This window comes from Lactuca sativa, chromosome 3, assembly GCF_002870075.4.
Source record: "Lactuca sativa cultivar Salinas chromosome 3, Lsat_Salinas_v11, whole genome shotgun sequence".
In the NCBI taxonomy this organism is placed as follows: Eukaryota; Viridiplantae; Streptophyta; class Magnoliopsida; order Asterales; family Asteraceae; genus Lactuca; species Lactuca sativa.
Genome location: NC_056625.2, coordinates 276,397,110 through 276,469,198, shown reverse-complemented (window position 1 = coordinate 276,469,198; position 72,089 = coordinate 276,397,110). Strand labels below are relative to the sequence as shown.

Genomic DNA, 72,089 nt, shown 5'->3' with positions numbered 1-72,089 from the left:
GCAATGTAAGCATCCACAACCCTAATTTTTTTTTTAATATTTCTTTTATGAATTAAAAAAGTATATTTTAATCTTTGTAGTTGAGCACATTTCCAAATTCATGGTGCATCACTGAGGAGACTCGTGCTTGATTATGTTTCGGATAAATCAAGTCCATCAACTGGTACCCCACATGGGAAAAAGAAAAAGAAAGTAACAACAGGTAATCATATATTAATCTTTATGATAAATTGTATTCATAATCTGTAAATGTGTCGTGTTTTTAAAAAAAGTTGTTTTTTGCAGTGGGACAGTCACTCCAAGAAAGTATTTGATCAAATATATTACCTGATGTTACTGAACATATAAGGCTTTCAATCATTGTACATCTTTTATGTACTTTAGGGGAGAGTGGAAGCTTAGCTTCATTACAGAAAGGTAAGTTTTGTCTAATCCAGTTTTATCCTTGCTAAACTGCCATGTGTACATGTGCACATTCTGATTACTTCATTTTCTTTGATATTGGTTCAGACTTGGTGTTGTTTGTATTAACTTTTACACTTGATGTTTACATTGTTACAAAAGAGTGGCAAGTTGTTGTTTGTGTTGACTAAATTCCTTCTCGTGTTGACTTACTTGCTTTAGGCCATGAGAAATATGTTGAACTTGTTAATCCATTTTAATGGAAGGTAACTTTCTTCATTTATTTACTTGTTTGCTGCCAATTTGTATGCATAGTCATAGTTTGACTTAATTAGTTGCTTATTTTGTTTATTAGTTGCTTGTTTTCTAGCTTATTATAGTCACTGATTGGTTTCTTGTTATGCTTAAATCTTAACAGCTATCATGGCAACCTTCAACAGTAGTTTTGGACTGGCACCTTCTTGCAGAAGATATCGTGTACGTGTTCTTGTGCTGCTATTGTGGATTCGGGAACACCCTTGCTTACTGGTCCAACTATATGTATCTCACGTGAAGCTTCTGTTAGAACTATTAATCTTAGGGATTTCAAGTTTTTCATATTTATTGTATCTAATTAGTTTGTAAATTTCCGTTACAACTTTTATTGATTTGTTTTTATCTTTCCATGGAACGATTATTTTTATGACATTAAATTTTATGCAATAGATTGTATTTTTGTATATGATATTTTATTTATCATGAGACATTAAATGCAAATTTAATTTGAAAATTAGTAAATCTATAAATAATATTTTTTAAACATATAAATTACGATACGCAAAAATGTGTGTCATCTTCATTTATGACATGACCTTTCTTGACAGGAGCTTTAATGATACGCAATGCGAGTCGTAAGTGCACGTCGTAAGTTTACGACACGCAAATGCGTGTCGTCTTCTTTTATGACATGACCTTTCTTGATACGTAGTGTGTGTCATAAATGTGCGTCGTAAATCGCGTGTTGTAATTGCGCGTCGTAAATGCACGTCGTCTATAGACGATGCACAAAAGCGTGTCGTCTCTCGTTACGACAAGGCCTTTCTTGACACGCATTTGCACGTCGTCTTAGCGTTTTACGACACACATTGCGCATTGTAAAAGGCTGTTTTTCTAGTAGTGTGTCGGAGTCGTTTGACCTAAAACCAGGCGATGATTGTGAGTCTTGTTTTATGGGAAAGATGACTAAGTCACCTTTCACTGATACATTTGAGAGAGGTGAATATTTGTTGGCCCTCATCCATATAGATGTGTGTGGTCCGTTCAGATATACCATAATGGATGCAAATCGCTACTATGCTACATTTACTAATGATTATGGTAGATATGGTTATATTTACTTGATCAAACATAAATTGAAAAGTTCAAAAAGTTTAAGAACGAAAAAGAGAACCAATTGGGGAAGTAGATAAAGATGTTACGATCTAGTAGAGGTGGTGAGTATCTTAGTATCGAGTTAAACGATTATATGAGGAATGTGGAATTGTTTCAAAATTGACACCTCTTAGGAAACCACAATGGAATATTGTAGTTACGAGGTGTAATCGGACCTTGCTTGATATGGATCATTCCATGATGAGTTGAGCTTCGTTTCTAATATCATTATGGGGGTATGCCTTAGAAACAAACTCCTATATCCTCAACCTTGTTCCCACTAAGAAAATTGCCAAAACACCTCATGAAATATGGACAAGGAAACCTCCCTCGCTCACACATATCAAGTTCTGGGGTTGTGAGGTTCTCGTTAGGCGAGAAACCTTAGAAAAACTTGAACCCGAAGCCGATAAATGTATTTTCATCAGTTATCCACATAAGTCTTTTGGATACTTGTTTTACAAATGTGGTGTTTGTAGCTTGAAGATGAGTCTTTAGTGAGAGAGATCTCATTTCCAAAGAGGGCATTAGAAGTACCATTCATTTTGAAGAAATTTAAGAGACATTTAATTAAGGAACCTTTAAAGATACTAGCTCTCAACCTGAGAATGAAACTGTTGAGCCTATTGACAATTTGTTGCCCCTTCAATCTGTCTAGTAAGGTTAACATGCCACCTTTGTTATATGGTTTCCATATAACTATAGAAGGGGATATGTTTATCAGTGATGAAACATTGGTAAATCTGGATGAACCTGCTAACTACAAGGAAACGATGGCAGGCCCTGAGGCTACTAAATGGAAACAGGCAATGGATAGCGAGATCTAATCTGTGTACGATAACAAAGTGTGGAATTTGGTTGATCAAGCACATGGTTGAAAGACAATAGGTATCAAATGGATCTTCAAGAAGAAGACTGGCATGGATGGTAGTGTACAGACTTATAAAGCAAGACTAGTGGAAAAGGGCTTTAATCAAACCAAAAGGATTGACTATGATGAGACTTTTTCACCAGTTGCTAAGATTGAATCAATTATGGTAATTCTTGCCATAGTTGCTCACTGTGACTATGAAGTGTGGAAAATAGATGTCAAAACCTTTTTCCTTAACGGGAAACTGCTTGATGTTTACATGGCTCAACCAGAAGATTTTGTACATGCCCAATTCTCTAATAAGGTGTGCAGGCTTGAGAAGTCCATATATGAACTAAAACAAGCATCTCGTAGTTGAAAACTTTGCTTCCATGAGAAGGTCAAAGAGTTTGGGTTTTTAGAAGTGAAGATGAGTCTTGCGTGTATGTCAAAGCTAGTGGAAGCATAGTAACCTTTCTAGTTTTGTATGTGCATGACATACTCATAGTAGGAAACAATGTTTTGACCTTGCAAGAATCTAGGAGAGGCAACATACATTATTGGAATAAGAATTTAGAAGGAAAAGAATAAATGTTTACTAGGACTTTGGCAGAGTGCATATTTGGATAAAATATTGAATGGTTCAATATGGAAAATTCTAATAAAGGGGACTTACCTATGCATCATACTATTAAATTGAGCAAGGCTCAATACCCCAGTAGTGATAAAGAAATAGATACTATGAGTCGAATCCCATATGCTTCGGGTATAGGATCGATCATGTATACTATGACATGTATTCGACCTGATGTGGCTTATGCTTTGAGTATAGGTAGTAGATATCAGGGTAATCCTGGTTTAGCTCATTGGACTGCAGTGAAGAACATTCTTAAGTGTTTGCGAAAAACAAAAGATATGTTCTTGGTTTTTGGTGGAAAAGGTGAACTTAAGGTGAGTGGGTGTAGTGATGCCATTTTTCAAACGGATCAATATAACAGTTATTCCCAGTCAGATTGGGTTTTCTTGTTAAATGGTGGAGCGGTAACTTGGAAAAGTTCCAAACAACAAACGGTGGCTGACTCTACTTATGAATCATAGTGCATCACAGCATGCGAGATGACAAAGGAGGATATGTGGTCAAAAAATTTTATTGGAGATATTAGAATTGTTCCATCAATCTAAGAACCAAAGGAGATTTTCTGCGACAACGAGGGTGCGATAGCTTTGACAAAAGAACTTAAAGATCATGTCGGATCTAGGCACATCTACAGGAAATATCACTACATTAAACATAAAGTTGAAGAAGGTGCACTCTTGGTGAATCGTGTATCATCGGAAGAGAATCATGTTGATCCTCTCACAAAAGGTCTGATCAAGGTCAAGCACTTTGAGGATGCTAAGAGCATTAGGATAAGAGACGTTATTATATTTTAGATTTTAATAGTTGATTATTTTGAAACATTGTAGCAATGGTAAATTGTAATTGGATGGTGCTTAATTATATAAGGATTTATTTATATTGAATGTGTATAATACCATTTGTTAATTAATCTATCCTTGTGTTTCATATTTGCATGTTTTACTTCCTCAATATTAAGTTATTCGAAATGTCACAGTTGGTCATACTTTAGGAGTAAGTGTTGATTTAAGATTGTCATGAATCGTTTGTTGATTGTCCATAAGGATTGGACATCGCATTGGGATTGATGAAAAATTCATAAGTACTTAGAAATAGAGATTTTAAGTATTGGTTAAACCTACACTTAGAGATTACTTCATTGATTTAATCATAAGTAATTCTAAGATGATAATATCTTTTATTTATAAAACAAAGATATATAAGTCTTGTGTTTACGAGTCGGTTATGCATTGGTTTACTCTAACGTATCTCGTAACTGGGTGCTATAAAGTGTAATTCCATGTATAAATCGATAAGAAAAATTGTATGGTTACATATTCAAAGTTTATTTCCTCATTTTTCCTTAATATTAAAAGTGATATCTTTGGGCCCCTCAGTGTTTTGAAGTTGACTTTAACGCCCTCTTTCGAATTGTTTCCCATTTCGGAGTTGTAATCAAGAATTTCGATATTAGCAGGCTTAGGACCCTTGAGGAATTGATATTTGGACTCATTTGGGTGTTGATGATGTAATTTGGATGATCCAGGTATTCAGTTTGTGCTTTGGAGTCAAAGGGTATTTTGGTAATATGTCAGCTCGGGCTTTTATGGAAATTGGATGTTTGTTCAGGATATTGTAAGACATGTATGAGTTGATAGTGCCGTAGATTTTCTCGTTACCTTTCTGTGGATATAAGGATCTAGGATTTCCCAAACGACATCCAACTCGTCGAGTTGGTCCTCCCCAACTCGTCGAGTTGGTCTTTAAATTCCCACATGCCTAATTATGCCAACACGTCGAGTTCTCACCCTTGAACTCAATGAGTTGGCCTCTTAATTGAAGATTTTCTTGCCTTAATTAGCCTTTTGAATTCCGGGTGTTACAATTCGTTAAAAAATAAAAATAAATGTGTATATATGAAATGTGAATATATGCATAACATTTAATACATATGGTTTTTACTTAGAAAAAGCCCGATTCTAGGTTTCATTTAAACTGTTTGATTCAATTTTCAGATGTTTATTGTTTTTGATTTCAAAATTTGTTAAATTCGTGATTTCCTTGAATGAAATGCGATTTGGACTTTAAAGCTTCAGGTATTGGTTGTTTGGCCTTCTTTTTTTGTTTTTTTTATTAAATAAGCGACACTTGGAGCCACTTAATTTCTTATTTGAGCAATTGATGTGTAATTAGGTATTTCATTGCTTGAATCTATAGATGTAGGATCTAGATTACACTTTATCCGTTCATTTTTTTGTTAATCCAACACATTTATAGTGTTAAATAGGCTATGACAATTTTTATTTTTGGTTTACATCAACGAGATATTGAAATTGATTTTGGTCATCTTGATTTTGCTTATGAATCTATAAATATGGTTTCAATGTTGATTTTTCTGTGTTTCCTGACATGTGAATCCGTGAGGTTGTCCGGAGAAGAAGCTGGAGGTTTGTCGAAATCTACAAGTGCGTAAAGGGTACACAATTGATAGAAGTGTTCTTGGAATGGAATGGATGGGGTGTAGGTGGTCCCACTAGATATTATAATTATATAATAAAAAAATAGCTAAAAATGAAAGCAAAATATTAATTTCTACACACTTAACATACTAAAGTTAACGACCGTTAGTTTTAGGGGTCATTTTCACAACTAAAACTTGTAAGAAGACAATTTTTACAAGTTGAATTTTTTTTTTGCCTTAGACAAAGAAATATGAAAACTCACAAGGATGATTTATGTAGTTTTGAATTTTAAAAACTTGAGTGAATTACACGAATCCTCCATCGTGTAGATGCAAAAGGCACATTCAATCTCTATTTTCGAAAATTAACTCAGACAGTACCTCGTTTGGTTAAAATTTACACACTTCTTCCATCGTTAGTTTAAATTTGCATGCTTCATACTTTATTATACATAAAATAACTATATTGCCCTTACTATTTTATTTTTTATTTACTTATAAATTATTTTATATTTATTAAAAAATTTAAAATAAATTCCACCCCAACCCACTCACCCACCCACATCACCATACCCACCCTAAAGTGGGAATATGGGTCATGCCCACAACCACCCTTATTATCCTCTCCCGATATGCTATTCTTCGCCTAGCTCGGATCCTAAGATCCTACTTAGGTGATCTTCTATGACCACCCCGATTTGCACCCTTTCCAAATTCGGTTATAGAAATCGAAAATCAAAATTCAAAATTTTAAAACTTATAACCCAAATGTTTCTATAAACTGAAAATCGTTTCAGAAATCAATCTCGAAATGAAAATCAACCTGAAATCCAAATAGTTCAAAAAATACAAAATGACAGTGGATCTTTTTGAAAACTTGCAAAAATCGGAGCTTTTTGAAAATGGTTACAGAAAAAACCATGCCAAACCTAAAATGTAACACCCTGTCCCGAATAGCTTCCCATTTGGGTGTGGGTGTCATATTTTGGATGATCTGGGTGTTCGGTGTGTGTTTTGAAGCCAATGGGCATTTCGGTAAAGTGTCAATTCAGGCCTTTATAGAAATTGGATCTTTATTTGGAAAAATTCTAAGGCATGAATGGATAGGTAGAAGTGTAGAGCCTTACGTTACCTCTTTGTGGATATAAGGATCGTCGAGATTGGGCTTAAAATGAAGAAGTTATGGCCTCCGGAAGAAATAAGGGTTTAAGGAAAAATCCTAGTACGCAAGGCGTACATAGGTAGTACGTGGGGTGTACTAGTGTAAGAGTCATTATGCGAGGCGTAATATTGTGTACGCTTAGCATACTGTGAAGAGTTGAACGGGAATGTGAGGCCTCATACGTTGGGTGTACTAAGACTACACGAGGGCATACGAGGGGATTTAAGAAACCCTAATTTTAGGTGTTCGACACTATATAAACTCATTTATGGCTCATGAAACCCTTATTTCTTAGCCTCCTATGACCTTTTAGCCTCATATTCGAAACCCCAAGCATCTCCTTTGTGTTTTGAGCTCATTATGTCCATTTTAGTATGTTTTTGTCCATATTCAAGAAGTAAAAGCTTGGTGCAAGGTGGTGAATTAAGGAAGAGCTTGTGGGTCTTGATTACTCGCTTCATTTCCATCTTGTTTTATGTAAAAAGATATGAACTTTTTCATTAATGGCTTAGATCTATTAGTTATGAGTTTTGGTCCCTTTTTGGCCCCAAAAATGAGATCTAGTGGTTTGATACCACTCCAGGAGCTATGAGTTGCCACTTTTGGTGTTTCTGAGGTTCTAGATTCATAAAGTTGTCACCTTTAGGGTTTAGAATCCCCCATGCATGAGATTGTGTCCATTTGGTGAAATTATAATGCTATATCTTGAAGTTAGGTTCTTTTGGGGCATACAAAGTCACCAAGTCAGCGACTTTATGGTTCTAGACACTTATTAGGACTCAGATATATGGTTTGGACTTCTTGACTTAAGCATTAAGAGCTTAATGAAGAGTTTGGCTTAATGGATGAGTACGTTGGGCGTACAAGTTTGTACGCGCAACGTACAAGACAAATATCGTGTACGCTTAGCGTAAAACTGAGTATACCCCGCGCACTCAGTCAGATGGCTTGTGCACTTTGGGCTTCGAGTTTGGGCCTTCTTCTAGGCTTGGGTGTTTGCGTTCTTTTTGGGCCATCCGAGTGCAAGTGTTTTGGACTAGAAAAAATGGTTGGGCTTTAGGGTAAGGCCCATGGGCCCCATTTGGAAAATTAGGGCATATTTGGGCCTTAGTTGATTAATTGGCTTTTGGGCCTTTTAGATTCTGAGTTTGGGCCTTGGTCTTGGACCAAGCTAAGTTAGGAGTAAAATGGTTTTTTTACCCCAAGTATGGATTATGGTTATGGATTGGAACCCAAATGTTAATTGGGTGTTGTTTTGATATTGATTAGCTTAGGAATTCGTTGGACCAACAACCAAGGATTTTCAGTGAGATTCAGCAGTCGAGGTGAGTCTCACTATGTTTAGTAGGTCGAAGGTACCAATCCCGACCCATGATTATGCTATGTTAGTATGCTAGTTGTCTGTGTGATTCTTGCATGTGTTATGTACTTGTATGCTTACCGGGCGGGGCCTGATGCCGGACAGGGCTCGATGACCATGTTGTATGCTATGTATCTTTGTGATTATTGCATGTGTATGTGTTTATTTGTTATATGTATTATGTATGCTGAGCGGGGCCCGAGAACAGGCGGGGCCCATTATATGTTTGTTATGTATGATATGTGGTATTTTGGGGAACTCACTAAGCTTTGTGCTTATGGTTTTTAGTTTATGTTTCAGGTACTTTTGGTTCAAGAGGGAAAAACTCAGGATGACTGCATCTCACACACGGTGTAGTTCCGCTTTCGTGATTTACTCTGATTGATATGATTTGTGATTCGCTTATTTTCAATTGGAATGTATTGATAATGTTTTTGGAATATTGTTTTGTTTAAATTAAAAATGAAAATTTTGGGTCATATTTTTGGGACGTTACATGAAATCAACCCTATGTATCTATATCTCTTACCCCCTATCTTGATATTGCACCACCAAGATTTCGATTTCTGAATTGGGGTATTTTCAAAACCTACAATATAGTTTAACGATGGAGGAAACACATAGAGAAGATGACGGTGGAGCAAACACCATCAAAACCTAAACCCATTCGATGTCTCATCGGTGCAAAACCCCCATCCACCTGTCAATTTCTATAAATCGATTTCATCATATCGTATTTCAAGACATGATATATCTCCCAGAGGGGTCTAGAGAAAAGGGAATTATTGGTGTTGCATGCCTGTCATCTTCTTCTTCTCTAAACTGATGTAATATGTCTATCCCCCTAATGTTGACGTTGGATTCGATTTTGATGGATCCTTAGGTTCATCATCAATTGGTGGCGGTCCTTGAAGCAGCGGTAATGTAACACTCGTTTATTTATTAGTTAAATAAATAAATTAATGAACGGATGGTAGCCTAAAATAAATAATTATATATATGCAGGGTGTTGGGTTCGAGGAGTTAATCGCCACATTTTTAGAAGTCGGGGGTTAAAAGCATGAGTTTGGGACTCATTTTATAAATATTTATGAAGACAGGGGCTCTGTGGTAATTACTGAGAAATTATTTTTTAAAAGAAATGAGGTGGAGGGGCTGATTATGTTATAATTAAGACATTGGGGAACTGTTTGGTAAATTACGTACCTAATTTGTAAAGGGTTTTAGATGGTGGGGTTCAAATGGTAACTTATAGACTTCTAATGAAAGGATTTTGTGGAGGAGGGGCCGAAGCTGTCATTATGGCAAAGATAAGTGAGGTACCGGGTATAACTCTTCTATCGGGCAAACCCTAACCCTAAACCCTCCCTTATGTTCCACCCGCCACCTTCCTTCTTTCTTCACTTCCGGTAGCCGCCGCTCTCACCCTTTCAAACTATGGCGTCGCACCACCACCTCCGTTAAGGTTGCCAACCGCCTGATGCCGCCACAACGCTATTGTCGAAAATATCGAGCCGCCGAGATCTAACCTCCAAACCGTGGTCGGAGTCCACTGCCACTGTTCTATCGTCTCGCCATCGTCGGTGTCGAGTCTGACCGCCACTTTCATCCTCCGACCAGCGATGCTTAGCGCTGTAAAAGAAGCCTTCAAGGCTTGGAACGACGACGACCGATCGCAGCTCTCATTTCTCGCCACCCTATCTTCTTCTACACTCAACTCTTGACGTCGTCGACATGTTAAGCGGGGGTTGTTGGGAGGCACCGTCAAGATCAAGGGGAGGCGCCGGTAAGCCCTAGCCGCCGTCATATCCCCCAACAGTCGTGCACCATGACCGCCGCCATGTTGTTGTTGTTGTCGAGCCTCCGTGTGCCACCGTGAGGTGGGTGGTCTTATGCATTCCCGAGCAAGTGTGTGTTTTGATGGCCGGAAAATGGAGAAGAAAACCACCATGGTCGCCAGCCATGGTGGCTGCCACCGTGTACCACCACCAACCACCACAAGGGTGGTTGCGTGTGTGTTTATTTAGTGTAGTGTGTTGCGTTTATTTTGGCATTTTCATTGTAAATTGTAACTCAAAAGCAAAATAATGGAATGAAATTAGAAACCACCACCCTAGGGTGGTGGCTGCCGCCTCCTGCCGCCACTGGCCGCCGTTTCGAGTGGCGGTGTGTCTTGCCTCGTCAAGTGTGATTCGTTTGGGGTGCTTGAAACCCTAATAGGCCTTGTTAGGCTAATGGGCCCAATGTAGCCAAATGGGCTTAGTGAAAACCCTAATGAGTCTAATGGACTCTAATTGACCCAATAAAACCTTAGTGGGCTTAATGACATTCTAGTGGGCCTAGTAGGCCCAATAAAAGCCCTAATGGACCTAAAAGCCCAATAAATTGATAAATGGGCTAACATTTGTGACGGAAGAACCGCAATGCCAATAAAACCCTAATTTGGGGAATTAATCAGGACACATGGGAATTATTTAATAACTGGAGATATTAAATAATAATCGTTGTCAAGAAATTAATCTAAGTAATATTAGACTTAATGGATTAAGTCCTTAATGGGTTAAGTGAGAAGACTTAACCCTAATCATCATTTTATGTGAAAACCCTAATTTCACTTGGGTGTATTGTTGGACCTTTTTTTAGGCCTTGATGATTGGGTTATTAAATGGGCTATCCAAGATCAAGCAAATGGTCTAGAGTAATTTAATGGGCCTAGGGTAAGGCTCATGTAAGGGGCTTGGGCCCAATTTTGAAAATTGGGCCATATATGGGCCATAGTTTGGGCCTTAATGATTATATGATGTTGGGCCGTAGAATGAGACCATGTATAGGCCTAGGCCCAATTTGGAAAATTGGGCCATGTGTTGGGCTTTGATTCCTAATTGAATTTGGACCTATGGTTTGGGCCTTGGGCTTGAATAAGCCAAGCTAGGGGTAATGTAGTAATTACCCAAAGAATGTACTTATGGTTATGTATTGGGACCCAATTATTAATTGGGTGTTATTTTGGTGTTGACAGTTCGGGAATCTGTCAGCCAGCAGCTGGGGTCGAGTCTGCGGGACTTCAGCAAGTGTGGGATTGTGTCTTCGGGACATCAGCAAAGTGAGGTGAGTTACCTTCCAGTAGCGGTGGGTCTACGGCCACAATGCCGGCCCACCAGTAGGAGTTGGGTGTTAGATGATTGTCTTTGTGATATCATCTAGTTTTGCTACTACCTGATATGTTATATGCTAACTTGATGTGTTATAGTAGTAGAGTCCGGTTGTTAGGACCGAAGGGTAGTCAGACACCCCAGATACGTCTGTGATGTCATGATTATATGCTAGCATTATCTGAGATATGTGTTAGGGGTAGTAGGAGAGGAACAGTCCCCCAAGTTCGGGTGTTAGGACCGAAATCAGACACCCCAGATACGTCTGACAATATGTGATGTCATGATTATATGCTAGCATGATCTGAGATATGTGTTAGGGGTAGTAGGAGAGGAACAATCCCCCAAGTTCGGTTGTTAGGACTGAAGGGTAATCAGACACCCCAGATATGTCTGATAGTATGTTATGTTATGATATGTGATAGTAGTAGTGGTAGGGTGAAACAATCCCCGAGGTTCGGTTGTTAGGACCGAAGGGTGGTCGGCACCCCAGAATGGCCGAACGGGTAGGTCGACACCCCATAATGGCCGTACCGGGTAGGTCGGGTACCCCAGAAATGCCTGACAAGTATGGTATGTTATATGATTATACAATATGTATGCTATGTGATTGTATGGTATGTGGTATGATGGGGGAACTCACTAAGCTGCGTGCTTACGGTTTACAGTTTTGGTTTCAGGTGCTTTGTTTCAAAGGAAAGGAGTCGGCTTGATCGCAACGCATCACACTATGTCTTCCGCACACGAGATCCTTGGGATTGCACTCTGATATGGTTTCATGATATTATATTTTGATTATTAACCCTTGGGTTTTGACACAAGACATTACTATGAATGTTTTTATACTAATGGTTTTATGTAATGACTTATTTAAAAATGAAATTTTTGGCCTGAAATTTTGGGATGTTACAGGTAAGGGAGGTTGTGTCGTCACTTCACTGTTAGTGTTGGTTTAGGAACAAGAAGAAAAAAATAGGGAATAATGGGTGTGTGGCGGTATATATTTTTTCAAGTGTATCCAATAAGTTTAATTAAAATATTTTCAACAATTAAATAATTGGAAGCCTGAAAAATAAACGAAAAAGAAATAAAAAATAACAATATAATTTTTTTATGTCTCTTATGTAACAACGTAAATTTTCAAAACAAATTTTCATTTTTAAATCACATCTTCAATCATCAAAAACAATATCAAACGACTGTATCCAATGTCATCATAACAAACAAATCCCAGAATCTCAAAAGATCTCAAATACATAAATCCTCTCAGTGTGTACCAATCATGTCGGCGCCTTCCCATGGTCCTCGCTAGTACCTGAAACACACAACACCATAACTGTAAGAATAAGTGCTTAGTGAGTTCCCCAAAATACCACATACAACACATACGCCTTTCCAGGCCGTAACTCTATGGGACCCTCTGGTCCAAGTGTCTCAGGGGACTTCCGTCCTGAATCCTGGTATACCTTCCGATCCTACCCGTATCGACCTTTCGGTCCGTAACCTCCTGACCTTCCGGTCCATGTCCTCTTGACCTTCCGGTCCATATCATCTTGACCTTCCGGTCCTCATCATACATAGCATACATAACGCATACATATCACATATCAGCATATAACACATACATCTCATAGCATATAAGACCTTCCGGTCACACATAGATACAGTATAGTGAGAAGAATCACCTCGGGTAATTCGGTAATCTCGAACTCGGTAAAATCTGGTCTAGCCTCTGCCTAGTCACATGGAATAAGCACTCTAATCAATACAACTATCAAGGCTAGACCAAATCCCTCTCTTAGCACTCTCAGAAGGGTAAAAGACCATTTTACCCCTCTCATGGCTCAAAGACCCTAACATTGACCAAACCCTAAAAGTCAACCAAAAGTCAACTCTCCGGGTTACGCTGCGCGTACCAAACCTGTAGGTTGGGCGTACCCGACAACCTCACAGAAACGGGGAACGCGACCCCCTACGCTGCGCGTACTGGTATAACGCCCCGCGTAACTCCCAGTTTCAGACTCCTTAGCTTTTGGGGTCTTAAACGGTTAATACCCACGTCCAGCTTTCAGATCTGACCACCCCTAAGCCTCTTAATCCATAAAGTTGGTGAATTTAAGCCTTTGCATGGCTGAGAGAGTCACCAACACCTAAATCTCTCCACTTTCAACACTCTAAAGCTCATAACTCAAGCATGACTCCATAACAACGACGAAGTTGGGATTTTTATGGATCAACATCACACATAACACTAAAATGGGACAGATCTAGGTCCATGGAGCCCCTCTTGCTCATAAAGTCTACAACTTTGGGACTTAAACCCTAGAAATGGACCATAAAACACCAAACCAAGATAAAGAGGAAAGTTCTGAGCTTTTTACCTCAAAGTGAAGCTCCTTCCTCTGAAGAACTCAGATCCAAGCTTGAACTTCAAACCCTAGCCTCCACAAGCTCCTCTCCTTCTTCTTCACTAACACACAAAGGCACCTTTAGCTCAAAATACTCATACACAAGCTTTAGGACGAAGGAAATGCTCTCTTAGGGTTTCACTCTCTGAAATGGTGGCTAAGGATAAAGCCTTAGCATTCCTTTTATAGTGCACAAGCCATAAATAAGGGTTTACATCTGGGCCCGCTACGCCCAGCGTAATCCTGGGTACGCCCAACGTACCTAGGCGAGTCCGCGTCCAACTTAAGCGCATGAGTACGCGTAACGTACTCTCCAGTACGCCCAACATACTCATTTGCAACACTTTCCACTCAAGGGCTAATCTTTACAGCTTGACAAAGGAGAAGGGTTAAATAGCTGTACCTGAATTTCGGGATGTTACATCTTAGAGATAAAACAAAAAACTTTTAAGTATATACGATTTAACTTTTAAAAATAAAGACTAATGTACCTTTTGCATATGCACGAATGACTAAGAGGGTGTTTGAGATTTCATTTCGATCTTTAAACATGTATTTTTTTTAAATTTTTTTTTGCAAAAATGACTTGTTAACTTATGGTGCTCAGAAAATGAGTTTTAAAAAGTTAGAAATCATAACTTACTGAAATCTCATTTTTGAATGGTTGATGAGATTTTCTTATTGAAAAACATTTTTTTTTGATTTATTAAACTTTTAAAATGCAAATAAATAAATAAATTGTTTTTAAATAAAGAGAACTAATCTATACACAACAATTTATACATTAAAGTACACAAAAATTGTTGTATAGAAAAATGGTAAATTAAGCAACCTAACCAGTTTTTTGGGTTTTTTTTTTTTTTAATATAACATTTTTTTAAACTAACATTTTGGTCCAGAATGGGTCATTCTGGACCCGAATAGCGGCCCAAGCCCAATGTTATATATATATATATATATATATATATATATATATATATATATATATATATATATATATATATGTGTGTGTGTGTGTGTGTGTGTGTGTGTGTGTGTGGGTCCTACACACAAAAAAATCCGAAATTAGCAGATCCGAAGCACGATCTACCCGCATTTCGAACCAAATTTTGAGCATGGATATGTCAAACCAAGTTAGTTCTACACTTTAACTTACTTTGCATTTGTTTTTCTGAAACGATTTTCGTATTCCAGAATTTTCTGGAGCACGAAGAACAAGTCTGAACTCTAGAATATCCGGATCATCCTTTTTTTTTTTTAAATCTTTTTATTGTTGTACGTATATGAATGTTATGTACGTACTTTGTATTGTGTTTCTGATCGATTGTTTTAGTCTGGAATAAAGTATTGTAGGGGTTCCGAAATGATAATGTAGATCGGGAACATGATAAACGTTGTCTAGAACCCGATGATCTATTCCGAAATGATGATTCAGAATAACTAGAATATATAATTTTTTTCTAAGTACTGTTTAATAACTTATACTAGTCCAAAGGCGAGTTAGCGTGAATGTTGTTAAAAAAGTGGGTTTTACGAACGACGAAGTTGTATTCCATTTACATGAGCTTTTAGAATCACATCTGATAAAGAAAAAATCGAAAAATAATAATTTTATAATTATAATTTATTTTTACGGTAATGTATTAAAATGTTCTTGGAATTTTGTTTTTGTAGATAAAGAACGACGATGCCGAGTTTCGAAATAAGATAAAAAAACCAACAAAGACACCCATAAAATTAAGAAAGAAATCAGAAAGGGTGTTAAAACTTAAGTTGAAAGCAGATAAGACTTCGGAAGATAGCACCGGAGCAAGTGCTGACAAACCAGTTATGATAGACTAGTTGCAATTATGTTTGTTTTTGTTATGAATATGTTTCAAGAAGTGTTTATTATTATTATTAAATACTTTTATGGAAATTGATTTTTAAATAGTATATTATTATAATTTAAGTATATTCTATTTTCAGTCTCCAACATCTAGTGACTCGACGTGCTAAACACCGAATGGTAATACTGGAAATCCAATTACCGCCTTTACCGACTGAGGACCATAGAAAACTAGCACTGTATAACATGAAAATGCTCCTCACTACCATGTCTGAAGATATACGACAATTTATGAACACAATGAACATCATCGAAGCAACACGTAGGACAACTCCAACAATAGAAGATTGAGTTGAATTGACTGATAATGGTTTTGAATTAATTGAGACCTACATGGAATTGTTTAAAAATCATGTAGATACAGCTAGTTTGCATCGGATGAAAGTTCTCAGTTATCGGCCATAAATGTAATCTAATTTTAAATATGAATATTGTAATGTCTTTTCAAACTTATTTTTGTAAAAGGAACGATATGATTATCTAAAATGACAATTATCCTTTTTCATTAACATTATTGCAAAGAGCGTTATAAAACCTAATACATAACTAGAATTGGTTTTCACAAATTTGGAAATTGTAAGGGATACATATTTTGTTCCCGATCAATAAAATCTCCTCTAATTCTAACAACATTTGTTAAATGGTCCCGTTTTGCATGCAACTTATTGATCTCCTTATTTACATTTTCAATCCACTTCTCAACTTGTTTCACTTCTTTCATAACTTCAACAACCCATTTTTCTTTTTCATTTACTTGTTCCGCTAGATCATCTGCACGTTGATTTAGTGTGCGACTTCTTTCAGAGTCCCTTTCGTTTGCTTCTTCAACAACCTTAATAGCTTGGAAAATGTCATCAGACATTTTATCCGGGAGTGGGAAATCTAGGCCAACAAACATAACAATCTTCTTCTTCATAATGCCAAACACCATCGTGAGATGAACTCATTCCAATTTTATTTCAAACGTTGAGGATTCATGCTAGGTGCATTTTAAGGTTGAAAAGCAAGTGCCCGAAATAGCCATTCCAGAAAGTGGCTCTGGATCTGGAATGGGGTTCCAGAATAGGGGTCCAAAATACTATCAACAATCTATACATTTACTGTTCGGAATGACTATGCATACTGTCAGGAATCTATGAATTTTACTGTTAGGAAATGACTACATATATGTCAGGAATTTATGACAATTACGTACAAAAGCAATGTCCGGAACAATGGTCTAAAATAGTTGGTCCGGAACCTGACTCCGAAATAGTTGGTTTGGAATGTGGCTCCGGAACAATGGTCTTAAATAGCTGGTCTAGAACGTGGCTTTGGAACAATGGTCCAAAATAGCAGGTCTGAAATACTGTAAGGAATCTATGACATTTACTATTTAGAATGACTACTCATATGTCAGGAATCTATGACTTTTACTGTTCTGAATGACTACTCATATGTCAGGAATCTAGGACAATTATTGTTTTGAAATTAGGGTTCGAAATATCAATTCTAGAATGTGGCTCCAAAATGTTTTTTCAGAATAGTGTCAGGAACCATAACCCTAGTAAATGTCATTATATAAAGGAATTCAAGCATCAAAACTCTTTACCTTGTTAAAGTTAATACTAAAAATTTATTTCTCATAATCCAAAGAAATGACATACTGCGATTGTGGCACTGAGGGTATTATAAGGACATCAATGACTAGAAATAACTCTGAACGACTTTTTTACGTTTGTCCTAAAGAGGTATGTGGGTTATCCTTCTTTAAATTAATATTGATTTACACAATATACGTCATGTTTTTTATCTTAAATTTTAAGGGACCACAGTCTGGGTTTATCTGTTGAGTTGACAAAACAAAAGACAATAATTTGGTGATAATCAGTAACTTATTTCGATCGAAGAAGAAACTTGAAACCCAAAATATGCACTTAAAGATAACGTTAATTTGTAGTTAGATTTTCTTTTATGGAATCATTGTGTACAAGTTGTAAGCTTTATGTTCATCAACTAAGTTTCCCTTCTGTAACGCTTATTAATCTTTTTAATATGTAATGTTTTCTTGTTTGTTAGTATTACTATGGTACTTGTAAATTATGTTTATTTCTAACAAATATTAGGGCAATAATAATATTTTTCATTACACACTGCAAATTAGGGTATGTACTTGACCCGATGGTGCATGGTCCTTTTGGGTTGCCTTCACCAAAGCAACTTGATAAGATGAATTATGGAGAGAAAGGATTAAATATGATTTATTAATATATTATGAGAATAATATATTAAAAGAGAAATCATATTGTTTAATTAATATTAGTCAAGAATTAATTGGTAATTAGTTTTGTAACTAAAAGAGATTAATTAAACTTAAGGGACTGGAATTGTAATTATAAGATAATTGCAATTTGGGCCATGGATTGCCTTTTATTATAAGGTGGACAAATTCTATGGGGGAAGCCCATATGAAATCGTACAAGGCCTTAAGGAAAGGGCTCCATGGGTTGCTTAGGGCTTAAGCATCCAAATTAGGGTTTCCTTGTTAGATAACCCTAATTGCCTCCTATATAAAGAGATCCTTTATGACCAAAAACGTGGCTAAGGCTTATCCTAGGGTTTCACACGTTTTAGGGCAGCCTCCATCGTCTCTCCTCTTCATCCTCTTGCTTATGGTGTTTGTGAACCATTAGAGGAGTGACAATTGTGACTCTAAGATTTCTAAAGTCAATACAAGGAGATTTGGGATTGTTATTGCTACATAACAATCAAGGTATGATCTTAAACCTAATTGCATGTTAATATGATTACTTGAATGCTAGATCTAGGGTTTATAGTCTTGGATAACTTGCATGTACAATAGAGAAACTTAGATCCAAGCATTAGGGTTTGTATGAGCACATAGGATGTTCTTAGGACCAAAACCCATCAGTGGTATCAGAGCCAAGATTGGTTTCTATTGTATTGATGCTTTGTATGTTGAAAAAAAATTCGATTTTGTGTTTCTGGGGGCTGAACTCGCCAAGTTTTCTAGATAAACTCGCCGAGTTCATGATGAACTCGACGAGTCCATTCCTGACTCAACGAGTCGGCTGGTCAGTGAGACGGAAAACCGGGATTTCTTGCTGTTTTTGCTTGAGGATACTTGCGTTATCATATTAGATCAATATAAATCCGATTTTTTTTATATATATGACTATATACTTGATCTAATTGAAGATATTTATCAATTAATAAAATATTTGTTTCCTTATGTGATAATTGATTAATTGTTTTGATTAAATTGATAAATTGTTTTTCAAGAAATCATTAAATAAATCAAATATGGATAATTATGTGATTAAATGTTAATTTAGATTATTTGTTATTTGATCCTTGTGTTATGAAATGTTTCATATTTTCCCCTTTAGGTTTTATAGTTTAAATTTGACCTCAAAAGTTTTGTTGTTTTGAAATTTAAATAGTTGAAACTCTAATGTTTTGAAAAAAGTTTCAAAATTTGCCCTCAAGTTTTGGAATTTAAATTTTGATTAATAGTTTAATTTTGATGTATATTTAAATTCTAAACCCTAATGTTTTTGAAATGTTTCAAAACTTGCCCTCAAGTTTTGGAATTTAAAAGTTGATTAAAAGTTTAATTAGGAATGTTAAATTCTAACCCTAGTATTGTTTTGAAAAGGTTCAAATCACACCCTTATGGTTTTATTAATTAATTAAGGTGTATAATTAAAAGAGGTTTAATAAATCCATAAAAGTTTAGGTTTACAATTTAATTGAATTAAAAGTATAATTGTTAAATTAGACCACCTAGTATTTTAAAAGTGTAAAATACACCCTATACTATATATAACATTAAAAGTCTAACATTATATATATGTAAGAGTAAAAGTCAGTCTTACCGTTAGTAGACCTCATTCACGAAGCTGGTCTATAAAGGGTGTTTAAGGAAATTGCCTATAAAATGGCGATTGAATGGGTATCCACTCTTACCCACCGCACTCTTGACTAGTGGAGGGTCGTTAGCCGAACGGGTAGGATAGGACGAAACCTTCCATTATAAGTATAATGAATTATTAAAGTAACTAAATGTTTTCATAAAATTCCCAATCTTAGTTACTTAGGCAAAAGTGAATTGATGCAATTCTATGAAATTACACTTTGTGCCCTTGCGAAGACGTTAGTGGAGCGTGTGTGGTTTACCGGCACACTAAATGGTTCTAAGCAAAGGTAGAAAAGGGTGACTCAATGTTTGTCATAGTTCGGTGGAACGTGTGTGGTTTACCAGCACATTGAATAGATGACTGTAACATGTGGGGGCACCATGTAGTTTGCATGGTTATTCACACCCGCTTTGTGATCCTCGGCATCCCAGTCACAAACAAGAGGGGCATATCGAGATTTAAACATGCCATTGAAATGTTCAATGAATCTCAAAGGATCTAGGAGTTTTCATAGATTTAAAACTTAAATTTCTTTTTCGTTTTTCATGGTGGAAATTAGTGAATCGTCATTCACTTACCTTCAAATATTCTACAACTAGATTACGGCATCCCTTTTCTAGGTTGTAGCATATTGTGTTGGGTCCTAGCCTTAGTATCTCATTTAGGTGATTTACTAAGGACTCAATCAATCAACTAACTTGAATTCGTTTTCTCCCGTTTTGTAGATGTCAAAGTCCGACAACTATGGTCTTCCCAAATCTCGTGGAACAAGCATTCCACATGAAGATGGTATTCCACGATTCGATCGAGGAACAAGAAATCATGCTTCACTTCCTCCTCCTCCTCCTCCTCCTCCAATTGTTCTCCCTAACCCACAAGTTTGAAGGCTTGAAAAGTTCAAACTCACTCAAGCCCTTTTGGCAAGTAAACATAAAGAAGGAAAGTCGGTGTGTGCACACGTCCTAGGGATGAAGTCACACATTGATAGGCTAAGAATGTTGGGATCCGTTGTCTGTGAGGAGATGGCTGTTGATTGGGTTCTTCAGTCACTTCCTAACTCATATAGTGAGTTCGTAAGAGAGTACTATATGATGAACCACGACGTGACCCTTATAGATCTCACCTATATGCTTGTTGCTGCTGAATCAGCAATGGTTTGGCGTAAAAGCAAAGCAAAGTTGATTGGTGAATCTGCCTTCCAAGACCTCTATGGATATGGACAATGGCAACGAAAGACATGCTATGATCGAAAAGTTTGATCATAAGAGAAAGGCAATGTCTGAAGTAGTTCCATGTCATGTTCCAAAAGAGTCAATTTGCTTTTATTGCCAAGAGAAAGGGCATTGGAGACGAAGCTGCCCCATTTACCTAAGAGATCTAAGAGATGGGAGAGTCGAAACGTATGGCTCTAATATAGGTAAAATCCATTAACTAACTCTTTTAAGCTTCTATTCTAGATTCTTAATACATAATGTGATAAGATTGCAATTGATGTTTTGTAGGATCGAAGAAAAGAAAGGAAGCTTAAGGGAAGAAGTGAGCAGAATCTAACCGTGAAGGAATGGATTTCGATCGCATTTCTCGAAGATTAGATTTTTGAGATACTACTTAGAGTTAGAATTAGATTGCTAAGAAATATGTATTAGCATAGTTTTTCAATGAATTGCATTGTAAGGACAAATTTTTCCGCAATAAAATAAATTTTGATTTTAAATTTTATTTATTTATCCTTGCAATGGCGTGTATGAAAAATTGATGTTAAAACGTTTCTATTATTAACAATAATGGATTTTGGTTCTTATTATATTATTTATGGAAAGTCGAGAGCTTACCAAATAGGGAGAGTTTCTCATCGTTCAAGTTTCAATTGGACAGAAACTTGGAATCATGCAACTTGGTTGCATGATGAATGAGAAATTTCATATTTGGAAATTAGACTAATTCATTGACAAAGTGTCAAGTGAAGGACTAGGAGATCGAGTACACAAAGTTGTGTGCTGATCAAGTCCACCACAAAAATAATAAAGATATTCGTCATAATTTACTAAAGGTTTAGTAAATATGATTATACTTATAAGATTAAGTGTAATTCTGAATTGATTGAAAAGGTTTAAATCAATAGCAGAACGAATAAGAAGAATCAAATAGGCAGAAAGATAAAAGTTTCTCCATTCTAAGAAGAAGGGAGAGTACCTTTTATGCTTTATGATAGGTCTTAATGATTAAGAACCATATCTCAATTGATCCTCTAAGTGAATCTTAGTACAATTGTATGTCTAAGAAGAGGAATCAAGAATTGAAGAAATGGTTAAATCAAGAATTCAATCATACTTCGTTCCAAAATAAGTCTTAGAGTTAAGATTGTGACATTGAGTGGAAATGTATTAAGAAGGTTTATAACATTCATCAAATGTGGAAAGTTGTGATGTCTTGGATAAGACAAAGACCAATTAGGACCAATTTATGAAGTGTTTTGATAAAAGCTACGCTAACTCTTGAATATTTGTTTGTCAAGAAATGTTTATTGACAAGAGAATCTTATATGTCAAGGAGTCAGTGGGAGTCTTAATGGTCTTGAAAAGTTTCAAGAACAAATCAAAATAGACCTTATCGATCATCACTAGCACACAAGTTGAGGTTTACAACCTATCGTGTTGACATTATTTTATTTCTGTGCTGTTCCAATTGAGTTAATTATGCATGTGAGTCCTATGAGTTCTCATTTGAATGTATAAAAGGCGAGGACCTTGATCAATGAAAAGTACATTGATAGGAAAAGGTGAGCTGCTTAACTACTTGGAAGACATGGTGGGCAGCTATGCTACCATAAGGCAAGAAATCAAGACTAAGAAAGTTCGGTCCATATGAGTTTGAATTTGTCGTGAACTTTGGTTTTGACAAATTCACATGGATAGGAACACATACACCGTTTAAATCTAAGTGTCATAAGATTTCCTCCTTCATGAAAATGAGTGTGAGGAAATGCTTTCACTAAGAAAGATTTTAAGAAGATAGTGGTTGTAAAATTGCATTCTCGAATTCGATTATGGTTACGGTATCCCTTTCCATAATTTGAATTGTGAGGTTTGGCAATTGTTTACACACACATATGAACTATCTAAGGCAAATGTGTATAAGTTCAAGAAGCCTTGATAAAAGATTATCAAAACACTAAGTATTAGAAACATGAACTTAAGAAATTCAATAAGCATTGTTTTTCTGAAAGTTAAGCTGTTTCTGAATACATGTCAAAGCTAGTGGGAGCATAAGTGTTATGTTTTATGATAATCATCATGATAGTGGGAGCATAAATGTTATGATTGTATGATTATTAAGGCACGTATTACAAGTTGGCAATATTAATTATAGAAAACAAGAGTTATACCTTGCAAAGTCGTAAGGGTTGTAAAGTTGTTTTGCTATAATTAAGGGAGAGAATATTATGCTTCATTTCAAATCTAAAGACTTAGGTTGAGAAATGTTAATAAATTTAGTCAAGAGTACATAGTGTATTCTTAAAATTTCGATTATGATTACGGCATTCCTCTTCACAATTCGAATTTTCAGAACATAGCAAATAAAACATTATGCGTTGTGTCCCATACGCTTCGGGTATAGGATCGATTGCAAATGTTTTAATGTTTGACCATTCTAAAATTTTCCAAATGTCAAGCGCATTTAGAGGGAAAAGGGACTAGAATTGGTTTTGACTAAAATAATTAAACAACTATCAAAGGACAATCCAAAGTTCGCCGAGGATTGGTCGCTTGTGAGTAGTTGGAAGTATAGTATTGGAAAATATGGAAATGTTTCCATATTGGATGGACCACATCGGCATTATTATGAATAGATAAGATTCTATTAAGAATAAGTTGTCATATGGAAAATATGGAAATGTGTCCATATTGGGAATTGAATATTGAAAAACTATGACTAGATTAGAAACTTTTATGCAAAAGGATGTTCAAAGGAATGTACTTTGAGTGAGAGACATCATATCTAAGGAATTGTATTGTAACAATTTCCGATAGAGTACTTTGTAATATCATTGGCAATAGTCTTTGTGACTTTGGTGCAGTGATATTACGAAAGGATCATTGCATAAAATGTTAGAATCTAGCATATTCTATAAGTAGCAAGAATTTGATATTCTTTCACTTATGGAAAAAGGATTTGGATTTGTGAAATGAGAATGATTGGAAATGTGCTCAATTTGGTCTATTTCACAAAGTAAGAACCATAGGTAAACATTGTGTGCATACTAGGAGCATGGGACAAGTGTAATAATTCAAGTAAGAAGTTGATTACCCGAAACGACAAATAATGAGTAATCAATATGGTGATAAATAAAAGGTGTTTTATTTATGCTCAAAGGGTTGAGGCCATATGGGATTAGTATCATTCTTGTGTTTCACTTTGCATCTTTTGACTTCCAGAATAATTGAGTTTATTAAGAATAATCGAATTATTCAAACGGACCACAGTTAGTCATACGTTGAAGTAGGTATGAATGAAGACTGTGTTGGGGTGCAAAGTTATTCATTCATGACTTTGTAAATGTTTGACTTTTGTAAAACCCACTTGCATGTGGTGCTTTAGCCTTTAGAGCCATTTGTTAGAGAGTGAGAGAGAGAGACATGTAAACACCTCTATAAATAGTGGGTTCATACCACTTGTAGAGGTGTGCTTGAGAGATGTAGAAGTGAGTGTGTAAGTGTGTGTTAATTATGTAGTCTAGATCTAGATCTTTTTTGTAACACCATATACATTCAATATATCTCTTAAACACCCAAATCACCATGTTCAATTGTGCAAACTTTAATTCCGCATGCCAAGCCATGTTCTTTTGTCACTACAATTGGTATCAGAGCTTGGTTTTCACGATCAACATGACTTTTGAAGAACGATTCTCGGCTTGGCAATTTTTGTCGCAACTTGAACAATTTTGGTGAGTCTCTCTCTATGATCTCTCGTAATATTTGGATTCGTGCTTTGCGTTCTTGATTTTTGATCGTTTTGATTCATTGGATCTAATTGGTTTCAAACCTCATTGTTGATTCAATCATTTTTGTTTAGATCAAATTCAAACAAAAAACAAAATAAAATTTACTGTTCATCTTCCGTGATCCAAAGTCTCAATATTACTGTTCATGATTTGTTGAAGCCCAATCAATGATCGATATATGATTGATAACTTTGAGGCCAAAAATCTCGATCCATTACTGTTCATTCAACCAGATTGAAGCCCAAACTTGTAATCCAACTGATAGATTCGATGTATCTGATTGTATTCGCATATCCGACATCTATTTTCTTGTTCTAGCAAATCGATAATCACGATCTTGTATGTTGAATCGAAAGTCGATTGTATCAAATCAGTTTTGTTGATGGATATTAATCATTGTTTTTCTCTCGATTTATCTAGTCTTGAATTGATTCAATTGCCTTTGATATTGATACTTTATCGATCATTCATAATCAGTTGTTCTTCAGCTCTTAATCTCGACTTCTCATTGTATTTTTCTCGATCGATGTTGAATGTATATCTGATAATGAGTGTCGATTTCTTATGATTTGGAATATGATGAACTCGATTTTATACAAGTTCCAGTGAAGAAGTCGGAAATTGATCTTTTGATTTTGATGAAATTCTTGATCAAGAACACCTGAATGTGTGAAGAACTGTTGAAGGAACACATTTTGATCTGAAATTGTTCTGAAAAGTTATCAATTTGTTGTTTGTTGACTGAAGAATTGAAAGTCAAAACAAAAAGTCCAAATTGTTGTTCTTGGTTCAACTTGTACACACGCTTCACTGAGTTGTACAATTGGATTATCATCGTGTGATTCTGGGATTTGGTTTGTTAGTTTGAAATCGAGATCTGATTGTTCGTATGGGAAGATGATTTCGATTGTTGATGAATGAAGGGCTATCGTATGGTTTAATGGATATGTGATAATCAAGTGGTTGATCTGGAAATGCGAATTTGATTTTGAAAATCGATTAATTGGTTTGAATGCCAAGAATATTCGCACTTGGGTCTCAAAAATTAATGTTCGTATTTGATCACTTGGGTTCACATATGAAATCAGTTGAGTTCGCATATGGATCTTCATTGAGTTCGCATATGAGGTTAATTGATTTTGATTTCGCAAGCTTGGAGTCGGAGATCTGGATTGTGTTCGCATCTATAGAATGCGAAGAGAATTTAAATGTGATATTCAGTTCGCATTTGGTGAGACAAGTATGTGCTTGATGATTTTTGGTTGGTTCGCATTTGAAATCAGTGGGTTTCGCATCTGGGTTCGCATCTGGGTTTCTCAAACAACTGAAATGCGAATCTCAGACAACTGATTAATTTCTGAGTTAATGCCAATGAAGACAACTGAAATACGAATGAACTCAAATACGGATGGATAGAAGATGCGAAAGAGGTGTGAATGAAAATGCGAAGTGTTTACTGTATAAATGCGAATTGGGGAAGAAAGCTAATAGTTTCGCATTTGGTCCCTCATTTTTTCATGAAATAATTCAAATGGACTAACTTCGCAAATGGGGTTATAAAATGACAAAAATGCAGAATTTTCATTTCGCATTCCTGCAGTTTTTGCAAGATGGCAAATTTTACCCAGTTTCGCATTTGGGGTAAAATTTTTGAGAAATTGGAATATTTTCAAATCTGGTCCCTACAGTTTGTGCGAATTTACACATTCTATCCAGTTTCGCAAATGAGAGTGTGTTTCGCATATTTGGCTGTTTTGGGCGCAACGGGTCACTGCAGAATTTTGAAATTGACAATTTCTACCCATTTTTGAGAAATTTTGTCAAAGGCGATCCGTGAACGATGATAAAAATTCATTATTTTTTGGGTTTTCCAGATTGAAGCACAAAGTTTATGCCACATGTTAAGGGGGAGTTTTAACATGAAAAATTCCGAATAGAGCACAAATTGAAGAGTCATGGAAGAATTGAAGATTGAAGTTCGTTTCGACATGTGTCACCTTTGAGGCTCGAACCGCGTAGTGCTTGATTTTGGAAGATTTGAAGTGGGTCATTCATTCCTAACTTTGAGGGGGAGAATGTTGGGGTGCAAAGTTATTCATTCATGACTTTGTAAATGTTTGACTTTTGTAAAACCCACTTGCATGTGGTGCTTTAGCCTTTAGACCCATTTGTTAGAGAGTGAGAGAGAGACATGTAAACACCTCTATAAATAGTGGGTTCATACCACTTATAGAGGTGTGCTTGAGAGATGTAGAAGTGAGTGTGTAAGTGTGTGTTAATTATGTAGTCTAGATCTAGATCTTTTTTGTAACACCATATACATTCAATATATCTCTTAAACACCCAAATTACCATGTTCAATTGTGCAAACTTTAATTCCGCATGCCAAACCATGTTCTTTTGTCACTACAGACTGTCGTGAATTGGTGTGTGGATTGTCTAAAAGAGTATTAGACATAAGCAAATGTTTGCTGCAACGTTCATGAGTGCTTATGAATATGAATTTGAGCATTGGATTAAACCCACGCTCACTTGGATCACTCCATAAATTGCATCATGAGTGATTGGTGAGACGATAACATCTTATATTCTTGAAACCAAGATGTGTGAGTTGTATCTTGCGAATCGGTTGCACATTGATAATATGTAAACGCACTAGTAACTTGGTGTTATAAAACATATTGTTGTGTGTGATTCGGTGAGTGAGTGCAAGCAAGCATTGTATCAAAGTTTATCCGTTCCTTTTATCCAAAGTAGGATAAAAGCGATATCTTTGGGCCCCTCGATGATTTAGTGATGACAAACGTAAATGCTCGGCCGGGCTAGGGCTAATTTGATTTGTTCAATTAGTCAGTCGTCATAAATCGGGAATCGAGATATAGTACAAAGAGAATGATTTGAAATCATATCTCATATGATATCTAGAATGGAGGAATATATGATCCCTTATCTAAGGACACGCGTATATGATATGATCAGAGTTGACAGCGGCTTTGGAAAGCTACGATTGCAGATCAGGATCTGAAGTCATACGCAGAATAGTTATTAGACTTATCCAAGTGGGAGACTGTTGGATTAGTGTCTAAGTCCATAACTATTTTGGTATGTACTTGACCCGATGGTGCATGGTCCTTTTGGGTTGCCTTCACCAAAGCAACTTGATAGGATGAATTATGGAGAGAAAGGATTAAATATGATTTATTAATATATTATGAGAATAATATATTAAAGGAGAAATCATATTGTTTAATTAATATTAGTCAAGAATTAATTGGTAATTAGTTTTGTGACTAAAAGAGATTAATTAAACTTAAGGGACTGGAATTGTAATTATAAGATAATTGCAATTTGGGCCATGGATTGCCTTTTGTTATAAGGTGGACGAATTCTATGGGGGAAGCCCATATGAAATCGTCCAAGGCCTTAAGGAAAGGGCTCCATGGGTTGCTTAGGGCTTAAGCATCCAAATTAGGGTTTCCTTGTTAGATAACCCTAATTGCCTCCTATATAAAGAGATCCCTTATGACCAAAAACGTGGCTAAGGCTTATCCTAGGGTTTCACACGTTTTAGGGCAGCCTCCATCCTCTCTCCTCTTCATCCTCTTGCTTATGGTGTCTGTGAACCATTAGAGGAGTGACAATTGTGACTGTAAGCTTTCTAAAGTCAATACAAGGAGATTTCGGATTGTTATTGCTACATAACAATCAAGGTATGATCTTAAACCTAATTGCATGTTAATATGATTACTTGAATGCTAGATCTAGGGTTTATAGTCTTGGATAACTTGCATGTACAATAAAGAAACCTAGATCCAAACATTAGGGTTTGTATGAGCACATAGGATGTTCTTAGGACCAAAACCCATCACATCAATGACTAGAAATAACTCTGAACGACTTTTTTTACGTTTGTCCTAAAGAGGTATGTGGGTTATCCTTCTTTGAATTAATATTGATTTACACAATATACGTCATGTTTTTTATCTTAAATTTTCAGGGACCACAGTCTGGGTTTATCTGTTGAGTTGACAAAGCAAAAGACAATAATTCGGTGATAATCAATAACTTATTTCGATCGAAGAAGAAACTTGAAACCCAAAATATGCACTTGAAGATAATGTTAATTTGTAGTTAGATTTTCTTTTTTGGAATCATTGTATACAAGTTGTAAGCTTTATGTTCATCAACTAAGTTTCCCTTCTGTAACGCTTATTAATCTTTTTAATATGTAATGTTTTCTTGTTTGTTAGTATTACTATGGTACTTGTAAATTATGTTTATTTCTAACAAATATTAGGGAAATAATAATATTTTTCATTACACCCTGCAAATTAATTACAAGCACATTGACAATAAAACTGCAATCAAAGGGTGTATTATTTCCCATTATGATGGAGGGGGAAGAAGGTGCACAATTTGTGTCTGGTAGACAATCTGTCAGCTCGATAATATATCTGAACCATATAAGGTAATTCATGGACGTTCGAATGACGTGATGCTGCAATAGCATGACCGTAAGCTATACCTAAACTGTGCCATTTCCCTTATGAATATGTATGACGATTCATATTAACAATACAAGTTTTTTTTTTTAAAATAAAAAACTCGATAAATGTCAGATGGAAGTGGAGATGGGATCTCTGGCGGGATCTTTGCTGCTTGCCACTTAACAGATTTTTGCATCCTTTATGAAGCACCATTTCAGCATATGGGGTGAGTACGGTAGTCAAACTCGCTGAAAAGTAAATATGATCAAATAAGGTTCTTGTATAGGTATTTAAATAAATTTAATATTTCACCGATATTTTACCTGCCATTAAAATGCGTTCATCAAAAGTCCGTTGAATGTAGTCATGAATTGCCTCGGTAAACATTATTATCGGTACATTGCGTCGATTTACCGGTAACACAAAAAAATTGGGGAACATAAATGTTAACTACTTTCCAACGGATGTTAGGGAAATAGGCTCTTGCCCATTTCACATGACAGATGTTGGCAAGCATCTAGAACAAAAAAATTAGGTCAGCCGATGGAAGTTTTATTCAAAATCAGACACAATATACGAGTTGGATGTCATCTAGAACAAAGGTTGTAATGTTTTGCCAGAGACGCCACTTGTACGCATATACTCGAACATACTTTTAGAAGTATAACCATGATAACATTAGGGAATACATGCTCTATGCAAGAATTAACGACACTGTCCATATTTGTTATATGAGTTGGATGTCATCTAGAACAAAATCAGACAAAGTATATGAGTTGGATGTCATCTAGAACAAAGGTTGTAATGTTCTGCTAGAGACGCCTCTTGTGTGCATATACTTGAACATACTTTTAGAAGTATACCCACGATAAGAATTAGGGAATACATGCTTTATGCAAGAATTAACGACATCGTCCATATTTGTTATGAACGATACTTCCTTACCTTGTCTCAAAGTTTCTCTTAACCTCATAAAGAACCAGGTATAACAATAGAGAATATTTTCCATGGCCAGGCCAAATGCTATAGGAATGGTCTGGTTGTTTCCGTCGATATCAACCGCTATAAAACATTGTTTTTAGGTGCTCTCACTAAAAGGGATACTACCTATGAAGATGATAGACAAAAGATAGTCTATGAATGAATGAACATGTATTTTTTAGGAACAAAAATAAATTAATTTAAATGTAGAAACATTATATATTTTAAAGAAACAACAGAAAAATGCAAAAAACAAATATACCACCCATCTAATAGCTACAAAACAAGCTTCGAAACGATTTATCAAACCAGTTATGATATGAGTGTAAATATGCGTGTTAGTTCGTCTAAGGTTGTGAAAATAAACATGCATCTTGTTAAAACTTTCTTCATACCGAATCTTTGTGACTCATTTTAAAGTAGTTTTATAAGAGATAACTATAAATTACTTGATTGAAGATAAGGTTCTAAACATTTTTTTGTAAAAATAATCGTTTATAAGGCTTAGATTAGCTCAATTAACCAAAAAAAATTGTTGTTAATAAAATCCCAAACACCTCTGATCATGTAATTTCTAGAAAAAATTGGAATGCGTTGACAGCTTATGCGGCTAAACAACAAGTAGGCTTGCTCTCACCTGTTCTCCAAGTTCAGAACTGTTTTATCCTCTCTCCCCACTCCCACCCCAACCAACGGCCACCACCACGGTCACCGTCGTCTTTGCCCGGGCCTCCTAACATGGCCACAGCGGCCGTCTCGCTTCTTCAGTTTTCTCGAATTTCTCGCCGCTTCTCTCTATTTCCTTTCCTCCGCCCTCCTCGCTCGTCCTCTATTAGCCTTAGACGCAGCTGCAAACCTCGGCTATGCTTCAGCTTCTTCCGTGCAGATTCGCCGCGACATTTTTCAGTCACTGCATCGAGCTCTCCAGGTATACATTAGTGTTCGTAGTTATTGTTAATTTTTCGTCTTGGCATTTCATCAAACACTTGTCCTTCATTTTGAATAGTTTCTTTTTTTGCTATCTGGTATGAGTATACTCCACATGTGCGACCTCTTAGTCAAAATTGTTGCTTTTTCAAATGCAAAAATGATATAGAATCGGTTGCACGTTCATCTGTCTTTTCTGTAGTGTTTGTTGTAGTCAAAATTTATGCTTGAGATCCAAAATTCGAAACTATATCATTTTCTCTGTTTCACGCTTAACAAAGAGAGTGCTTTGCATTAAAATCAGTCTTTTGATGTCCATAGAAAAACTAATGAAGATAACAAAGTCAGAAAATTTGGTAAGTAGGAAATTTGAATGATATGTGTAGTATAACCGAACCACCATTGCTGGTGGTGAGGAAGGACCTTCAAGTAACTTAAATACTGTTAGCTTGAATCAATGGCAGGTAAGAATCATTCCATGTATTTTGGCAATCTTAAGTTTCTATTGAAATCAAGATGCTTTCTTCCCCTTTTATCTTTTTCCAATATATATGTATGCAAGAGAAGTTCTATATATATCTTACAATCTACTTTCTTCTTTAAAAAGCCCCTGTAGATTGGAAGAATCATGATACAACAGGCGATGAAACATATGATGTCATAGTAGTAGGAGGTGGACATGCAGGCTGTGAAGCTGCTCTTGCCTCTGCTCGTTTAGGGGCAAAAACTCTTCTTCTAACAATCAATATTGATCGAATTGCATGGCAGGTTACTTTTTTTTTATAACCTATAATTATATTCTTCATTATTTTATTAAAAATAATAACAATGCAATTTCCAAATAATCATTTCATTTCTCAAATCTCACCATTACAAGTTTGATACAGCCCTGCAACCCAGCAGTTGGTGGACCTGCAAAGTCTCAGCTAGTACATGAAGTGGACGCATTAGGTGGTGAAATTGGAAAGATGGCTGATAGGTAAATTTTACGGTTTTACCCCTCCACTAAATAGACATGACACATATTTTTCACTTGTATCTTTATTGATATTTCAGGTGTTATCTACAAAAACGTGTTCTTAACATCTCTAGAGGCCCTGCTGTTAGAGCATTGCGTGCTCAAACAGATAAAAGAGAATATGCAATCGAGATGAAAAAGATTGTTGAAAGGCTAGTTTACTTAAACTTTTGTGTAAATTACATTTTTGGTCCCTGAGTATAGCATTCTTTTGCGATTTTGGTCCCAAAAGTAGTCATAATACTTAGAACATGGACCAAAAACATTACAAAACCTCAAACAATGACCAAAAATACAATCTACTCTAAACTTTTTTATCAAAACTTTAATGAAAAAAAGATTAATTTTTATCCTACCCTTTTGTTTTGTGTTTTCAGCACTCCAAACTTATCCATTAGGGAGGCAATGGTGACAGATCTTTTAATGGGAACAAATGATGATGTAAAAGGTGTTAAAACATTTTTCGGGATGAATTTCTATTCAAAATCTGTTGTTCTTACAACTGGCACTTTCATGAGTGGAAAAGTTTGGGTTGGAAGAACTTCAATGGCTGCAGGAAGAGCTGGTGAATCAGCTTCACATGGTCTCACTGAACACTTACAATCACTTGGATTTGAAACTGATCGATTAAAAACCGGAACACCTGCAAGAGTTGACTCACGTACAGTTGACTTTTCTGTGTTGGAGCCTCAACATGGTGATGAAGAGGTTCTTGCATTTTTGTCACTGTGCGTATTACTTTATATAAATTTGATGAAAACATGAATTATACAAAACTGATGATAATAATTTTTTTTTCTTCTTTTTTGTTGATCATTCGGTTGTTAATAATACTAATATGATTGGGTGATGAACAGGTGAATTGGTTTAGTTTTGATACTGATTACCACATTGAAAGGGAACAAATGTGTTGTTATCTTACACGTACAACAGAAGTGACACATCAGCTTATAAGAGATAATTTACATGAAACTCCAACTTATGGAGGATGGGTTGAAGCAAAAGGACCTCGATATTGTCCCTCAATTGAGGATAAGGTTATAATGTTTTTTTTTTTAAAAAAAAAAAATCTTATTTATAGCCTTTGTTTAAATCATCTGTTTTTATTCTCAGATTGTAAGATTCCAAGATAAGGATTCCCATCAAATTTTCCTTGAACCAGAAGGTCGAAGTGTTCCTGATCTTTATGTTCAGGTCTCTTAAATAATCAATTTCTGAAATGGGATTTTATTTATTTATTTATTTAATCAAATTTGATTTTTTTTACTTAAAAAAAAAATCTTGTAGGGTTTTTCAACTGGATTACCTGAAAGATTACAGTTACCACTTTTGAGAACATTACCAGGTTTAGAGAAATGTTCAATGTTGAGACCTGCATATGCTGTAGAATATGATTACTTGCCAGCTCATCAATGTGCCAGGTCACTTATGACAAAGAAAATCCAAGGACTTTTTTTCTCAGGTCAAATTAATGGAACAACAGGTTATGAAGAAGCTGCTGCTCAGGTTTCTCTTCTTCCTTTTCCTTTTTCTTTTCGTATAATGGAATCAGAAAACGAATGGAATCAACCATTCCATTCCACTATTCTTGACATTGATTTAATTCTTTTAATTCCAATATTCATAGGGAATAATATCCGGAATAAATGCAGCTAGACATTCAGATGGAAAACCTCTGATTGTTCTTGAAAGAGAAAGCAGTTACATAGGCACATTAATCGATGATCTTGTCACCAAAGATCTTCGTGAGCCTTATCGTATGCTCACAAGGTAATAATTTATTTTTTAATTAAATGTTTAATTCAGTTTTCTTATTATAATTTTTTTATTTTCTCTTCAGTCGATCAGAATACAGATTGATTCTCAGATCTGATAATGCTGATAGCCGTTTGACTCCTTTAGGGCGTGAAATTGGTTTAATAGATGATAAAAGATGGACATCTTATCAAGGAAAACAAGCTCGGATTTTAGAGGAAAAAAAAAGATTAAAAACTGTTCGTGTCACAAGTAAGACTAAAAAATAAATATATTTTTATTAAAGAACATTTAAAAAAAAAGAAAAGTTATGTTACAGGCGAAGAATTAGCAGCTGAAGTGTCGTGTTTATCTGGTCAACCGGTCAAAGATCATTCAACACTTGAAGGGCTTCTGAAAAAGCCACATATTGAATACAAAGTGTTGGAAAAACATGGTTTTGGAAATAATGAATTATCAAGAATAGAAAAAGAATGCATTGAGATTGATATCAAATATGAAGGCTTAATCGCACGCCAACATAGCCAATTGCAACAGGTTAAGTCCTAAGTTTCAATTTTGTCCCTGACTTTTGTGGTTTGGCAACTTTAGTCCTCTAAGTTGACTTCAGAATTTGAGTTTTTTCGATTTGGTTTCAGATGGTTCACAGACAACATAAACCACTTCCAGCAGACTTGGATTATAATTCCATGAACACTTTATCACATGAAGCACGTGAAAAGCTCTCAAAGGTTATTAATTATTTAATTAATCAGTTTCTCATATTTATAAAAATAAAAATAAATTATATGTTTTGAGATTTGGTTTTGTTTTTTTTTAAGGTGAGGCCACAAACGATTGGTCAAGCAAGTAGAGTTGGTGGGGTCAGCCCTGCTGACATCACAGCACTTCTTATCATCATGGAGTCTAATCGTAGGAAAGCTCAAGAACTAAAAAAACACCAGATCTTGGCTTCTGTTATTTCTGGAGATTCTACATAAATTCTATTATAAAAATGAGATATTTCATTTTTCAACATTGTGCAAGAGGGCAAGTTGGTAATTTTGACAAGACATTGAAATAGTGAAATGTGAATATAATGTATAATGTAGTTATTTACTTTCATCAAACATTGCAAGATATATCGAGATACTGTTTACGTAGGAGAATCAGATGCATTCAGATAAGGGTTTCAGAATTCAGAGATTATTGCATTAGTTTTGTATGTCTTAAAATATCATCTCGATGTTTGCTAATTGGATTTTGTGTAGTGACAATGATAAAATTGCGAGCTACTCACTAAAGTCACTTCACATAGGTGTCGTGTTTTAATGTTTTTATGTAATTTCTAACAATATTATAATTTTTTTTAATGTGTGGAAACGAGGCAGAGTTTAGAAAATTATGCTTTTTTGAGCTTCAAGAACCAATTTACGAAATTTTAAATGGCTTTGAAAAGTGTGGTAGTTAACGATCTTATGTACTTTTATACTCACATTCTAGATTTTCTGAGTAAATATGTATTAGGGGATGTTTTCAAAAAAGTCTTAATATTTTGGGCAAATTTTTGATGAAGTCCTAAATTTTATTTTTTTACTAAAAAGGTCTGGACTTTTTTATTCAAAGAATAAAATTTAGGGCTTTATTAAAAATTTGCCCAAAATATTGAAACTTTTCGGAAGATATCCCATATGTAAAGATATGTTGCTCATTCTTACAAATTACACATGAATAAAAGTATATGGTTAACGTATTGGTGTATGTTCTTAAACATATTGAAGCCATTGCAATATGAAATTTTTAATAATTCATTGGCTTAAAGAAATCAGTTTGGAATGTCTTGTTATCATGAAACTTGAGAAATTTTGAATCCAGGGTTGATGTATAACGGAAAGAGAAAAGTTAATATTATGCACCTTGAATCACACGGGGCAATAACATTTACCCGTGTAAATGGATCTATACCGATGAACATTATATTTTTTCTAAGAAAGTAAATATTTTAATGGGAAATGATTTACGAGGGTAATATACTTTAATTTTTAGGCTTTTTTTTTTGTATACGATTGACCATCACCTTGTTAAATGTGTTCAAATGTTACCATTGTCACCGGTTATCTTAGGTGACAATGATAACATTGGAACACATTTACAAAGTTTGATGGTTAACTGTATATATTTTTTTGCCTAAAAATGAAAAGTTCAATACCCTCTTATGTCAAATTTTCATTCTTTTTATGGTGTTCTTTATAATAGGTTAAAATTAATTCAAAAATAACAAGAACATATTAACTTTTCAGGATTCAAATATAATACCAAAAAAACACGACATCAACGAATCTTCTTCTAGGGTTGAGATTGGTCTAAGGAGTCTCCATTTGAGCTCGATTTCCATAGTCACACTCAACATTTTTAGCCAATCGCAACCCATGAACTCGAGAAATAGAACTGAAGAAAAATCATAGACTGTTGGAGTTTTTCTTCATGATGTGGTTAGCATCTTACAATTATATTCTTGGATCTTGTGTCCGATGTGGTTAGCATCTTTGGATCTTATGGCTAATGTGGTTAGCATCTTAAACATATATTATCAGATCTCGTGCTCAACGACTTTGATATAATACTAAAAAAAAAACATTTTTCCAGTTAAGCTACCATATTATTTAGAATTCAGTTTTAGTTTATCTTCTATAACTAGTTACAGTTATATGCTATATATTTTTTTATTTACACATATGTTTTATTTTATTTTATCTTTCTTTTGTTATTAAAACCATATAATTTACTTTTCACCGGATAATATGTTATAAGAAAATGTATTGATTTATGATTTTAACATAACTTTAATTTTATAGTTAATAGACACAAGAACTGAAAACACTTGTACATGTTCAAAATTGAATCATATTGGTTCCCGAGCATAAACTGGTCGCAACTAATTTCATCAACCAATCAAAGTTAAATAAAAAAGTTTATGTCAACCAATAACAATTGCTCTTTGAATTTGCAAAAAATGACTTAGGAGGGTAATGAACTTTTCATTTTGTTCACATCTAAGCATTTTTTTTTTGTATACAATTGACCATCAAACTTGTTAAATGTGTTCAAATGTTACCATCAAACTAGGTGCTTGATCAAAAATCAACTTAAGTCAAAATTCAATGGTCAACGTTGACTAAATCAACCGCTACGTCATGGTCACCTATGTTCATGTCGTGGCCCTCTAGTAAACAGGCTGTCATGATTTTCCCCATCATCACGCCGTGGTGACCTAATACCATGTCGTGTGCACTAGGTTTTCAACAACTTAATGGGTTAAGCTGCTTTCTTCGATCCTAAGAACTCTAAAGCTTAGATCTGGTCTGAAACCAGGTCTAGAAGGAAACCGTTAAGACCACCCAAAAGGTCAAAATCTCAAACCTTAGGTTTCAAATGGGCTAAATAAGGCATGACTTTCCCCATTAAGCACTTATTCCAAAAAGTCCATAACTCATTTACTCCAGATCAATTCTATTATCAAAACCAACACAAAAAGTTGGTGATTTATAGACATGCATCTCCAATACATGTCTTGAAGCCATAATGAGTTAAAATAAGGGGTTTTCCATGGAAATCTCATGCATGGCTCAAAACCCAACTAGAATCCCGATCCAAACCAACAATCATGTCAAATGTCCTAGAGATTCATAAAGTTGCAAACATTATGAGATCCCATCACTCCAACCCACAAGAACATGAAGATTAAGGGATAAAACATAATATATAGCAACCTACCATGATAAAAATAGAGTCTTAGACACTTACAAAGGTCTAGAAGAGTGCCAAGACAAAAGATGATGACTAGCTTGCTGAATCTTAGCTCACTTCTTCTTCTTTCTTCCTTTAAAGGCGTCAAAGAACACCAAAAGGGCTCAAAATAAGAGATGGTGGAATTTAGGGTTTCTCAGATCTCAAAGAGGCTGATGGAGGCTGAGGGTTAGAAAACCCTAGCCTCCTCATTCTTTTAGATAGGGAGCAAAACCCAGAAAATAGGGTTTCTCACTTGCCAGCTGCCACATTGTGGTTAATACTGCCATGTCGTGGCCGCTTAAATGAACTATACGGACTAATCTTTGACTTGCCACGTCATGGTGCCTCCCCCCACGCTGTGACAAACCTTTAAATACCAAAATTTCAAAATAGAAAGTACCTTGTGTTGGATTAGTGTCTACGTCCATAACTAGTTTGGTATGTACTTGACCCGATTATGAGCATGGTCCTGTTGGGTTGCCTTCACCATAGCAATATGTAGGACGAATTATGGAGAAAGAAGATTAATTATGATTTATTAATATATTATATGAATAATATATTAAAGGAGAAATCATATTGTTTAATTAATATTAGTTAATAATTAATTAAGAATTAATTTTGTGGCTAAAAGAGATTAATTAAACTTAGAGGACTGGAATTATAATTATAATTGCAATTAGGCTATGGATTGCTTTGGAATTAAGGTTGGACGAAATCTATGGGGAGCCCATATGATTTTCGTCCAAGAGGCATTCTAAAGGGAGTCCATGGACTGCTTAGGGCTTAAGCAGTCAAATTAGGGTTTCCTTGTTAGATAACCCTAATTGCCTACCTATTTAAAGGACCCTTGAGACCCAAAAACGTGGCTAATACTTCCCTTAGGGTTTCCAGCCGTTTTTGGTGCCTCCTCCCTCCTCCCTCTTCATCCAAGTTGCTTAGTGGTGTTTGTGACTCCATTAGAGGTGCAACACTTGAGGCACGGAGATTTCTGAAGCCAAGGATTGATTGTTATTGCTATATAACAATCAAAGGTAAGATCTAAACCCCATTTTATGTTAATATGATTAATTGTATGCTAGATCTAGGGTTTATAGCTTTGGATATTCAATTGCATGTTCATTAGACAAACTAGATTCAAAAGCTATTTGGGTTTGCACGTACACCATATGATTGATGTTTTGCTCAAAACCCATCAGTGGTATCAGAGCCAAGGCTGTTTGTTTGATGTATTTGATGCTATTATGGATTATTCTTGCTTAAAAATCAAAAATTAGGGTTTCTGGGGGCTGGACTCGCTGAGTCCATGCCTGACTCGACGAGTCAACTCGTTAGAAAGAGGTAATTTCGGGATTTTGTGCTCCTTTGGCTGTGGGATAGTTACCAAAACGTTTTTTTATTGATATAAATCAGATTTTTATGATATTGGGTGATTATCTTTGCCAAAATAAAAGATAACTTCATATTAATTAAATAATTATTTCCTTATATGATTAAATTTAATTATTTGAATTATTTGGTGAATTATCTTGCAAGAATTTGGACTAGGTCAAATTAGATAACCACCAATTAATTGTTAATTGCCTTATTTGAATTTTGTGATCTAGAATATTCTTGATAAAGTTTGAAAAGTTTCAAATTACTCCCTTTAGGTTTTATAGTTTAAATTTGAAACTAACAGTTTTGTTTTTGAAATTTAAATAAGTTAAACCCTAATGTTTTGAAATGTTTCAAAACTTGCCCTCAAGTTTTGGAATTTAAAAGTTGATTAAAAGTTTAATTTTGAAATGTTAAATTCTAAAACCCTTGTATTGTATTGAAAAGTTCAAATCACACCCTTATGGTTTTAGTAATTAATTAAAGTGTATAATTAAAAGAGATTTAATAAACCCATAAAGTTTTGGTTTACATTTAATTAAATTAAAAGTGTAATTTATTAAATTAGACCACCTAGTATTTTTAAAGTGTAAAATACACCCTATACAATATATATATATATATATATGTAACATTAAAAGTCTAATATTATATATATATATATATATATATATATATATGTAACATTAAAAGTCTAATATTATATATATATATATATATATATATATATATATATGAGTAAAGTGTCAGTCTTACCGTTAGTAGGCCTCATTCACGAAGCTGGTCTATAAGGGGTGTTTAAGGAAATTGTCTATAAAATGGCGATTGAATGGGTATCCACTCTTACCCATCGCACTCTTGACTAGTGGAGGGTCGTTAGCCTAACAGGTAGGATAGGACAAAACCCTTTCCATTAATAGTATAATGTAGTATGAAGTAACTAAATGTTTTACAAAATTACCAATCTTAGTTACTTTAGGCAAAAGTGAATTGATGCAATTCCATGAAATTACACTTTGTACCCTTGCGAAGACATTAGTGGAGCGTGTGTGGTTAACCGACACACTAATTGGTTCTAAGCAAAGGTAGCAAAGGGTGACTCAATGTTTGTTATAGTTCGGTGGAGCGTGTGTGGTTAACCGGCACATCGAATAGGTGACTGTAACATTGGGGGCACCATGTAAGTTTTCATGGTTATTCACACCCTTTTTTGTGATCCTCGGCATCCTAGTCACAAATCGAGGGGCATATCGAGATTTAAACATGCCATTGAAAAGTTCAATGAATCTCAAAAGATCTAGGAGTTTTCAATACATTTGAAACTTAAGTTTCCTTTTCATTTTTCATGGTGGAAATTGGTAAATCGTCATTTACCTACCTTCAAATATTCTGCAACTAGATTACGACATCCCTCTTCTAGGTTGTAGAGTATTGTGTTGGATCCTAGCCTTGATGTTTCATTTGGGTGTTACATCAAGGATTCTAATCAACTTAACTTGAATTTTCTCCCGTTTTGTAGATGTCTAGTTATGACAATCATGGTCTAACCAAATCCCATGGAACAAGCTTTCCAAACGAAGATGATATTCCACGATATGATCGAGGAACAAGAGATCATGCTTCACTTCCTCCACCTCCTCCAATTATTCTCCCTAACCCACAAGTACGAAGACTTGAAAAGTTCAAGATCACTCAAGCCCTTTTGGCAAGTAAACACGAAGATGGGAAACCTGTGTGTACACACGTCTTAGAGATGAAGTCACACATTGATAGGTTAAGCATGTTGGGTGTCGAGATTTCAAGTGAGTTGGTTGTTGATTGGGTTCTTCAGTCACTTACTGAATCATATAGTAAGTTCATTAGAGAGTACTATATGATGGATCACGACGTGACCCTCATTGATCTCACCTATTTGCTTACAGCTGCCGAATCAACAATGATTTGGCGTGCTGGTCTAGCAAATTTGTCTGGTGAATCAAACTCCCAAACTTCAATAGACACTGGCAACGTCGAAAGTCCAGAAAGAACTAAGTCTGTGATTGTCCGATGTGATGTGCCAAAGGAGTCCATTTGCTTTTATTGCCAAGAGAAGGGGCATTGGAGACGAAGCTTCCCTATTTACCTGAGAGATCTAAGAGATGGGAGAGTCAAGACGTATGACTCTACTTCAGGTAAAATCCATTAACTAACTCTTTTAAGTTCCTATTCTAGATTCTTAATACATGATGTGATAAGATTACATTTTGATGTTTTGTATGATCGAAGAAAAGAGAGGAAGCTTAAAGGAAGAAGTGAGCTGAATCTAATCGAGAAGAAATGGATTTCGATCGCATTGATTGAAGATTGGATTCTTGAGCTACTACTTGGAGTTAGAATAGATTTCTAAGAAATATGTATTAACATAGTTTTTCAATTGAATTGCATTGTAAGGACAAATTTTTCCGCAATAAAATAAATTTTGATTTTATATTATTTATTTATCCTTGCAATGGCGTGTATGAAAAATTGATGTTTGAAGGTTTCTATTATTAGCAATAATGGATTTGATTCTTAATTATGTTATTTGTGGAAATGTCGAGAATTTACCAAATATGGAGAGTTTCTCATCGCCCAAATTTCAATTGGACAGAAACTTGGAATCATGCAACGAGTATTGTATGATGAATGAAAAACTTTCACATTTGGGAAATTTAGACTAATTCTTTGACAAAGTGTAAATTGAAGGACTAGGAGATTGAGTACACTAGGTCGTACGTTGATCAAGTCTACCACAAGAGTGACAAAGATATTCGTCATGATTTACTAATGTTTAGTGAATATGATTCTGAGTTGATTAAAAGAGTTTCAATCAATAGCAGAACGAATAAGAAGAATCAAGTAGGCAGAAAGATAAAAGTTTCTCTATTCTAAGAAGAAAGGAGAATACCTTTTATTATGTTTTATGATAGGTCTTAATGATTAAGAACCATATCTCAATTGATCCTCTAACTGAGTCTTAGTGCAATCGTATGTCTAAAAAGAGGAATCGAGAATTGAAGAAATGGTTAAATCAAGAAGTCAATCATACTTCGTTCTAAAAACAAGTCTTAGAGTTAAGATTGTGACATTGAGTGACAAGTCTGAAGAAGGTTTATAACATTCATCAAATGTGGAATTTGGAAAAAGGTTTTCTCATTCTTGCACATTTGAAATTGGTAAGTTGTGATGTCTTGGATAAGACATAGACCAACCAGGACCAATTTTGTGAAGTGTTTTTTCTTGATAAAAGCTACACTAACTCTTGAATACTTCTTTATCAAGAAAAAGTTTCTTGACAAGAGAACCTTATATGTCAAGGAGTCAGTGGGAGTCTTAATGATGGTCTTGAAAAAGGTTTCAAGAACTAATCAAGAATAAACCTTATCGATCATCACTAGCACATGATTTGAGGTTTATAACCTATTGTGTTGACATTATTTTGTTTCTGTGCCATTCCAGTTGAGTTAATTATGCATGTGAGTTCTATGAGTTCTCATTTGAGCGCATAAAAGGCAAGCACCTTGATCAATGGAAAGTACATTGATAGGAAAGGGTGGGCTGCTTAACTACTTGGAAGACATGGTGGACACTCGTGTTACCATAAGGCAAGAAATCAAGATTAAGAAAGTTCAGTCCATATGAGTTTGGATTTGTCACAAACTTGGGTTTTGGAAAATTCACATGGATAGGTACACATACACCATAAAATCTAAAGTGTCATAAGATTCCCTCCTTCATGAAAATGACTGTGAGGAAATGCTTTCACTAAGAGAGATTTTAAAAAGGATAGCAAGTGTGAAAATTGTATTCTCAAATTCGATTATGGTTACGATATCCCTTTCCATAGTTCAAATTGTGAGATTTGGCAATTAAGTCTGAACATTTGGGACTTAGTAACATAAGTTCTGAATTTGTCTAGACACACATGTGAGCTTTCTAAGACAAGGTGTATAAGTTTAAGAAGCTTAGATTAAGTATTAGAAATATGAACTTAAGAAATTCAATAAGCATTGTTTTCTGGAAGTTCAGCTGTTTTCTGAATACATGTCAAAGCTAGTGGGAGCATAAGTGTTATGCTCATATGATAATAATCATCATGATAGTGGGAGCATAAATGTTATGCTTGTATGATTATTAAGGCAAGTATTGTAAGTTAGCAATATTAACTATAGAAAACAAGACTTATACTTTGCAAACTCGTAAGGGTTGAAAAGTTGTTTTTCTATAATTAAGGGAGAGAATGTTGTACTTCGTTTCAAAATCTAAAGCTTAGATTGAGAAATTTTACAAAATTTAGTCAAAGGATATATAGTGTGTTCTTAAATTTCGATTATGATTACGGCATCCCTCTTCATAGTTCGAATTGTAAGAACGTGACACATAAAAATTATAGCAGAAGATTGATGAAGTATCGTATCTTTATGTAAGACATTACGCATCGTGTCCCATACGCTTCGGGTATAGGATCGATTGCAAGTGCTATAATATTTGACCATTCTAAAATTTTCCAAATGTCTAGAGCATTAAGAGGGAAAAAGGACAAAAATCAGTTTTGACTAAGATAATTAAACAACTGTCAAAGGACGATCCAAAGTTCGCTGAGGATTGGTCGCTTGTGAGTAGTTGGAATTATGGTATTGGATGGACCATATCAACGTTATTATGAATAGATAAGATTCTATTAAGAATGAGTTTTCATATGGCAAATATGGAAATGTTTCCATATTGGGAGTTGGATATTGAGAGTCTATGTCTAGATTAGAAAATTTTATGCAAAAGGATGTTCAAAGGAATGTACTTTGAGTGAGATACATCATGTCTATGGAATTGTCTTGTAACAATCTCCAATAGAGGACTTTGTAATTTCATTGGCAATAGTCATTGTGACTTTAGTGCAGTGACATTACGAAAGGATTGTTGCATGAAACGTTAGAATATAACATATTCTATAAGTGGCAAGATTTTGATATTCTTACACTCGTGATAAGGATTGGGAGTTGTGAAATGAGTATGATTGGAAATGTGTTCATTTGATCTATTTCACAATGTAAGAACCATAGGTAAACAATGTGTGCATGCTAAGAGCATGGGACAATTGTAGTAATAATTCAAGTAATAAGTTAATTAACAGAAACAACAAATAATGAGTAATCGATATGGTGATGAATAAAAGGTGTTTTATTTATACTCAAAGGTTTGGGACCATATAGGATTAGTATTATTCTTGTGTTTCACTTTGCATGTTTTGACTTCCTGAATAATTAATTATTTCAGAATAATCAAATTATTCGAATGGTCCACAGTCATTCATATGTTGGAAGTAGGTATGAATGAAGACTGTCATGAATTGGTTTGTAGATTGTCTAAAGTGTATTAGACATAGCAAAGGTTTGCTGCAACGTTCATCAGTGCTCATGAATATGACTTTTGAGCATTGGATTAAACCCACACTCACAAGAATCACTTCATGGATTTTATCACGAGTGATTGTGAGTCGATAATATTGTATATTCTTAAAAACAAGATGTGTCAATTGTTATTTGCTGGTCGGTTGCACATTGATAATAAGTAAATGCACCAGTAACTTGGTGTTATAAAACTTATTGTTGTGTGTGATTTGATGAGTGAATGCAAGCGAGCATATGAGTCGAAGTTTATCCATTCCTTTTACCCAGAGTGGGATAAAAGCGATATCTTTGGGCCCCTCGATGATTTAGTGATGGCACCTAAGCGCTTGGCCAAGCCGAGACTAAGTTGATGTGTTCAATTGTAGTCTGTTGTCAGTCATCATAAATCGGAAGTCGGGAAATAGTATAGAGAGAATGATTAAAATTCATGTCTCATGTCTATACGATATCTAGAATGGAGGAATATATAATCCCTTATCTAAAGGACACGCGTATCTGATAAGATCAGAGTTGACAGCGACTTTTGAAAGCTATGATTGCTAATCAGGATCTGAAGTTATACGCAGAATAGTTATTAGACTTATCCAAGTGGGAGACTGTTGGATTAGTGTCTAAGTCCATAACTATTTTGGTATGTACTTGACCCGATTATGAGCATGGTCCTTTTGGGTTGCCTTCACCATAGCAATATGTAGGATGAACTATGGAGAAAGAAGATTAATTATGATTTATTAATATATTATATGAATAATATATTAAAGGAGAAATCATATTGTTTAATTAATATTAGTCAATAATTAATTAAGAATTAATTTTGTGGCTAAAAGAGATTAATTAAACTTAGGGGACTGGAATTGTAATTATAAGATAATTGCAATTGGGTTATGGATTGCTTTAGAATTAAGGTTGGACGAAATCTATGGGGAGCCCATATGATTTTCGTCCAAGAGACATTCTAAAGGGAGTCCATGGACTGCTTAGGGCTTAAGCAGTCAAATTAGGGTTTCCTTGTTAGATAACTGATATTGCCATATTTATACCTATTTTTAGGCAATATTTAAGTACATTTTTATTAATAAGTTGATAAAATGTTTAGAATAATGGTACTTATGACTTTAAATTGTTATTTTCAGTCAATTGGAAGGATTTTCGAAGGGAGGGACCAAAAGTGACAATATGTGGAACATGGGAGACTTGAAAGACAAGAAAAGAATAAATCCACGATAAATACTGAATTCACGACGTGGCATGAGGTTTCCAGAAGATAAACATCGCGATGCGGAGGATTCCTTGCACGGTACAGATAACTTGAAGCCCACGACGTGGCCTAGATAGCCACGACGTGGCGCGGGTTTTTGGAGTTTATTTAAGTGTTTCTGACCATTACGAAAAGAGAACCTTTTGGCTGAAGGAAAGAGTTCCAGGAGACGATTCAGAGCGAAAGAAGGGTTCTGGAGGAAGGTTTTCAACACTAAAAAGAATAAAGGTTTATATTTTAGTTAAATAAGAACATGTCTTTTATTACTTTAAGCTGTGTTGGTTTATTAGTTGCTAGGATGAGCAGCTGAATCTAGCTACTCTTGTTTAGCTAGATGAAGCTTCAAACTTATGAATAGTTCAATGTTTATGGATTAAGTTTAGTTGGTAAAAATTGCTTGTGTTTGATTTGTATAACCTAGCATGCTATTGTTTGTTTCTCTAATTGCTTGATTACATATTCTGTGTAGATTAGTGACCAATAAACTGCATGAATTTGTTTACCTAATGATTTAGTGAACATTAAATTGTTAGAGCTAGGATTGACCAATCTTAGTTAGTAATTAGAGTAAATAAGCTTAACTGTGCTAGAGAACGTGTATTGTGACCATAATTGCGTTTATATTACAAATCTTACATAGCATATTTACATTCATAATTAGTTCAGTGTGTAATTATGTGTGAACATACATGGTTTGACATGAATTAGTTAATTATTGGTAAAGTTAGAACCAAATTACTAATACAACTAAAAACCAACTTAATAATCCGTAATCATTATCTAGCCATAAGGAAGAAGTGGATTCAAACTAAACAAGAGTGTGTTTTACTTATTGAATTTGATTTAAGTTCATCTGATCTTGTAGAATCAGATAAAACCCCTTTTAAACTTGTTAATAATTAGGTTAATTTAATAGTAAGTAAATTAATTAGAACACCGTTCCCTGTGATCGACACCCGACTTACCCAAACTATATTGTAATCTGACTAGGTACGCTGCCTATAAGTGCATAGTTAGTTAAGTTTGTTAGGTTATAAATATTAAAATTAGTGAGTACTTTTGTGCACATCAAGTTTTTTGGCGCCGTTGCCGTGGAACGGCTTAGTTTTTAGCTTATTTATTTGCATTAAATTAATCGATCCTTCTTGTGGAGTAAAAACCACAAAAAGTTAATTTTGAAGCAAAATAATTTTTTTTTTCTGTCATTCACAGAGTCTACGACGTGGCCAGATACCTGCCACGACGTGGACAGTTTAAAAACTAGATTTTTAGTTTGTAGTTAGTTTTTCTTATTTTAGTTCAGTTTTACGTTTTTAGTTTAGCAAGTTGCAGGAGTTCATGACCAGAAGCTCAAACACACACTTGGTGCCACCACTTGAAGATCCCGAGTCTGCAATTCACAAGAAAAAGACGCCCTTACAAGAATTGAAGTCAGCTTTTTCTAGGAAGTCGGGAAAGAAGACAGGAGAGTCAAGTTCATTAGCGAGGCACAAGAGCAATCTTGAGCATTTGGATCATACGCCCGTCCAAATCGAGTCCGAAAGCGATACCGAGCCGGAATTTGAAGAACACACAAGCGAACCCGAGAACGAGCCAAGGAATGAGATGGCAGCAATTGAAGAAATGTCCATGGGAGCTTACAAGAAGTGGATCCGAGAAGATGTGGCTCCCGGTTTAGTCCAACCCGCAATACCTGCCACTACCATATTTGAGTTGAAGGGGCACATATTGACTGCACTGAAGGACATCCCATTTTTCGGGAAAGATCATGAGGATGCTTTTAAGCATCTAGATGAAGTCAACGACATTGCGGATTACTTTAATGTCCCAAATGTCAACAAAAACACAGTCTTTCTTAGGATGCTTCCCATCACTTTCAAAGGAGCTGCTTAGGAGTGGTTAAAAGAACTTCCACCGGGTACAATTACCACTTGGGCTCAAATGCGTGAGCAATTCCTGGACCAGTTTTGCCTGCCATCCAAGATAGCCAAACTCAAGAAGGCAATAGCCAACTTTGAGGAACAGCCGGGGGAGTCATTATACGAAGCATGGGAGCGGTACAAGGGCTTGCTCAGAAATAGCCCTCAGCATGACCTAAATGTGCAGCAAGAGATGTCAATCTTTTATGATGGGGTCAACGTGATGACAAGACAACTCCTTGATTCTCAAGGACCTTTGACAAAGAAAAATCCAAGGGAGGTCAAGGAGCTAATTGAAGAATTCGCGAAGCACTCTCGCGAATACCACAACCCTAGGCATGATGGAATCAAAGGCGGTGGAGGGGCCCAAACTGAAGAAATAGCAGCTGTAATGGCCATGCTAAATAATATGGATTGAAGGATAACACAAATGGACCAGTCAATACATGCCATAAGAGTGGGTTGCGAGAGATGTAGTGGTCCACACTTGACCAAGGACTGCAATGTAGATGAGTTTGGGAACAGAAAAGCTCAAGTGTGCTACTCTAGTGGGGACAAGTTTGATGAGGACTGGAGGAAACCGAAGAAGGAGTGGCTGCCATATGAAGAGTATAAGAAGCAAACAGAAGAGAAGTATAGGCAGACAGGTCGAGGCTTTTATCAATAACCCTAATTGCCTACCTAATTAAAGGACCCTTGAGACCCAAAAACGTGGCTAATACTTCCCTTAGGGTTTCCAGCCGTTTTTGGTGCCTCCTCCCTCCCCCCTCTTCATCCAAGTTGCTTAGTGGTGTTTGTGACTCCATTAGAGGTGCAACACTTGAGGCACTAAGATTTCTGAAGCCAAGGATTGATTGTTATTGCTATATAACAATCAAAGGTAAGATCTAAACCCTATTTTATGTTAATATGATTAATTGTATGCTAGATCTAGGGTTTATAGCTTTGGATATTCAGTTGCATGTTCATTAGACAAACTAGATCCAAAAGCTATTAGGGTTTACATGTACACCATATGATTGATGTTTTGCTCAAAACCCATCACCTTGGGATCTGGGGTGTTATAGTTGTGTAGGTAAACATGCAAGTTGCTAAAGCTTTCTTCATGATCACTCTCTAGGAAACTCATCTTCAAGTAGTTATAAGAGATAATTACGGATGATCGGAAGTAATTGTCTACGTACATGCAGACACATATATGTAGGGACGAGCGTCTGAAACGTGTGTTCGTGACTTTGTATTGTCACTTCAAAGTACGAGTTTGACAATCGTACATAGATTCCTGTTTCTGACAGCGGTAGTCCGGAATGTACGAATATTCTTATTTTGAACCAGAAATCTAGAATGAGTACCCCTACTCTGGGATGCTTTGTTTCGGAGAAAGTGGTCAAGCAGAGCTTCAGAATGAATACCTGGACTCCATAATACTTTATTCTGGAGAAAGTGGTAATTTAAAAAAAAAATGAATACCCTGACCCTGGAACTCTCTATTCTGGAGAAAGTGATATTTTTTCAAAAATAACTAAGTTTATTATTATTATTAAAATACTCATTTATATGGGTTAGTTTACTTAATTTTCCTGGAAAAAAAAAATCTAAAATAGTTTTTAACAAGGTGTTGTTAATGGAACCCATTCAAACCTACAAGAGATTTGACTTTAGCCTACAAAAAGAGATCATAACTATCTTTTTTTAATGTTTATGATTATTACGCTTAAAACTACAACATTTTTATTATTTAGACTATCGGGTATGGGCAACGCCCTATCGCGTTTTCTGATTTGGCAAGCAAATAACGCCGATATAACATGTGTATGACATCCCAAAATTCACGGTTATTTTAAAAATTTTATTTATGTTTCTTTGAAAATCAGAGTATCTTTTTTTAAAGAATAATATTGCGGAATTTGTTCCCAAAAGAACATGATAAATATATTATCAAAGCATTTCCGAAGAAATGTATTTTGTTTATATTAAAAATTTGGGATGTCATCGTCAATACAGAAACATAAGCATAAACAGACCTTACATTCATTTACACTAGTGATTTACATCTCCTTTAATCTCTCAGTGTAATGTAGTTTCGTATCGATACCTGTGATACAAATAAACTGAGTGGGTCAGGTTGGGAAACCTGGTGAGTACATAGGGTTTTCAACCTACAATAATAAAGTTATTATGTTTCATCATCACATAATTAACCCAATTACCCATCCACATTATCTTCTTTTTTTATTAAGGATGTACCCTAAGAATCATCTATCATTCACTCATTCATTATTAAGGATTCTCCTAAGGAATAGACATGAAGTCCATCGTTGTCAATGGCACAACTGCCAATGTTATCTATTAGGCATAACTACCAATATTATTATTTAGGCGCAACTGTCAGGATTATGATGTTCTCTATTAGGCGCAACTGCCGATATTATCATTTAGGCGCAACTGCCAGGATTATGATGTTCTCTATTAGGCGCAACTGCCAAGATTAGGATGTTCTCTATTAGGCGCAACTATCGATACTATCCTTTAAGCGTAACTTCCAGGATTATGATGTTCTCTATTAGGCGCAACTGCTAGGATTATGATGTTCTCTATTAGGCACAACTGTCAGGATTATGATGTTCTCTATTAGGCACAGCTGACGATATTATCCTTTAGGTGCAGCTTCCAGGATGTTTAGAGTACATCGTGGTTCAAAAACATCTATAGGATGTGGCGTAGCTGCCAATGTTCATCTATATCAACTTTCATCCCTCATCATTCATTTATCCATCTTTGCACAATATTTTTATAGGTATAAAATACATATATAGTTTACATCAAATATGTGACAACCGTCAAATTTCGGTCAAGTCAAAGTCAAATAAAGTCAACAACTCAAACCGGTCAACTCAATTAAACCTTGTATATTAGAGTTTACATCGTGTTTACTATAGTACAACGCACTATCTTTATGCAAAGTATCACTTTGAGTCTTCGCGTGTTCAGAAAATCTAAACCCTAACTAGGGTAAGTGATGGAATTACTCGTTAAAACGTTATTTCATACCCCCTCGGGGGCATATAACATTCATAACGAGACTTAACGGGGTTTACAAACCTTGCGTTGCGAAGCTAAACATCCAAAAAGGTCACAAACGAAGTCTCTCTCAATCTCTCTTTATCAATCTCTCTCTCTCTCTCTCTCTCCCAAATCTCTATCATAACCTCCCTCAACTTTTTTTTTATAATCATTTGGGGCATCCCGACCCTTAACGGAGCCAAAAACCACAAAAAACGGGAAGATGATTGGTGAAACAGCTCTTTAGAAGAGAAACCCTAAGAAGCCTCCTGGACTGAAACCTCTCATAGACCGAAACTGCTTGGACCGAACTACTTAAGAGCCGAAGCCGAAACCCCAAAAGTGAACCAAGAACTGCCTTTGGTCCGAATCAGCCTTCGCCTTCGCCCCTTCGCTTTCGGTTCCCTATGACGGTTTCGCCTGCGAGATTCCTCGGCCAAACCTCCTTCCGGTTCTCATCAACAACCGAAACTCCCTTCGGTTCTAAGCATGTTAGGACCGAACCCTCGGCCCTGAACTCAGAATTTTCGCAGGTTTCGCATCTTTTCCCGGTTTTCGACCATTTTCGCGTTTTAAGCCCATTTTCATGATTTTGACGTGAGATTTTCACCCAAACTCGTATTTAAACATATAAGACCCTATATATATTCACAATTTAAACACATTTTGAGGAAAATATTTGTCTAAGAATAAAATCTATTGGGTGAGATATTGAGGTGGAGTGTTGACTTTGCTTTAAAGTTATGACACAAGCTATCCTCCACACCCACTCCATGACCATCCTCAATCACTATTCATCCCTACCTATTCAACTATTTGTCCTTTCACCCTTTTTCTCCAGCATATGATCGTGAGTAAGGGCTGGAAATCCTTACCTCTCCTCCCACATTACTCACACTTTCACCAAAAAGCAAACCCATTTCTCTCTCTCACTTTCTCTCTCTAAAACTCGAAATTGAAGGCTGATCTTGAGCATTCTCCTTCAATTTTCGTAAGTAAATTCCTCCTACACTTGATTATCTTACATCCTTTCATTCAAATCATGGATTCCTTACACAAATATCATCATATTGTTCATAGAATCTTCGAATCTTCAAGCATCTCCCAAGTGTTCTTGACTTGGAAACTTCTATCCTTCATCATCCATCCTAAGAGATCACTCAAGGTGAGTTCATACCCTAACATTTTCATGTTTTCTTCAAGTTTTAGGGGGAGAATACAAGTTAAATTACCAAAAACTTAAAAAAACTCAAACATCAGCTTTCCATAGAAAAGTTGAGTTCCATTTACAAACTGTTTTGACCGATTTAAACTTAAAATATTTCAAAACTGTTTAGTATGAAAATAGTTCAGGTTCATACCTTTAAAATGACTACTTGAACATACTCACACGATTTTTATAAAATTTATGGTGATTTTTACAAAACTGCCTATCACTGTAGCTACGAATTCGGACCAGTATGTGAATATGAACGTTTTCATACGAATTAGAGACTTCCAAAAATCATAATAAAATTTATGAACAAACTAGAAACATTTTATAAGCTCTCAGAGTCTACGGATTTAGTTTTCGACTCTGTATGATTTTTCTGTAATTTTTCTAAAACAGTGCAGAAATGGTAAAAACGAATTTACAAGTTTACAACTTTCATAACACTTTGTAACATGTCGAACAAAGTGTTAATCTTTGATAACATCATATTTTATATGTGATTTTCTTTTGAACTACACTTATATAACAGAAAAATTGTTTACTAAATTGTAAGAGGCCTTTATCGTTACAAATAATACAAGATGAAGCGTAATAGAAATAGTCATGTTTTACTATATATTCTACTTACACAGAAAAGGTTTACTATACATTACAAACATTTTGATAAACTATAGTAAGTATAGTTTATGCTTTATATACATTACAAACAATTATGTTAAACTATAATAGGTATAGTTTATGTTTCATTTAAATTTAGAACTCATTACAAAAGGTTTTGATTTCATATAAACGGGGTACAAATACAAAGTATCGGGTTTTTACAAAAAAGGGTTTTCAGTTTAGTTCACGTAAATCTGTTAATGAATAAATTTGTGAGACATTCGCTTCACGTTACTTCTAAAGTAATGCATTAAAAGTCCTTGTAATTGTAACAAGAGTTTCTTGTAGGGAGAGTGTGATAGTTGTGTATAGATTTATATTGGGTCTGACAAACCCACACTCTAGCTGCTTGCAACAGCTCAGCCGACAGCTCAGCCGACGCCTGAAGAACGTCATATACGAGGCCGACTAGGTCATAGCATGGTTATAATAACTCACATGGGGGTATTAACAAACATAAGATTTACGGGTTTTACTTTTAATTAAACGGGTTTATGTTGATTTAAACTTGCATAAAATACTTTAAGTATGGAAAAATTACTTGTATATTTCGGTCTTGACATTTAAGACTACAATATGTTTTAAAAAGGGAAATATTGGATTTTCTGGAACAAACATTATTTTTACAAGGAAAGAATTTCAACTACCACATACAAAAGCTTATGAACTCACCAACTTAATTATTGACACATTTTCGAAACTACTTGTATTCTCAGGGAATTAGTGAACCAGATAAACAACAACTTTTGAGGATGGTACGCGCAGACGTCAAACATTTCATTTTGTCATCATAATGTAATTGATTTTGAAATATGTGAACACATGCTACGATGTAATTTTTTTCAATTATATTTATAAAAAAAATGGTTGTATTTACTTTGAGCACTATGATACTCGTTGTTATGATACTACACATGAAGTCCTCCAACCTCGGACGTTTCCGCCATCCTTGGTTCGGGGGTGTGACAAAATAAAACATGTATATTCGGTTCATCCAACATAGATATCAAGAACACAGATAATATGCACACATAGAACGTAATTTATATTAAATACTTCATATCTATGTGTAAGATAAAAGTAACTTTGCACTCACTTGTTAAAGTGGTGATTCCAACTCGGACAACGCTTCGCTTCTAACAATATAATTTCCTTCGACGAAACCTAGTATTATTACCACTAGATTTTAGTCTAATATTTATCACGACTATTTATGAGCGATATTGTTTTATAAGTGTTAAACAATACTTTTCAACCACTATGTACATACAAGGTTTGGACATGGAACACCGGAGGGCAGGACCATTTTGGCATGATAACAGTTCTAGAATCCAACAACCTATGCGGCCCTTCAAACCAGATTCCCCGTACCGCGAGTAGTTAAAAGATATTATAATAACACTTTTTATATTATATTTTAATATATATATATATATATATATATACATATATATATATATATATATATATATATATATATATATATATATATATATTGTTTATAAGTTCATAATAACAATAATAAACTTAAACATAAGTTATATTTAGAGTAGGGTAAACATATCTCACTTGCCGGGGGTTTGGCTAGGAACCGGGCTCTGTGGGAGCAAAACTTCTGAGCCAAAAGCTCTTCTTCTCGGAGCCTTCTGGCGCTCCAAGACTTGCCTCTAGTACTCGGGAAGTACTAAAGGTTGGGAGGGGTTTAGAGAGATATTTGAGAGAGAAATAATGGGAAAGGTGTGAGTTTTTGGGGTGATTTGCGCCTCTATTTATAGGTTGAGTCTGGTCCGAATGCGAGGCATTCCCTTGATGAATGCAAGTCGTTCGTGGCCAGGTGTCACCATCTGGTGCCAAGCCATGGAGAGGAAGCCGTGGCTCAGATCACGCCACATGTCGCATCATGGTTATTCCAAAAATTAATTATCTTTTAAAATCCATAACTTTTGCATACGAGCTCTGTTTTTGACGTTCTTTACATCCACGCATAGGTATTGACAAGATCTACAAGTCTCCTTTTGACTCTGTCGACTAATTCTCGACCGATTTTAATTTACTAGTACAAGAAGATTATACTGTTAACGACCGTGTAAAATTCATAATTTCTACATACAGACTCCGTTTTCGACTGTCTTTTTATTGTTGAACTCCTATTAATGAGATATTCAATTATCACTTAGGTTGTGTTGGCTAAAAATCGATCGATCTAAAATTCGAATTTCGGGCTGTGCACTGTTATGCTAAATCTTAGAATAATCTTAACTTCCTTATACGAAGTTAGATTTAGACGTTTTTTATGCAAGTTCTCGGTTTAAAGTATACTATGACTTTAGTTTTGATTTATAAGGCTAAACAGTAATTTATCAAAAATTCACTTTTTACGTTATGCGGAGTCGTGCCGATTTTGCCGCAAAACTTCGACAGATCATAACTTCTTCGTTATAACTCGGATGTTAGCGTTCTTCCATTGAAAAGTCATTTTTTGACGTTTATTGTCTCTAAATTGACTAGACCGAATATGCGGACGTTATAGTGTGCAACATCGCCCACTTGGGCATTTTTAGCCTTTATGTTGTTGTGTGTTTTCATGGAAACGAGAGGCAACAAATTGAAATTGGCTTGCAATCGGTCATAATTTAGACCGTTGAGGAACGATCACAAAGTAATTTTTTTTTTCAATTTAACTCACATATAAATACATAAAAACAATAACAATTTTTACCACTTTCTTTTCTTTCTTTCAATTTCATATAAACTTTCAATATTTCAAAATAAAAAATGGATCCATTTGATCCTTTTCAAACGTTTAAAGATGATAACTATGATGTCAATATCTTTGCGACTATGATGTACTTGTATTCTACAACTAGATCATGCTCCACTAATTACATGATGTGCGACGTTAAACTGAGATCGCGAAGAAGGGTATAAATGTCTAGTTAACGATTATTTTTTGGATAATTGTGTCTGCCAACCTAGCAATTTCAAAAGAAGGTTTGTTAGCGAAAAAATGTGTTTGAACGAATAGTCAACACATTGGAAAGCTGGTATTGTTTCTTTCAAGTTTTGTAAATTATAATGTAGCTTTTAGATAAAATAAATACACATTTTTACCTATTAAATATATGCTTAGGTATGAACTTTTCCAAATGAGGTACGATGCTAGAGGTAAGTGAGGTTTCACATGGTTACATAAATGTGTTTCGACGATTAAGATTATGGCTATGGGGGAGTCACCCGATTCAATTAACGATTACATGAGAGTTTCCGAGAGAACTGCCTGAGAAAGTTTGTATATATTGTAAAGAGGTGTTGAAACCTTTGATGATAAATACTTGTGCAAATCGTCATTGAATGATATGAAACAACTATATGTGGCGCACAAACAAAGACAAAGTTTTCAAAGTATTCTTGGAAGCACTGATTTCACAAAGTGGACATGGAGAAATTGTCCCATGGTGTGGAAAAGCCAATAATAAAGTGATCATCATGGAACGCTTTCGTTGGTATTAGAGGTTGTTACTTCCCAAGACTTATGGATTTGGCATACTTTTTTTTAGGGTTGCAGTTTCCAACAACGATGTAAACGTTCTTGATCAGTAACCAATATTCAAGGATCTTTTGCCAGGAAAGCCACCAGATGCTCCTTTCACAGTGAATGTACATGAATATAAGTTTGGGTATTACTTTACAAATGGAATATATACATCGTATTCCACGTTTGTGAAGGCATTTTGACCCGGTAGACCCAAGAGACAAAATTTTCAAGATAAGACAAGAAGGAGCGATAATATGATGTATACAGTGTCTTAGTTCATGGATCTTTGCTCAAGGTTACTTAAAATATCGAGATTGTTAAGATCTAACACATTTTTACAAAATAAACTAAGAAATCACACAAGACATTCATATAACACATAGATCTACACATTTTACTTGCATTCTCCCCCAAAAATCATATGAAAACCGAAAACAAGGGGGTATGAACTCACCTTGCTTGTTTGTTCTTGGTTTGGTGAAGAAAAGATGGAGGTTTCGGCCCTAGCAAGCTTTCCTTGAGTAGATCTTGAACTTAGGGGTTTTCTAAGAGTATGATCACAAAAAAATGTTCAGAAGGAGTGATCTAGCATAATAATGAAGTTACTTAGCTTGGATGTGACGATGACTTACCTAGGATTGATGATCTTTGGTGAAGATTTTCTTGAAACACTTGGAATCCTCAAAAATTTGGATGGAAGGAAAGAGGGTGTTCTTGAGTGTTTGAGAGACTTTTGAAAGAAATTTTGAAGATGTATGTGTGTGTGTTTCTTGCTCTCGGTCGTGAGTAGAAGAAGAGAGGGGAGAGATATGGAGTTGATTAATGGTGCCATGCACCCTTGCATGGATACCTAACAAATAAAGATTATGTGTAAAGGGTTAAGAAATCCTACCTTTCCTTTCTCTTTTCTCTTTTTTTTCCTTTTTTTTTTTCTTTTTTTACTTGAGCCGAGAATGGCCTAATGGAATGAAGGAAAAATGGTGTTGGGCTTAATTTCTTGGCTTTGTTCGAATTTCCTAGGCCCAATAATAATTTTCGGCCCATTGGGCATTCATTGATGTTCACGACCCAATATGGTATAAATGAATGAGTTTATGGCCCATTAGGGCTAATTAATTCATTTATGGCCCAATAAGGCCCATTAGGTTAGAATGAATCATTCCAGGCCCAAATGATCCAAAATGTTATAGATTTATGAATTGGGTCCAATTAGAATCCAAATAGGGTTTCTAAGCCTAATATAGTTGAATTAAATGCTTATTGGTCCATTAGTCCCAATAAGAAAATTCTAGTCCATAATGGACGTAAACCAGGGTTCTTAGGGTTCTAGACTCTTTGTTGAACATGACAGGTGAATTTAAATGAGCACTGAGTGATATTTACTTAGAGTGTATGTTTTACAATAGTTGGATGATTACACTAGAATAGATTTTCCTAGCTAAAATGCTAGTTGTGACAATGACCGTGTCTGTTCCTTCTGCAATCATTTAGTGAATAGAAATTATATATAATACAGATTGAATAGACAGTTGAATGTGTGGATTTGCCCTAAGCCCACAACCAAACAAGGAACATGAAGTAAGGCAGAAGTCATACATTCCACTGCCCATCAGATCTTCATTATATATAACTCTGACGTATTCACTAAGTAATCACAGAATTAACATTAATGATTCTTAGTAAAATGGTGACCACAATAGTTCTTTCTACAACAACTTAATTCATACTGGTTATATATAAACTAATATCGAATGGACAGTTGAATGTGTAAATCTTCCCTAATCCCACAACCAAACAAGGAACAGGAAATGAGACAGAAGTTACACATTCTACTGTCTATCGGATATTATTTATATATAACTCTGACGTATAAACTAAGGAATTATAGAATTTACCATTACAGGTCCTTTATGTTATACTAGTTTGTAATTAAGTGTTGAACCATCTATAAATATGTTTGCTTGTAAAAATAGCGATGTTTATCCCGAAAAATCCTATATTTTCCATAAAACTTATTTGTAGTCTTAATCGTTCTATGACCGAAAAGCACAAGTATAATTATCATACTTAGTTTAATGATACCTAGTTTTATCTATAAGTAAAAACTAGTTAAAGATGTGTTTGCCCTGAAAACTCGAGGCGACGATATTACCCTCCTATAATCACTTAGTACATACGAGTTGTATATAACCAATATTGAACAGACAGTTGAATGGGTGAATCTGCCTTAAGTCCACAACCAAACAAGGAACAAGAAGTAAGGCGGAGGTCACACATTCCACTGTCTACCGGACATCAATCTTATATAACTCTATTGCATATACTGAGTAATCATATAGTTATTATCTCTTGAGACTGTTTAAGAAAAGTATATTACTACGTAAATGTATCGTTGTTTTCTTCTTGTGAGTTCTTATAACCATACTAATGGACGTTCTACCTTATGACGTATTGCAGATGTCGTAAACATTAATGACGTTTGTCACCCACAAACCTGCCGGTCAAACTGTAGCTAATAGTCAGGGTGCAGGATTGACAATCCCATATAGATCTATACACAAACTCAAACTCTCCATCCAGGAGACTCTAGTTTATAAGGATAGACTTTTATTGGTACTTAGGTAAGTACACGAAGACATGCCTCACAATTAGCTTCAACAAATTTACAAGTAATAATGCGAAAATTCTTTTAATAAATAACATGTAATTTTTTATAAAAAGATCCATAAACTATATTTATTATAGTTTATAAGTTTATTTCCATGTTTCAACCTAGACTTTGTAAAACAATTCATATGATCCATAAACTATACATATTATAACTTATTTCAATGTTTTAACAAGTTTCACGTTTAAATACATATTAACGGTAAGAAAACATAATAAGTAAATTATATTTTTAAACACACAATTTCTTGTGTTTCACTTGTATTCCCCCCCCTAAAACATTGAAAAAGCTTAGAAAAATATTGGGGTATGAACTCACCTTATGTGTGGTAACGGTTTTGAATACAAAATAGAAACGGTGACATTCAGACTAGATTACGGGAAAGATGTCGTCTTCATAATGGTTTTAAAACACAAAATAGTGTGTGAAGAACTAGAATGAAATATAATATAAAGATACTTAGATCATAAGAACTTACTATGTACTCAAAGGAAATCAAGTTTGAAGATTGAATATCCAGGGACTTAATTTCTAACTACTTTGAAGATGGATATGAAGGATGATACTTGAGAGAGTTTGTAGAATGAGAAGTTTACTGAGGATGATATTGTGAAGGCAAATTTGAGAGAGAATGAGAAGGTTTTCGTTTAGTGCTTGTGGGAAATGAGAGAAATAGATCTAAGTTGTGACTTATATGTGAAGGAACTTATGAGGCGCTGAATGTAAGCTTAGGAAAGTGTGTCAAAGGGATTATCATGGGATGAAATCGGTTTCTTGGTCAAAAGGGAATGGAGAATTCGGTTATGGTGGTCCAACAGAAAGTGAATTCGGTCACACCTAGACTGAACACACTTCTTGTAATGAATTTAGGACCGAAAACAATATTAGAAAAGATTCTAGAAACCGAATTCTTGAATCAATTCCTTTCCATGACCAAATTCTCTTTTGTTTCTTTGGATTATGGACCAAATTCTTAATGTTTTAGAAGTGTAAGAACCGAAATCAAGTTAATATTTTGATTCCTAAAACCGATTTCTCATTTGTTTTTATTCCTTGACCGAATTCACCATTTAGTGGTGAATATTTATTGTTTTAACCCTTTTACTTTTTTTAATACTTGAATTATACAAGCCTAAACTAATTTAGTTTTCAATCCAAGCTTAGTTACAAGCTTCTAAACAAGCCCTTAAGGCTATAGAGGATACAATGCAACAAGGAGTGCAATGTAGCTTCACTTGTACTAGGTTTGGGTTTAGGCTTTGCTAGGTCTAAAAATTTCATGTTGTGACATCATTGAACACAAAGTTGAAACGAAAAGTTAAGGGTACTTGAAGCCAAAATGAATTTTGGGAAAAATGCATGTCCACGGCATGGAAAAGAGTTCTCAACAACATGGAGCGATGTTTAGCCAACAAAGTAATGTCATTGATGTGAATGAAGGAGATACCATGGGTAACATATAAAAAAAAGAGACTGGTCATTAAAGATGAAACTAAAACTCGAGAAGAAGTATCTAAGGGTAATTTTGTTAATCATGAAGTTAAGTCTGAAGAACATGTGGAAAGTTATGATGTTGATTGCAATTTCCATTTTTAGAGGAGTATTCAGTTTTTTATGATGTCAAGTTGATGGGGGGTCTATAATGTGAGAGTTGATGAATTTGAACCATTTTTAGTTGAGTATTCAGTTTTTTATGAGTGTGATATTTAGTACAATGTCCAAAATGGTTGTGAAACTAAAGTAGGACTGGGTATTCTAGATGGAATGGTGAGTGATGATCCTGGAGATGTTTTCTATAATGAGAGTGGACGTGCTTTCTTTATTGAGAGTATATATGGTTCTGAAAATAGTGGAGATGATTATGATAATAGTGAGTGTAATGTATAGGAGTGTAACATACAACTTGATATGAATGTACACATAAGTGAATTCCACAGTGTTGTGGATGTATATGAACATGGAATTTTAATTAATCATATCACAATTACAACAAATGACTTGAGGTCACTTGAATATATGTTGGTTATCTTGCAAATTTGCAATCATATTGGTGTTAATATGTTGGTTATGTTTCACGTTTACAACCATATTGGTGTTGGTGCACTTATGGCTCGTTTTGACCCATATCTACATTAAATGGATGTAAAAATTGTATTTCTAAATGGAGACATTCATGAAATGATTTACACAGTTTAACTATAAAACTTAAACTTTGTATTCAGAGATCAAACACGGTAAAAACCATCATCTCTTGTCACTTGTTATCGTAATACTTTAACATCTCAACCAATAGTATTTCTTTAGGAAACATATAAGCTCTATTAGCTATAGTCAAATACATTGTAAGAATCTTGCAATTTTTTGGTTTTACGCATGTAACATTCACTATCTATACAACATTCAACCTTCTAGATGCAACATCAATAAATTTATGCAAGTTAGCTCTTTGATTTATTTCATTTATTCACTTATTTCCTAAACCTTCTTGGTTAAATGCGTTGTAAGATTCTCGCACCAAACTCACCGCCACACCCACAAAAACACCCCCACACACCAGCCTCATGACACCCACGCTCACACTTACACACCTAAGATAAAAGTTTTATGCCAAAACACCAACACCGACGTCATCCCACCCTACACCTACACATGCACACTCGCCCACATGAATAAGCCCATATAGGTTTGAATGGGTAAAAATTAATAAATGGAAGTTTTATCATTTTTTTAAAAAATAATAACAAATTACAAAAGATCAATAAAATATCATTTTGGTTATATTACCTAATTAGCTTCCATGGACGTTGAAAATTTGCAAACAAAACAAAAAACATATTTCATTCTATGTAAACCAAACCAAATAGAAAACATATTTCATTCTATGTGAACCAATCATATGAATAATTGCAATTCATTTCATAGTTTTTTTCTTTCTAAAAACATTTTGTAAAGCAAACATGAGTCAAATGATATATTTGATAAACTAATGATACATGTTCAAATGTTAACACTACTCAGCCCCATAATCATGAAGGTCATGAGGCATAGCCTTTTGTTTGCAGCAAAGAATTAATTGCTGCACGAAAGGTAGCCCGAAACTTTCGTTAAGGAAGTTCGTTTAAAAAAAATAACAGAAACTGATAAAAAAAACTCTATTATTATAAAAGCATATAATTATATTTTAGAGTAAATTTCATGAATGGTCTCTATGGTTTGGGGTAATTTGCACGTTTCGTTCCTAACTTATTTTTTTAACTCGGAAGTTTCCTACTATTTGTTTTTATTATGATCTTGGTCCCTACTGTTGTCAAAATTCCAAGTTTTTTATTTTTTATTTTTAATTTCCTATTACATCATTTTATTCAAAAACCACAAAATAAAGAAATTAAGGATTATTAAATCCAAAAGAAATGAAGAAATTAAAGAGGCTGCGAGTTATTGCTCAAGAACCAAGCAATTGACATTTTTAGGTTTATTTATAAGTATATTTTGACAAATTCAAGAAATATTTATGATTGTATCATTGTTTTTATAGTAGGAGAAAAGACTTAAAATTAATCTCATGAAGAGGCAAATAGAACCAACTAGGGAAGAGCCCCACTTTGCGGGGTTGGATATGACATTTTTTACATATTTCTTAAGACAACTAATCCTTTAGTTTTGGTTTCGAGAGCTCCTGATGAGCTACATTGATTCCATAAAATACCACTCCAACATGTATCATTCCTTTAACCTTAAAAATTTACAAATACACAAATTTAAATTCTGCCAATTATGAATTCGACGGAATTACCCCTATATCAGAACCTACAAAATAAAAACCCAAAATTATATTGTTATTTCTTTCATTTAATGTATGTTAATAGATGTTATGTTACATGTATTATGTCCACATATACATATATCAAAGTATCAATACAAATCCGGTTTGAAACCTTTAAAGTTTGATTTAAAAAAAACATAATACTTCTTTTTTTTTTTCTTTTTTTTTTTTTTTAATTTACTCTATACAAAAACCAAAAAAACAAACCTTCAAACTATCCTTCTTCCTTTCCTGACGTCAGTGACATGTGACCTCAAGAAGGGCAGGGATTTGTCGGTCATTAAGCCTCTTGGAATACCTTTGCCTTTGGCCCTCAACAATTCTGCATACCTGAAAATTAAGAAAATTAGAATGTGTTTATTGTCAAACTATTATTACCAAATGAGAGAAAATGCCCATTGAATAGGTTGAATGGAAAACCCATAAGTTTCCGTTAAATATTCAACCACAGATTTCATTGTGTTTCTGTCATCAACTGGAAAAACTTATGTTTCACAAAAAAAATATATATTATCACCATGTAATCAACAAAGGCCGACATAAATAACAAAGAAAAAATAGTTCTTACTTTAGTTCTCGTGTAAAAGGAGATAGGGGGTGACAAACTCATAAGAAAATATAAAGATTTTCATGCTGAAAGTTTCCTATTTTCCTACAAATGAAGTTTCTTTTACTAGATTAGGCTTTGGTTTAACAACTATACGCTTAGCAACACGAAATCAAACCGCAAACAACGTCAAATATATAGAAAAAAAAAACATCAAATGAACAATAATTTTCCCAAAAATTATAATATACCAGGAAGCCATCAACCCAAGAATTCTAAAAGTTGCCATAACTTTTAGCTTTGTGCAAGCTTCTTAAACACTGTATCAATTTAGAGCAAATGAAAGATATTAGCAACAGAATTAGAAACAACTTACTTCTTCTATGATTTTAGCATATTGGTAGTGAAATCTAAAGTGTGTTTTTATTATTGATGAAAGATAAAGTAATGTGTGATATTATTGACCTCATCTGCATTTATGATTCGAGCTCTCTGAAGCATCTCTTCTAATGGTTGATTTTGATTTTAGCATATTCAGTAACTCAATGCTACAAATGCTCTTGATTTTGACTTTTCCATTAGGGTCAAAATGGTTGATTTCTAATAATTTCTGTAAAGAAAGATGAGATTGAGAAACCATTTAGCAAGATAAAAATCAATGTAGTGCATAATAGAGTGGAGAAACATATACAACTATGCGAAATTGAGAATCCTAAACTTCTTTTTTTCCAAGAGCAAATCTTTTTCAGAGAGCTCCATAACTAATTCATCTTCGTCATCAGCCTGTGGATTATCATAAATAACAGTCCTCAACAGTAGTTTTCGATGCTAAACACAAGACTTCAGCCAAATGTAAAAGACACATTAACCAAAAAAAGGAGCAGAATTCGAACATATGAAACCACTTGGTTTAAATCATCTGAATGGTCAGCCATGATTATTTTGCCTCGAGTTTCTCAAGTGGTTGTGGTGAACATCGAAGAAACCTGAGTTGGTGGAGCAAATAAGTTGTTAACCTCAGTAGAATCCTCAACCTCCGGCCTAGGTTCCACTTCCATAGGGCTTAAAGAACACTAACCTTGAAACATTATGAAATCGTCGTCCATGGTTGTACACCGAACCGACAACATTGCTAGGCTCCACTAAATTAGGGCTTAATGGGCGGAATCGGTTCTTCAGTTGTACGTTCTCCGGGATCGGTAAAGCATGTTTAACGATGGGTCCCAGTTGTAGAGTTGTAGTGGTGGTGGTTTGGTATCTTCGTCGAGATACTGTTCGTGCAAGGGCCGATGAAGACGAATCATCGGTCAAGGGATAGATAAGAGGTGGGAGTAGTGTTGGAGATGAAGATGGTGATGGAAAAGAAAGACGGTGGAAGGGATAAATGCCTACAGAGAAGTGTTGGTCGATTTAGAAGGTGGGGGAAGAGATTGATCGGAAGAAGGAGGCGGTGAAGAATTACGTGTCTAATGTGGACTTGAATGAACATCGAGAAAATTATGTATGAGTGGTGGATTTTTTGAGGAGATAATACATGACCATCACGTGTAATCCACTGTACAGATAAAAATATATAATTATCAAAAACAAAAACAGAAAAAAAATTCTACCAATCACAGAAAAGCTATATTCATGGTGTACTTCAAAATTAGTATATATATATATATATATATATATATATATATATATATATATATATATATATATATATATATATATATATATATATATATATATATATATATATATAAATGTATATACTCAAATGCCTTAACTTTCCAATGTCTTTGTGGGTGTAAATTATTACAATAAATGGTCTCTGTGTTTTCCTAGATTTTGAAGTTTAGTCCCCGTGGTTTAAAAATCTAAAAAATGGTTCCTATGCTTTCAAAACTTTTGACAGATGTTCCTTATTGCTAACTCCGTTAACTTTTGGCCGTTAAGTGAGGGGTATTTTCGCCATTTCACACCACAGGGACCACTTATGATCTTTTTAGTTATTTTTTTTAAAAAAGAAAAAACTAAATATAATTATTTAATATATAAAATCTCTCTCTCTCTCTCTCTCACAGCTAGTTGATCTACATCACCACTGAATATAAATGGACATAGCCACCAAACGACATACATTAAGATTATAATCTTCATAAGTTTACAATTTGTAACTGTTCAAATGATACACAAAATTGACATAATTGTAAATTTCATAATGCAACAAAATATCCAAAATCCATGGTTACTGGTTTCCTGAGAATACAAGTCGTTTTGAAAAGCTTCAACATAGAATGTTGGTGAGTTGATAAGCATTTTATTATGAAAATAGTTTGTATATGTTTTGCTTGACAAAAATTTTGTATGCTTCCAAAATATCCAATATTTTCCATAAAAGTGAATTGTATGTTTGTTTCCAAAACCAAGAATATATATATGTATGCACTTTTCCTTTAAATCATGTGAATGTATGTTCCCAAAAACTCCCATATTTGTTGATTGTATGAAACAGTAGTCTTAAACCATAAGACTATATTAGTGTCAATAAAGTACTGAAATGGTGTTTAGTTTTATAATATATAAAACCAGTGAAGTGTAATTTTTTTTTTTGTAAATCAAAATAGTGTTGTTAATCACTATGTAAGTCATTATAACCATGCTTGATATGACTGTTATGCCTGTCATGACGTTCTTTAGGCGTCGGATGTGGTAACATATTTGTCACCCTAGACGGGCCCGTCTAGCTGTAGCGAACAACTTAGGTGTGGGTGTCAATCCCCGTATAGATCTATACACAATTATCTCGCTCTCCCTCCAGGAGACTCTGGCTATAACTATAGGACTTAGAGTGTACACTAGGTAGGTACGGTGAAGATAGTGTCTCACTAGAGCATTAACGAATTTACATAAATTTCGAATCTATTTATTGTATAATGAAATAACTGTACCAGTGTAAATTCGTGACACACAGCTTATTACTCATGCAATATGAGTTTTATGTCAGACAGTTTATGACACGTAAATTTTTCTGTCATAAAACTGTTTGGTATATGATTTCTGTTAAACCATTTACAACATATTATATAAATAGACTTTAGTGGATGTGTCTAGTTGTAACATATGTTGCATAAGTATCATCTTATCTTGGGTTATAAACCATCCAAAAATGATGATAAACAAGTTTATGATTATTTTACTAATAACATTATTTTTAGTAAAATATCAAACTTTGTGATTATTTTTAACATCCTTTTTACCGATTTTTGCAAGTTTATAACACAAAATATGTTGTGTAAGTTTAATTCAAATCTGTCACGACTTTTGTAACACCATAAATGATAAACACAATATTTTATCCAAATATAAGTGTAGATTTTTAAAAGGGGAGTATGTATGTATCCAAAAGTACATGGATATATATATATATATATATATATATATATATATATATATATATATATGTATATATATATATATATATATATATATATATATATATATATATATATATATATATATACTATGATTTCGAAAATTTTGAGTGACCAAACCCATGTCCACGAATTTTTGTATAACAAATGTGTTAATGAACATGTGCATCATGATTTTTATGAAGCTACATATGATAAATACATTTTTACACAAGTATTTCAACACATAACTATTAAGCATGCAATTATCCAAAGGAGAAATTTAGTCTATTAAACATGAGACTTGTAAATCTCGAGTTTATGGTGTATCAACATGTGATATTCAACATTATAAGCTCAAATTGTAACGCCCCATTTCTGGTATGTGATTTAAATAAAGTATTTTTCATTTCTTAAGGGGGGTACTCGACGAGTCAGCAGCCCAACTCGTCGAGTAAAGACGGGATTTGCACCCGATTTAAGTGGGCTACTCGGCGAGTCTGCCAGTCTGGATGGAACCCTAATTTCAAGGGTTTGCATCCTATTTAAGCAACTTTATGCGCCCCAAACCAGCCTCCATCACCCTTAGAATTTCCCTTACTAAACCCTAGCCTTCCCTTAAGCATTCTTGGAGTATTTCTCATTTTATGAAGGATTTTATTGCATTTTGAAGTTAGAAGATGAAGAGAGAAGATGGGTTTTCTAGAGGAGCAAAGAAGATATGAGTTTCTTTTGTCATTCTAGTTTCCATTAAGGTATAAAGCTTGAATCTTTTATTGTTATCATGTAGATCTCCTTAAAAGCTAGCTAGTGTGTTTTTTTTGAGCCATTTTCTAAACATTAAGGTCGATTTAAGGGTAGCTAAGATGAATGGGTTTCAGATCTAAGCATTTCAGGACTCCTTAAGCTCAAGGTTGCCACCTTTATTGATCTAAACACCATTTGTAACATCCCGAAATATCAAGAGTAGAGTTGAAGGGCTAAAAGAGTAAATTGGGAAAGAGTGACTCGGCGAGTCCATGACTGGACTCGGCGAGTAGAGTCGCGGCTTGGTCGCGTGTTAAGTGGCCGACTCGGTGAGTCAGTAAGATGGACTCGGCGAGTAGGCGCTGAGTGGAGAAAACCCTAATTCTCGGGGTTGAGCCCTATATAAAGAACATAACATCCATTTCCTCAGCCTCCTTACTCATCCTCAAGTCCAGAAACCCTAACCTTCGTGTGCGAGTGTATCAAGTGCATTTGGAAGCTTGGAGAAGCAATTGTTGAGGAAATCTTGAAGGGTAAGAGGCTTGGAGCAAGGGGCTTTGCTTGGATTCGAGTTTCATTGCAGTTGGGGCGTTCTTTTGAGGTAATATCTCGTTTTTGAGCTGCTATTTCTTTGATGCATCATTTTGGGGTTTGTGGGGAGCTTATCTTGGGATGTTTTGGGGTTTGGAGGTTAGATCTGAGGTTGCTACCTCAGATCTGGAAGGGAGAAGGTCTAGAGTGCATGAAAGTCCCTGTTTGTGAGTGGTTGATGGAGCCATCTTGTCCCAAACCCAAACCCTAGAGTGAAAACGCATAGATCTCTTTGGATTCACGTAAAGTTTGCCACTTTACGTGATGGATGGGTTGTAGGAGGCTAGATCTATGTTTTGGATCAATTGCATGGCCTGGAGTGCTTCTGAATGGATTCAGACCGGTGGTACTCGGCGAGTCACATGGGTGGACTCGACGAGTTGCTTGAAGATGAGTTGGGACTCGACGAGTTGGAAGAACAACTCGGCGAGTTGGATGAAGATGGCCTAGAACTCGGCGAGTTGTATGATCAACTCGGCGAGTAGGTTGAAGATAGCCTTAGACTCGGCGAGTCTTGTCGAAGAGTCCCAATATTTTCTGGTTGAGTCGAGAATCGGTGAGTTAAGGGATGACTCGGTGAGTTGTGTGCGAGTGGACTCAGAGTTGTGGGACTCGGCGAGTCTCGGGGTGACTCGGCGAGTTGAGTCGCGGATTGGGGAAGTTCTGTGCATGGGGACTCGACGAGTCGACGGGTTGACTCGGCGAGCAGGGTCAACCAGGAGGGTTGACTTTGACTGAGGACTTTGACTTTGACCAAGAGTTGACCGTTGACTTTTAGGGTTTGGTCAGCGATGTGGCCTTTTGGCCAAGAGAGGGGTAAAATAGTCTTTTACCCTTAAGAGGGTGCCATAAGAGGGTTGATTCTAGTCTCGAGAGTTATATTCATGAGAGTATTTGCCTTACGTGTTAGGCAGTGGCGAGTTCGAGATTCAAGTGTGGGGATATCTGCTTTCTGCTTGTCAGGTGAGTCTTCTCATTATACTTTACCTTGAGTAGGTAACCAGAGTTATGTGATAGAGTATTTGTATGCTATGTATGTTATGTGTTGTACTGCATTATTTCTATGTGATTTATGCTGTGCATGTTTACAGAGTTGGAACCGGAGGGTTCCCACAGTTAGAACCGGAAGGTTCACAGAGTTAGAACCAAAGGGTTCACAGAGCAGGGTCCACGGACCCACAGAGTTATAGCCTCGAGTGGCTAATATGTGTTATGTGTGGTATTTTGGGGAACTCACTAAGCTTCGTGCTTACAGTGTTTTGTGTTATGTATGTGTTTCAGGTTTCTTTCAGGATCACAGGACGACACCGGCTTGATTGTACACACCAGAGAAAGAGTCATGTTTTGAGGATCCTGGTTTACTATGCAAGTAAAAATGGAGTTATGTTTTGTAATTCGATTATGAATGAGATTTTCAACAAGTGTTTCTAGAATTAAATGATTACTTTTAAAAGAAAAATTGTTTTGAAATTTTCGGTGTTACACCATTCCAAACCTAAATCTCTTCTTTTAGCTCTTTATTGGGAATTTGAGCTTCTTATGAGCATGCATGAACGTAAAGTTAGAAACTTTACGTGTGAAATTAGTCCTAGGAACCCAGATCTATGAATTGGATGCACTGGAATCGAGCAAAATCGAATGTATAGTAATGTGATGCTTGGGACTCGGCGAGTTGTTCTTCAGACTCGACGAGTCGAGTCGCGAGTCCCCGGTTTTTCCCCGATTTGAGAGTTTAGGGTGAATCAGTGAGTAGGAATGGACTCGGTGAGTTAGAGTTCAGATCTTGTGATGGAGGGACTCGGCGAGTCTACTCCCTGACTCGGCGAGTCCGGTCAAGTGAAAGCTGAATTTGACCAAGAAGTTGACTTTGAACAGGGGTAAAATAGTCATTTTACCCTGAGGGTAGTTATCAGTACCTGATCTAGTGTTTTTGGGATTTGTAGTCGGAGAGTTCCGAAGCAGCAGTCAGTCAGTTTTAGAGTTAGCATCTTAATAGCCAGCATTACGAGGTGAGTTTTCCTTCCAGTAGGAACGGGTCTACGACCATAATGCCGACCTGTTTAGCTAGATGTATTTTCCGGACTTCAGTCCGATGTAGTAGTTCAGTGTGCTTGATGTCTTTGTGATTCAAGAATGTCTTTGTGTTATGTGTTCTGGACTACAGTCCGATGTAGTATGCAATATATGTGTTTATGCTATCTGTTATGCTTATGCTATGCTATGTTCAGTCAGGTCCGGACTTCAGTCCGATGCAGTTTCCGTACTTCGGTCCGATGCAGAGGGCAAGGCCCTGGTTAGTTCCGGATTTCGGTCCGATGCAGAGGGCAAGGCCTTGTTTAGTTCCGGACTTCGGTCCGATTCAGTTTCCGGACTTCTGTCCGTTGCAGTTTTCGGACTTCGGTCCGATGCAGTTTCCGGACTTCGGTTCGATGCAGTTTCCGGATTTCGGTCCGATGCACTGGGCAAGGGCCAGTATGTGCTTTATGTGTTATTGTATGGTATGTGGTAGTTTGGGGGAGCTAACTAAGCTTTGTGCTTACAGTTTCAGTTTTGGTTTCAGGTACTTCCGCTAGCAAGGGGAAAAGCTCGGGTTGATGGCATGGCACACACTACAGTTGCAGTTTTATCCTGGGAGTTTTATTCAGACATTTTGATATGATATTGAATTCAGTTTTGAATTGATACATTTACTATGGCATTTTGAGACATACGTTCATGGTTTTATTATATGACATTTGATGTTATGGTTTTCAGTAAGATTAAAACAAAAATTTGGAGATGTTTTCTATAGTGAGAGTGGACATGCTTTCTTTATTCAGAGTATATATGGTTCTAAAAATAGTGGAGATGATTATGATGATGGTGACTACAATGTATAGGGGTGTAACGTACAACTTGATGTGGATGTAGACAGGATTGAATTCCACATTGTTGTGGATGTATATGAACATGGAATTTTAAACAATCATATCACAACTACAGGAAATGACATAGTTGATGAAGAGTTAGAAGTTGTTGATAGTGATGATTATCACTTTGCAGAATTTCACAAAGATAATAGGAAGATACTTCTTAAGGACTTGAGTAGGTCAACTACATGCGCACATGGGGAGCTTTATCTAAAACCATTCAGGGTGGGTCAAACCTTCAAAAAAAAGGTGGAAGTTCAAAATTTCATGTATTCACATATTATACAAACAAGGAGGTCCCTATACATAAAAAATGATAAAATCAAGATGAGGGTGAAAATGTGAAGGTGTTGTAGGTTAATTTTTTGTAAAGTGTAAGCAGACGTGCGGAGCCAACCTTAATCTAAGTATTTTGGAGTGCACTTTAGGTCACTTGAATATATGTTGGTTATCTTGAAAATTTACAATCATATTGATATTAATATGTTGGTTATGTTTCACGTTTACAACCATATTGGTGTTTGTGCACTTATGGTTTGTTTTGACCTATATCTACATTAGATGGATGTAAAAATTGTTTATCTAAATGGAGACATTCATGAAACGATTTACACAGTTTTACTATAAAACTTAAACTTTGTATTGAGAGATCAAACATGGTAAAAACCATCATCTCTTGTCACTCGTTATCGTAATACTTTACCATCTCAACCAATAGTATTTCTTCAGGAAACATATAAGCTCTATTAGCTATAGTCAAATGCATTGTAAGAATCTTGCTATTTTTTGGCTTTATGCGTATGACATTCACTATCTATACAACATTCATCCTTCTAGATGCAACATCAATAAATTTATGCAAGTTAGCTCTTTGATTAATTTTATATATTCACTTATTTCTTGAACCTTCTTGGTTAAATGCGCTGTAAGAATCTCGCACCGACCTCACCGCCACACCCACACAAACACCCCCACACACCAGCCTCACCACACCCATGCTCACACTTACAAACCTAAGATAAAAGGCTTATGCCAAAACGCCAACACCGACATCATGCCACCCTACACCTACACCTACACACACTCGCCCACATGAATAATCCCATGTAGGTTTGAATGGGTGAAAATTAATAAATGGAAGTCTTATCATTTTTTAAATAATAACAAATTACAAAAAAATCAATAAAATATCATTTTGGTTATATTACCTAATTAATTTTCAATTACGTTGACAAATTTGCAAAACAAAACAAAAAACATATTCCATTCTATTTGAACCAAACATATAAACAATTGCAATTCATTTCACATTTTTTTTTCTTTCTAAAAACATTTTGTAAAACAAACATGAGAGAAATGATATATTGGATAACCTATTG

At 35.2% G+C, this 72,089-nt stretch overlaps 1 protein-coding gene, 1 long non-coding RNA gene and 1 other non-coding gene across 4 annotated transcripts; 1 reads left to right on the top strand and 2 right to left on the bottom strand.

The window, feature by feature from the left end:
- The first annotated feature begins 30,684 nt into the window (after nucleotides 1–30,684).
- Nucleotides 30,685–34,986, top strand: LOC111917667 (uncharacterized). Its single transcript, XM_023913334.2, has 13 exons — nucleotides 30,685–31,033; nucleotides 31,640–31,800; nucleotides 31,920–32,011; nucleotides 32,089–32,202; nucleotides 32,428–32,758; nucleotides 32,908–33,087; nucleotides 33,164–33,244; nucleotides 33,338–33,556; nucleotides 33,678–33,820; nucleotides 33,891–34,057; nucleotides 34,125–34,342; nucleotides 34,444–34,536; nucleotides 34,627–34,986. Exons 1-13 carry the CDS (start codon nucleotides 30,844–30,846, stop codon nucleotides 34,783–34,785), a joined length of 2,148 nt encoding a protein of 715 aa, XP_023769102.1. The 5' UTR covers nucleotides 30,685–30,843; the 3' UTR covers nucleotides 34,786–34,986.
- Nucleotides 34,987–47,623: 12,637 nt separating this feature from the next.
- Nucleotides 47,624–47,730, bottom strand: LOC111917676 (small nucleolar RNA R71). Its single transcript, XR_002858975.2, has one exon. It is a non-coding gene; the product is annotated as a small nucleolar RNA R71 (small nucleolar RNA).
- Nucleotides 47,731–62,277: 14,547 nt separating this feature from the next.
- Nucleotides 62,278–64,607, bottom strand: LOC111917668 (uncharacterized). 2 transcript variants are annotated; one of them, XR_002858974.3, is made up of 6 exons: nucleotides 64,141–64,607; nucleotides 63,956–64,048; nucleotides 63,528–63,845; nucleotides 63,314–63,382; nucleotides 62,723–62,845; nucleotides 62,278–62,499 (listed from the first exon to the last, which is right to left on the bottom strand). It is a non-coding gene; the product is annotated as an uncharacterized LOC111917668 (long non-coding RNA). The 2 variants fall into 2 exon arrangements; XR_002858973.3 differs by having other exon boundaries at nucleotides 63,528–64,048.
- Between the last annotated feature and the right edge of the window lie 7,482 nt (nucleotides 64,608–72,089).

Coding starts and splice junctions, on each gene's coding strand:
- LOC111917667 (XM_023913334.2), top strand. CDS start 30,844: ATGGCCACAGCGGCCGTCTCGCTTCTTCAGTTTTCTCGAATTTCTCGC. Junction 31,034..31,639: donor CACTGCATCGAGCTCTCCAG/GTATACATTAGT, acceptor TTCTTTAAAAAG/CCCCTGTAGATTGGAAGAAT. Junction 31,801..31,919: donor TTGATCGAATTGCATGGCAG/GTTACTTTTTTT, acceptor AGTTTGATACAG/CCCTGCAACCCAGCAGTTGG.